General features: G+C 35.9%; 2 protein-coding genes across 4 annotated transcripts; one reads left to right on the forward strand and one right to left on the reverse strand.

Moving 5' to 3' along the window:
- On the forward strand, window positions 27,789-31,796 carry LOC109232909 (calcineurin B-like protein 1). 3 transcript variants are annotated; one of them, XM_019398599.1, is made up of 9 exons: window positions 27,789-27,979; window positions 28,867-29,009; window positions 29,603-29,685; window positions 29,832-29,891; window positions 30,396-30,504; window positions 30,617-30,669; window positions 30,773-30,853; window positions 31,061-31,173; window positions 31,507-31,796. In XM_019398599.1, exons 2-9 carry the CDS (start codon window positions 28,931-28,933, stop codon window positions 31,568-31,570), a joined length of 642 nt encoding a protein of 213 aa, XP_019254144.1. In that variant the 5' UTR covers window positions 27,789-27,979; window positions 28,867-28,930; the 3' UTR covers window positions 31,571-31,796. The 3 variants fall into 3 exon arrangements, with proteins under 3 accessions (XP_019254144.1, XP_019254145.1, XP_019254146.1); XM_019398600.1 differs by having other exon boundaries at window positions 27,795-27,979; window positions 28,836-29,009; XM_019398601.1 differs by having other exon boundaries at window positions 27,795-27,979; window positions 28,872-29,009.
- Window positions 34,818-42,820, reverse strand: LOC109232910 (beta-glucuronosyltransferase GlcAT14A-like). Its single transcript, XM_019398603.1, has 4 exons — window positions 41,089-42,820; window positions 36,125-36,200; window positions 35,869-35,984; window positions 34,818-35,538 (listed from the first exon to the last, which is right to left on the reverse strand). Exons 1-4 carry the CDS (start codon window positions 41,726-41,728, stop codon window positions 35,021-35,023), a joined length of 1,350 nt encoding a protein of 449 aa, XP_019254148.1. The 5' UTR covers window positions 41,729-42,820; the 3' UTR covers window positions 34,818-35,020.

The raw sequence follows: 61,317 nt of genomic DNA on the forward strand, positions 1-61,317 counted from the left end.
TTCTTGGTGTTAGAAAGATGATCACTATAGCTAGTTATTATCAACTACAAAATTATAACGTATTATAACAATTAATATAACAATCACCACATGCATGCATTGTCTGGTTGAATAATTTGGACGTTGAAGTTTTGAGCCTTTATGTCTTTTTCTTCTAACTGCCGACGCATTGGACGTTATTAATGCGAATTATTATAACGTTGCTAGTTGACTTATAACAAAAGAAAAATGAACAAAATTAAATAAATCCTTTTTCCTCAATTATTTTTCAAACAATGTTAGTTTTGACTTTCAGAGAAATAAAATCGTCAACATTATTATTGCATTAATGCTTCTCATATCTGAGATGATAATAAACATATAATTGTTTGATCTTTCAGGCTACCACCAGTCATTTAGTAGAATTTTTCAAGTAAAATATATACTTATTTTATACTATATCTATTACCTTATCCATCAAATATTTGAGATAATGTTATTTATTATAAAAAGTACCAGCCAGTATTAAAGACAAGTCAAAAAGAAAATAATAGAGTGTTATTTAAAGAGTTAAAATATCAGATAATAGAGTGTTATTGACTTCTCGTCTTATTGAAAAGCCAATCACAAAATAATCCAAGAAGATGAGGGGAAGGATTGGGTAACCCATTTTTTTTTTTAAAAAAAGAACAAAATATACAATTTTGATACGTGTACTTAAATAATGATTTGATAAATTTTTTACAAGGTTAACACGCAACTTTTTTTTTTGTTTAACACGAGCTTGCCACGTAGTTAAAGTGGTGTTTATCAGATATAATTCAGAAAAAAATTGGTATATACAATATTTTTGGGGAAATAGGAGCATGTAAAAGGAATTTCGGTACAAATTAAGGGAAAAATTATGTATTAAGCCTTTAAATATTTACTTATAATTATTTTATAAGTGATCTAATTGTATAAATATTTACACTGACAATGAGTAGAACTTCAACTTTTTTTAGTCTTTTAAATATGCTTTCATTAAGTTAGACAAGAAAAGAACAAAATAATAATTTTTTATTTTTAATTTTGTAAGGTGCACCACTTAGTATTTCTTCACGTAGATGCATTAAGACAAAAATCCAAACAAGTCTACTAAAGTGCTAATCCTTTCCTAGAGATAATAGAATACATTATTAATCAGAATCTTTTTCATATTCTAATATGTGTCATTATCTTTTAAATATGGTATGAGACAAAAAAAGGTAATCACGATCCAAACAAAATTAGTACTATATTTTTATTTGCATATATCATTATTAACGTATTTACTCCAATTCCTTAAACTTTCCTCCAATTTAATTAAAGACCACAGGCTGGAGAAATTTAAAAGACAAAAAATGTTGAATAATAATTGCGGGACGAGAACAATAAATTGTGTACCTCATTGATGCAGCGAAACCGTTGAACTCACCACCAAAAGAATTGCCCCAAATCGTATTCTGAATCTCCAGGAAACAGAGTTTTTGTTCACAAATTAAATGCCTAAAGTTTACTGTGTTCTTCCTTTCTTTAATTTTTGCCCCCTGAATCTCTGTACAGAAGAGAAGTATATAGAGAAGAGGAGATGGGGAGAACTGCCGATGATAACTACTACTCCACGTTCTCACCTCTCTCAAAAGAAAACGTGCGGTAGTTTTTGAGAGAAAAAACCTACGTGTAACCTCCTTAGGTTTTATCTCTCTTTTTTTTATCTCTTTTTAAAACGGGTCGGGTCAGTCCACATGGGCGACCCATAACCCAAACCTTATATCCAACATCTCCCACTCCGCACAGGTGGACTAGATCCAAACTAGTAACTACCGTGAAAGCAACACACGTAATTCATACCGGCAAATAGTTCGTGACCTGCGAGCATTAAGAGCCATAATATTCTTAATCCCTTTAAGATTGTTTAACAGCTCTATGTAGAAATTCGATCACATGTGGAAGGGATTTACTACTAACATGAGGATCTTGTTATTCGCAATACCCCAGACATCACTTGCTACTCCAGTAGCTAGTTATTTAATCCCTCATCCTCGAAAGAAGTGAACTCGAGTTCATGTTTAACTTTATATTCATAATTACATTTGATACCCTCATGGTAAGTGTAATGGTCGACCTATGAATACAAGTTAATTTGCAAAAAAAATATATTTATTTGTCTTCCCTTTCTACTCGAATCTTTCCATTCCAAACCAACTGCTTTCCTAAACATGCACTGCATTGCCGAATCACTCATGGCTATTAGTAACATGCTAAAGTAGCAACACTGATTGGCACTTAAAGAAAAAGTAAAAGGTCAAAGGGTATTCCAATAAAAGTTAATGTAACTTCTTTGGAATCTCACACAATGAAGAAGCAGGGATTCATTCTTCCATTATCCCATTGGTCAATAGCACACGTGGTATGAAACACAGGTTACGGTGTTCTCACCTTATATTGGCGCGTGTGTCTTATTCTTTTAATCATTCAACACCGTACAAATCTTGGTCTAGACACCTCCAAATGTCTAACCCGATTTTCTCACTTCAATAATCCTCAAACCATCTTCTTAGAGAAACTTGCATCTGGCTTACAAAATAAGTCATAATTGAATATTAAAATTCATAAGTCTGATTAGTTATCAAGATCAACCTTTACAAGTAAATATAACCTCACATTATCCAAGGTTCTATAAGGTCTTATCTCTTCACGATTCTTAACGTAAGAGGCGATTGCTCGTGTGAGAGAGTCAATCTCGCGACTTGTTCGACACACTTTATCAATAAAATATTCATCACATGCATACGAGATATAAGCACAAATTCAAGAGTCAACTATTGATGAGCATATTATAATACTAAAGTCATTTTACAATACATAAAAATGTTCATGTCCTTCGAAAATCTAGAGCCATAACATGTTTCTCAAATAGGTCTTTAGATATTGCCTTTGTAAAAGGATCAGCTATCATGCTTTGCGTAGGAATGTACTGTAAATTTATCTCTTTACTTGCTACCATGTCTCTTACAAAGTTATACTTGATGTCAATATGTTTGGTCTTGCTGTGATACTTTGGATCTTTTGTATATGCAATAGCCGCTTGACTATCACAATATAGAGTCATGACACCCTGAGAGTTCTTTGCAATATCCAAATGCTCAAGGAACCTCTTCAACCAAACAGCTTCTTGTACTGCAGACGCACAAGCTACGAACTCAGCTTCCATTGTTGAAAGGGCTGTACAGGTTTGTTTCTTACTTTTCCATGATATAGCGCCACTATTAAGTAAGAAGGCATAACCGGATGTTGATTTTCTATCATTCTGATCACCAGCCCAATCAGCATCTGTATATCCTGTCAAGTATAAATCATTTCCACTATAACATAGTGAATAATTTGCAGTTCCCTTCAGATATCTGAAAATTCTCTTCACAGCTTTCCAATGATCTCTTCCAGGATTGGATTGATACCTGCTAACCATACCTACGGCATAACAAATGTCTGGGCGAGTACACATCATAGTGTACATCAAGCTCCCGACAGCACTTGAATATGGAACTCGAGATATGTCTTCCTTTTCATTTTCAGTCTTGGGACACATTTCAAGGCTTAAAGTTTCACCTCTCGCTATAGGAGTATCCATGGATTTGCAGTTATTCATGCGAAAGCGCTCCAAAATTTTCTTTTTATAAGTTTCTTGAGATAAACTCAATAACTTTTTGGAACGGTCTCTTTGGATCTTAACTCCAAGGATATAGTCTGCCTCGCCCATATCTTTCATATCAAATGACTTTGAAAGCCATGACTTGATAGTCTTCACATACTCCAAATTATTTCCGGCTAATAAAATATCGTCCACATAAAGAGAAAGAATTACAAACATCCCATTGGACTTCTTCACATAAATGCAATGGTCTTCATGATCATGGTGAAATCATATGAGATCACCTCCTTGTGAAATCTCAAATACCATTGCCTTGAAGATTGCTTCAGGCTATAAATAAATCTTTTCAATTTACAGACCTTCTTTTCTTGGCCTTTAACGATAAAGCCTACAGGTTGTTCCATGTAGATCTCTTCGTTCAGTTCTCCATTGAGAAAAGCTGTCTTCACGTCCATTTGATGTAATTCCAAATCCAAACGTGCAACAATAGCCAAAAGTAAGCGAATTGAGGTAAACTTCACAACTGGTGAAAATGTTTCCTCATAATCTATTCTAGCTTCTTGAGTAAAGCCTTTTGCCACCAATCGTGCCTTGTATCTTTCTATTGACCCTTCCGCTTTGCGTTTAACTTTGAGAACCCATTTGTTCCCAATGGCTCTATGCCCAGGCGAAAGGTCAACTAGATCCAGAATTTGTTGGTTTTCATGGACTTTAATTCTTCTTTCATTGATTTCATCCACTCATCTTTTCCAGGGCTCGATAAAGCCTCAGTCACAAACTTTGGCTCATCCATCTATATGGGAGATACCAAGAAAATATAATCTTCAATGTCATAAGTACGTTTGGGTATATTTTTCCTGGCACTCTTTCGTAGATGAAATGCAGGTTCGTCAGAAGGATTTTGGCATTGAGAGTTCCCACTCCCACTCGGATCAAGATTAAGATCTTGATCAATTTGATTATCAACTGTGTCAGAAGACACTTGCTGACTATCTGAGTTCAACATTTCATAAAGAGGCTCTCCATTCTTTACCTCGCCCTTCTTTGGAAAATTATTTTTTCCAGAAATGTGACATCTCGTGATTCAATCTTAGTAACACTCCCATCTTCTAATTCACCAATGAACACATACCCTTTGGAGTGTTCTGAATATCTTATAAAGATACATTTTTTCCTTTTGAACCTAATTTACCGAACTTGCTAAAGTATTCTTTTACATATGCAGCACAACCCCAAGGTCGTAAATCCTTTAAGTTCGGTTTATGACCAGTCCATAGCTCATAAGGAGTGGAAGAAACTGATTTAAAAGGCACTTTGTTCAATATGTAAGTTGCAGTCAATAACGCATCTCCCCAAAAGGAGATAGGTAAATTTGCCTACGCCATCATGGACCTTATCATGTCCAATAATGTTTTATTCCTCCTTTCTGCTACACCATTTTGTTGAGGTGTGTACGGAATAGTTAACTGTCTGGTGATTCCCTTTTCATTGCACAATTCTTCAAGTTCTTTTGAAAGATATTCACGCCCTCTATCGGTTCTTAAGGTCTTAATCCTTTTGTCTAATTGATTCTCAACTTCATTCACATATTTTTTAAAGCATTCAAGTGCTTCAGATTTATGAGAGATCAAATAGACATAACCAAAATGTGTGAAATCATCAATGAACGTAATAAAATATAAAGCACCAGACCTAGCCCTCACATTCATTAGACCACAGATATCAGAATGGATTAATTGCAATGAAAAATCAGCTCTCTTAGCCTTTTCAAATGGTTTACGTGTAATCTTTCTAGCAAGACAATTTTCAAAAGTTGGCATTTCAATTTTAGAGAAAGAACAGAAATGTCCTTCCTTAGCCAACCTATTCATTCGATCCTGCCCTATGTGACCTAATCTTGCATGCCATGTAATAACATCAACATCATTGTTACTAGAATAACATGCCATAACACAATGGTCAACATAATAGTTGTACGTAGAAGGATTACAATCTAACACAATAAAACCATCATAACGATGTCCAAAACCATAAAAAACATTGTCTTGAGTAATTCTAAGACCACTGCGACTAAAGTTCAAAGTGAAATCTAAATCTAGGAGAACAGACACAGATACTAAGTTTCGTCGAATCTCTGGAACATATAGGATGTCATGCAACTTCAAAGATCGGCCACCACGTATGTCCATTCTGCAAGTGCCTATCCCTTTGACTTCAAGCTTTGCATTATTTCCCACATATACATGCTTTGATCCAGGTGGAACTCAACGAAACTCTATAAACGCTTCTCTATCGCGGCTCACATGGTCGGTGGCCCCTGAGTCTACAATCCACACAGGATAAGATTCAGTTAGTAAAACAGTGCTAGAAACATATATAGCACTAAGAGATGAGTTTTGAAATGCTACCTTTTTCGGCTCAGTGCACTCACGAGCAAAATGCCCTGGTACTTGGCAATTGTAACACTTCATCTTGCTTTTGTCTTTCTTCTTGTAGAACCGTTTTCCTTTCTTGGAATTTGGCTTGTTTCTTTTCTTGGAGGGTCCTTCTCCGGTCTCCTTACCCTTTCCATTATTTTTCCAGTTTCTCTTGCGCTTGAAGCTTGATTTCTTTGTACCACTTAATTCTGCCACAAAGGCATTAGGTACAGCTTTAGCAGCACCAAGCTGCTCGTCTTCAAGCTCCACATGACGGGCAACATCAGCAAAAGTTTTGATGCTATCATTGTGGGTCAAGTTAACCTTCATATGTTCCCAATTATTAGGAAGAGACCGAATCACTGCATGAACCTGCTGCTCATCAGAGAGAACATGCCCATCACTTTTGAGTTGAGCAATCATATTTGACATCACCTTTAGATGTTGTTTGACATCGTGATCATGACGCTTTTTGTACGTGTCAAACTTGATTGTAAGCTGACGAAGGTGAGTCACAGTCGTATTCCCATATGCCTCCCTTAAATGTGCCCACATGGCTTGAGCAGTAGGATATTGCTCACACTCGTGGATGAGATGATCAGCAACTCAACTTACAATAATTCCACGTGCAGTGGAATCTTTCTTTTTCCAAAAATTGTAAATTTCCTGATCCCTCCTGTGTTGGGCAGTGTTACCCTCCTCTAGGTGACTCATAACATGGTTAATACTTTCAAGAGCAACTTGCTCTTCGAGTACATACCACATCTTACGACTCCAGATATCGTAATTTTCACCATTCAGTTTGTCACCCTTGTTCAAGTCAGCAATGATACTTTTTGATGCCATGTCTGTTATTAGAGACAATATTACAAGTTTAACTCATCAATATATACTTCAGTTAATTTATGCATGTGATTACACACTCAAGAAAATTAATTATAATATTAATTCTACATTTAGTATAGAATCGAAGGTCACTACGTTTCCATTCATCATCTGTATCTAAATATTTTTTAATTAATATTAAAATCACTTCTTAGTGTGTACATATTTTCAAGTCTCAATCCATTACAAAAGAATATAATAAACAACGTATTTAACTAGTGAGACAAATAACATAATATAAATTTCATTAAAATAAAATACATAATAACAATTTACATGTTTGCTAGCACATCCATATACCAATCGAACACTAACTCTTGCTCATATACGCTAAAAGGTGCACTAGGCCTAACATCATGATAAATCTCAATTAAAATTTCACCCCAAGGCTCTCGAAGAGAGTCCGCTAAAATAGCTAATGCTTCCCAATCAGTAATTTCTACGTAATTAGCCAATTCAGCTCTTTTTATCTTAAAGAGGTGTACATGTTCAGGAACGGAAACATCAAGGACCATTTTAAATTCCTTAAACTCCCTAAATTTCTTTTCTCTTTCCCTTCGTTCAGTCCTTCGATCCCTTAACGCATTTTGCCTCGCCCTTGGGACATTCCTGATGACTTCAGGTTCAGAGTCTGAATCATTATAGAAATAAGTCCTGCGACGGCGTACCCTTCTACGTTGTCCCCTTCCTTGACTTCGAGAACTCCCACTTGGAGTAATTCGAACTTGTCCTTGTTCAGCCATATCTGAAATAGGACCAAGGAAACAATAAGAATAGCTACAACCACTCAATGTGACAATATATGTCACAATAACTCATAGAAGTATATCAATGTAAGGGATTAATGCTAAGCTAATTTTCTATATTAAGTAGATAAAAAACTCACATTTCCAGTTTTAACAAGTGAAAGCATACTATGAAAACAGAATGCTAATGAACCAGAAACTCATGTTACGTGTGACTTAGGTGCTATTAAGATTGTCCAATCCAAATATCAAGTTGTAGAGCATTAGTAGCCAATAAGTAATTAAAACAACTACTAATTGGCTCAGTTTGACAAAATATCTCAATCTTGAATCTCTCATTTTGCACAATAAAATTTGCATTCCAACATTGGCAGATTACAACATTAAAAGCAGTTTCAATGCAGAATAATTTTGAAATTATTATAACTTTTAACAAAGAGATTCGGCATACATACACCTCGTCTGCTAAAATAACCTCCAATCCTGAGATATTCTGCTAATTTCTAAGGAAGTTTATAGCAGAATGTGAAATCTGCTATGTATCTCCATTTTTGGAGCCCAAATTAAGACCCCAATTGCCATAATCACTTCATAAGCAAATACCAGAAACAGAAAAACTAGTAAGAAGTGGAAATTAAGGCAATGAAGCAGATTAGTGGAGCAACCAATTTTCAATTAAGTTTTATCATAAACAAATATTCTCTTTAGAATAAAATTACTGCAACATAGTGCTATTCCTTTTCTGATAAAAATGCTTTGGAACAAACAGCAACAAACAATGATTGGAGGTGAACTTTTTCAACAGAGTTTTCTATTATTCCATGTTTAAAGAAACAAGAAATAATGCTGGCTCTGATGCTATTGTTGAATAATAATTGCGGGGCGAGAACAACGAATTGTGTACCTTTATGCAGCGGAAATCGTTGAACTCACCACCAAAAGAATTGCCTCAAATCGTATTCTGAATCTCCAGGAAACAGAATTTTTGTTCACAAACTAAATGCCTAAAGTTCACTGTGTTCTTCCTTTCTTTAATTTTTGCCCCCTTAATCTCTGTACTGAAGAGAAGTATATAGAGAAGAGGAGATGGGGAGAACTACCAATGATAACTACTACTCCACGTTCTCACGTCTCTCAAAAGAAAACGTGCGGTAGTTTTTTGGAGAAAAAACCTACGTGTAACCTCCTTAGGTTTTATCTCTTTTTTTTATCTCTTTTTAAAACAGGTCGGGTCAGTCCACATGGGCGACCCACGACCCAAACCTTATATCCAACAAAAAGAATAAGGTATCATAAACACCACATAACAAGTTTTAGAAGATTAAACAGGAGAATGTGTCTTGTGTTTCTTAATCCCTTTGTTTCTTTCTTTATTTTGTGGCGCACATTTAATAAGAATATTAGAAAATGGTAACCAATTAAACAACAATATTCAAGATGCAACAAATGTAGCATGTTTCTTACGGGTTTGATCGAATCCAACTTTTACTTACTATAAAATATTAAATTCCAAACTGTTAAAATGGACATTATGGCAGCCATTGATGAGATGGAAGCTCGAGCAAGGAGAAGAAGAAGAAATTGACACCTAAGAGAGAAAGAGAGAGGCAGTCGAAGAGAGATATTTTACAATTTTTTGATTATGCACAATGTGCGCGCGCACGCGCGCGCGCACACACACACACACATATATATATATATAAAATTTCAATCTAAAACAATCCACTAACCGTCCTTACTTCTACTGTACTAACCGACTAACTAACATTTCTTCTAGAAGGGTACTATCATAATTACATGGTGTACAACTATGTATTTCAACACAAACTCATAATTCCAAAGATACAACATGTTCAATGGTAAGATTTTCGTCCCTTAGCCCCTCTCCCACCTGTGCTACCTATCATTAGAGTAGGGCGGGTGACTTACCTCATGGAGCTATCGATCGCGAAGCTAACGCCCAGTTCAACCAACCGTTCCATCCTGGGAATTTTTATAGGTTGAACCCATCAATTTTATATCCTGGATCCAACTCTATTGTACTATTGGGACAAACAAGAACATAAGATTGGTCGATAACACCTTTAATTTAGAATAGTGACGACCCTAATAGAAGAGTTGCTTCAAGCCCGAGTTCAGGGTGGTTCGAGTTCCAGCCCGATGGACCAAGCTCGAGCCCGATGACAAAGTACACGACTCGAAGATCAAAGTACGCGATGAGCACCGAAGCCGAGTATGGCCAACCCCGAGATGATGCCGTTATGGGTTTGTAACAGAAAGATCAAGATTCCCGCAACATCCCAAAGATTCCGGCATAAATTCCGGAACAGATTTGTACGGATTTGTACTAGGCGGTTAGACAGCTGTCCTAATAAGATTCCTTACTAAGAATGAAAATGTACCTATTTAGGGTTCCCCTACTATATAAAGGGGACTCCAATCATTTGTAACAATCATCAATTATTGGCAAAAGAATACACTCTCTTACTTTCTTGCTCATTACTCATCAGAGTTGTCTCTTAACTTTATTGTCTTTACTTTACTTCTCTTATTGACCAACCTTGAGGCCATCATAGCTCGAGGTCAAGACTTGCTTAAGCACTGGTTTGATTCAACTTACTTCTTTAATTTATACGTTTGATTTCTTGGTTATTAATTAGTATTGAATTAAATCACATATCTTTAAAACCACAAACAAGTTTAATTGTTACTCATATTTCGAGGTAAACAGTTTGGCTCCCACCGTGGGGCTAAAGATAATAGTGGTTATTTCAGTACTGATTCTGATAACACATGTTATTTCACACTTGTTCTTGTCAAGAATTTTTGTTCCTAGGTTAAAACATGTCAAACTCACAAAACGCACACGTACACGACGATGATGGTCTTGGATTTCATGGGGAAAATACCAATGTAGTTGCTCCGTGAGCCGGTGAACCGCCAATTAACCCTGGGGAAGTGCCAAATGTGGAACCAGTCGAGTTCACACATTGCTTTGAATGCTAATTTAGACGCAGACCCCAAAGGAAGTGTACGCAGGGAAGTCCGATCTGGTGGCCAAGGAACACAGGGTATAGGAGATAGGGGAGTTAGCCTCCAAGTAATATTCGAGATGCTACAAGCTCAACAGATTGCTATCGCTCAGCTTCAAAGTCAGCATAAAACTCCAAGTGTGGTCGAACCAGAAATCACTCGTCGTACTGAGCTGATGCCAGAAAGATCGAACGGTAATGGCTCAGGGATTGACCCCGCGATTATGAGGATTCTCAAGGAACTCGCCAAAAGAATCGAGTCGGGGAAGAAAAAGATTGAGGATAATGACAAACAGATGGAGACGTATAACTCCCGTGTTGATCAAATACCGGGGTCACCCCCGGTCTTGAAAGGTTTGGATGCCAAGAAATTCGTACAAAAGCCATTCCCTCCGAGTGCGGCTCCGAAACCCATTCCCAAGAAATTTCATATGCCAGATATACCTAAGTACAATGGGACGAGCGATCCCAATGAACACATCACCTCGTACACTTGCGGGATTAAAGGAAACGACTTAAATGATGATGAGATCGAGTCGGTTTTGTTGAAAAAATTTGGGAAAACTTTGTCAAAGGGAGCCATGATTTGGTATCACAACTTGCCACCGAATTCTATCAATTCGTTTGATATGTTAGCAGACGCCTTCGTAAAGGCACATGCCGGGGCCATAAAGGTTGCGACAAGGAAATCAGACGTTTTTAAGATAAGACAGAGGAATGATGAGATGCTAAGGGAATTCGTATCCCGATTCCAAATGGAACGAATGAAATTGCCACCAGTCTCGGATGATTGGGCCGTGCAAGCTTTTACACAGGGGTTGAACGAGCGGAGTTCGATCGCGTCACGACAGTCGAAGCAAAATCTGATCGAGTATCCAGCTGTGACTTGGGCAGATGTACATAATCGTTACCAATCGAAGATCAGGGTCGAGGACGACCAGCTGGGAGCCCCCTCGGGTTCAGCTCATCCAAATAGATTGGCACTTAAGGCCTCGAGGGATCCAGACAGGGAACCAAGATCAAATAGGGAACGGTATCAGCCATATGTTGCAGATCGAAGAAAACAACGTTTCGGGGCACAATCTTTCTCGGAATGATCGAAGAAACGATCGAGGACAGAATTCTCGAGGACTTATGAGTAACAATGGTTTTGATGAACATACCGATCCCGTAGAAGCACTTCGATTATTAGAGTATAATTTCAGTGTCGATGCATCGAGGATCTTATCGGCTATTGGAAGGATCAAAGACACCAGGTGGCCAGGGCCTATACAAACCGATCCTTCTCGAAGAAATCCAAACTTGATGTGTAAATACCATGGCATATATGGCCATAGGACCGAAGACTGCAAGCAGCTGAGGGAGGAGGTAGCTCGATTGTTCAACGAGGGTCACCTTCGAGAGTTTCTTAGTGATCGGGCTAAGAATCACTTCAGAGAAGGAGACGCCAACAGAAAGAATGAGTAGGAAGAACCACAACATGTGATTCATATGATCGTTGGCGGGGTCGATGTTCCACAAGGGCCCATATTCTAACATACCAAGGTGTCGATTACCAGAGAAAAATAGACTCAGAGTCATGTGCCAGAGGGCATCCTATTATTCAATGACGAGGAAGCGGAAGGCATTTCTCAGCCTCACAATGACGCCCTAGTAATTTCAATTTTGCTAAATAAAATTCAAGTTAAATATGTTCTAGTTGATCTAGGTAGCTCAGCAAACACAATCAGATCAAGGGTCGTAGAGCAGCTCGGCCTACAGGACCAAATTGTACGTGCATCTCGAGTCCAAAACGGCTTCAACATGGCAAGTGAATCAATAAAGGGGGAGATAATCCTACCTGTGAACGTGGCCGGGACCATCCAAGATATAAAATTCCATGTTATCGAGGCGACATGAGATATAATGCACTACTCGGAAGGCCATGGATCCACAATATGAGGGCAGTACCGTCGACCCTTCATCAGATGATGAAATTCCCAACAGTGGATGGTGTGAAAACAGTTTATGGGGAACAACACGCTGCAAAGGAAATGTTTGCAGTCGATGAGGTGACACCAATACCAGTGCCTTCGACCTCGAAAAAATCGAGCACCAAAGATAAGCAGACGGCCAAATAGCAATCACCATCCCCGTCCTCGACCGAATTAGAGAAACAGTTAATTGAAGAAGAAGAAGAGGATTTCCTTACTCCTCGAACTTTCGTTGTTCCCGAAGAGTCAGATGCAACCAAGTCAACACACGAGGAGCTGGAATAGGTCATACTGATCGAGTATATACCCGAGAGAAAGGTATACCCGGGAACGGGATTAACCCCTGAACTCAGGAAAAAACTCATTCAATTTCTTATCGGTAACATGGATTGTTTTGCTTGGTCCCATTTAGACATGACAGGGATCTCATCGGAAATAAAAACACACCAGCGGAGCCTCGACTCCAAGTTCAAACCAATAAAGTAAAAGAGAAGGCTCTAGTCCGAGGTGAAGCATGCATTCATAAAGGATGAGGTAACTAAACTTTTTAAAATAGGGTCCATTCGTGAGGTAAAATACCCCGAGTGGTTAGTCAACGTAGTTGTAGTCCCTAAAAAGGGAATAAACTTAGAATGTGCGTAGATTATAAGAACTTAAACAAGGCATGCCCTAAAGACTCATTTCCACTGCCTAACATCGATCGCATGATCGATGCCACCGCTAGACACGAGATCCTTACCTTTCTCGATGCCTACTCCGGGTACAATAAAATTCAAATGAACCCGGAGGACCAGGAAAGACCTCGTTTAACACTAAGTATAGAACATACTGTTACAATGTAATGCCCTTCCGGCTAAAAAATGCTGGAGCTATGTACCAATGCCTAGTTAACAAAATGTTCGAGGAACAGATAGGTAAATCAATGGAAGTTTACATTGACAATATGTTGGTTAAGTCCCTGCGTACAAAAGACCATTTAACTCATTTGAAGGAAACATTCAAAATCTTGAGGAAGTACAATATGAAGCTTAACCCAGAAAAATATGCCTTCGGGGTCGGTTCGGGCAAGTTCTTCGGCTTCATGGTATCAAACCGAGGAATCAAGATCAATCCCGACAAGATCAAAGCCATCAAAGATATCACTATCGTAGATAGAGTGAAAGCCGTACAGAGGCTAACATGACGGATAACCGCCTTGGGTCGATTCATTTCGAGGTCATCAGATCGAAGCCACAGGTTCTTTTCCTTACTCAAAAGAAAAATGATTTCATATGGACCCCAGAATGCCAGCAAGTAGGGGTGGGCGTTCGGGCAGTTCGGATTGCATATGAAATTTCGGTTTGGATTTTCAGTTTTCGAATTGACGAAATAAAAATCCAAATCCAATCCAAATAAGTTCGGGTTGTATCGGATTTTTTATGTTCGGTTTCGGATTAATCGGTTTGGATATTTTGGATTTTCGGTTTTGAGCTTATAAGTTGAGATGTCTCTTCTTTTACAAAAATGAATTATCCAAATGAAGTACTTATGTTAAATTGCCTGAAAAGTTCTTCATTCTCACCGCAATTATCCAAATGAAATATTAAAGTAATGAAATTATTATATAAAAAATAAATAAAAAAATATACAATAGAGACGTTAATACGACAGATAAGAAGTAGAAATAGTAAAACCATATCCAAATAGAAGGTATTCTCACAATAACTTAGTAATTAATATTACATATATATGATAATATCTAATGAGTAGAGTATTGAACTTATTACTATTGACATATGGATAATGGACTAAATATAAAGTATAAGAATTTTGAATTTTTGGATATCCAAAAATTCGAAGTACGAAATTCAATATCCAATCCGAAATTCAAAAATTTTAAAAATTAAATCCAAAATCCAATCCGTAATCCGAAAATCCAAACCAAAAATCCAAGAAATTCGGATTTCGGTTTGGTTTTCGGGTTTGCCCAAGTATGCCCACCCCTACTAGCAAGCATTGGAGGAATTGAAGTGATACTTATCGAGATCACCTCTGTTTCACACTCCGAAGGTGGACGAAAAGCTTTACTTATATTTGGTAGTATCTGAGATAGCGGTAAGTGGGGTACTAGTTCGAGAAGAGCAAGGTACGCAGTTCCCTGTCTATTACGTAAGTCAAACTCTAGGAGATGTTGAAACTAGATATCCCCACTTAGAAAAATTAGCACTTGCATTAATAAGTGTATCTAGAAAGCTAAAGCCATATTTCCAGTGTCACCCGATATGTGTGTTAAACACTTATCCTCTCCGAAATGTTTTGCATAAGCCCGAGTTATCAGGCCGATTGGTCAAATAGGCCGTCGAGCTTGGCAGCTACGATATCGAATATCAACCCGGAACGGCCATCAAGTCTCAAATCTTAGCTGATTGCGTGGCCAATTTTACACCGACCCTCGTACCCGAAGTGGAAAAAGAACTTCTGCTAAAATCGGGTACATCATCGGGGGGTATGTACCCTCTTCACGGTCGGTGCCTTGAATGTGGAAGGGTCCGGGCTTGGCATCGTTTTGAAGCCACCTATAGGTAACACTATTAGACAATCTATTAAAACTTCTAGGTTGACTAATAATGAGGTCGAGTATGAGGCCATGATTGCAGGTCTCGAGCTAGCTAAAAGCTTGGGGGCAGAAGTCATTAAAGCCAAGTGCGATTCTCTGTTGGTGGTGAACCAAGTAAACAAAAGCTTCGAAGTTCAAGAGGCTAGGATGCAAAGATATTTGGACAAGCTACAGGTAACCTTGCACCTCTTCAAGGAGTGGACTCTAGATCATGTACCTCGAGAACAAAACAGCGAGGCCGATGCACTTTCTAACTTGGGGTTATCAGTTGAAGAAGATGATATTATCCCGGGGATTGTTGTTCAATTATCGAGATCTGTGGTTGAGGAGGGTCATGCCGAGATAAATTCTATAAGTTTGACTTGGGATTGGAGGAATAAGTATATCGAATATTTGAAAAATGGAAAGCTCTCATCGGATCATAAAGAGTCAAGGTCTCTACGAACCAAGGCTGCTAGGTTCACATTGGATAAAGATGGAACATTGTACAGAAGGACATTCAATGTACCATTGGCGGTATGTTTAGTGCCTGGGGACACCGATTATGTTCTACGAGAAATCCACGAAGGCACTTGTGGGAATCACTCCGGCGTCGAGTCTTTGATTTGCAAAATTATTAGAGCAAGGTATTACTGGGATAGCATGGAAAAAGACACTAAGGAGTTTGTTAAAAAGTGTGATAAATATCAAAGGTTTGCGCCGATGATTCATCAGCTCGGAGAGCAACTTCACTCAGTCCTGTCCTCGTGGCCTTTCATGAAATGGGGAATGGACATCGTTGGCCCTATACCAACGGCCCCAAGTAGAGCTAAATTCATTTAGTTTATGACTGAGTACTATTCTAAATGGGTGGAAGCATAGGCCTTCGAGAAGGTCAGAGAAAAAAAAGTTATTGACTTCATCTAGGACCACATCGTGTGCCGATTCGGGATACCTGCCAAAATCGTATGCGACAACGGGAAGCAATTTGTCGGCAACAAGGTAACAGAGTTCCTCGAAGCACACAAAATAAAGAGGATCTTATCAATACCGTACCACCCGAGCGAGAACGGACAGGCCGAATCAACAAATAAAACTATCATTCAAAGCATAAAGAAAAGGTTGAACGACGCAAAAGGAAGATGGAGAGAAGTTCTACCTGAGGTTCTTTGGGCATATCGAACGACATCGAAGTCCAGCACGGGGGCAACCCCGTTCTCTTTAGTATACGGCTCCGAGGCCTTGATTCAGTCGAGGTCGGGGAACCCAGCGCCATATTTCGACATGCATCAGAGGAATCAAATCACGAGGCTATGAATACTAGCCACGAGCTATTAGATGAAAAACGAGAAGCTACACTTGTTCGGATGGCCGCGCAGAAACAAAGAATCGAGAGATATTATAATAGAAGGACCAACCTTCGACACTTTGGAATCAGGGACTTAGTTCTACAGAAAGTCACCCTCAATACTCGAGACCCGAATAAAGGGAAACTAGGCCTGAATTGGGAAGGACCGTACCGAGTCATCGAAGTTATCGGTAAAGGATCTTACAAACTTGGCACGATGGAAGGCGAATAATTGGAATGTATCACTACTCAAACGATATTACTGCTAAGGTATGGCCTTCTCCTTTTCTCCATTTGTATTTAAGACTAACTCATTGCAGGTGTTCGATCGAAGACGTCGAGGGCACCTTTCTACACGAAGACCTTAGGTTTTAAAGCACGCGTTGCACTCTTTTCCCCTTAGATCGGGTTTTATCTCAAACGTTTTTTTTGGCGAGGTTTTTAACGAGGAAACAACTAAGTGCTACATAGGGAGAATTCAACAGTATCCAAGGCTTCTTTTCAATCAACCTCGAATACTGGGAGCCGTCACCCTCAGAGGTTATATTTTCGAGAAAAATACTTCACGCCAAGAGGGCCTAGATAGGAAAACTTTGTAATGGGTCAAACGGTCAGATGAAGCGTGTCCATGTTGAATAGTCAAGTCCCGATGGCAAAACATGTACGCATGTATGAATTATTCAAAGAAGCATTCTTTCTATATCAAATACTTTGTGTCCCAAAGAAATTTGCTACTATACGAACTCCATACTTGTGATTCGACGAAAAACGGCTCAAGGGCCAAAACGCAAATACACCTTGAATACTCGGGGACTGTCATCGAGAGTCAACACATTCGGGTATCTAAACTCAGATTTATATGACCTTAAAGAGGCATCCCTCGACGCAAAGGACAAGGCCATCATACTTGGGGACTAACCTTTCGGACAAGTCTGAAAGGTTATCGGGAAACAAGTCCAAGAGACACACCCGAAGGCTACGGCCATATTAAAGGCTACAGACAAAATAACGCGGCTGGGAGACGTCCGAATTCCACAATAAAACAGGCCTTCGAATTCTCAGAAAACCGGTTAAATAAAGGCTACCCTCGGCAAAATAATCAAAGGGCTTCGATAAAATCAGTCCTCGAAAAGCCTTACGAGGTAACAAATTATTCAAATACAAACTTATGCTAAGGCGCTAAAAACAAAAGGGTGACACCGAAACCTCAAAAGACCCGATGGGTAAAAAATGCATGCCAAGGCATAAATAAATTTTTACTAAGTCTTCTAAGCCGAAAAAGGGAAATAATAGCCATCTCTTAGAGGCCATAATTGCGCGATCTAAAAGAACCTAAGGGCCAAAACATGTAGAGTTCGAGACCTTGTTCTTGCTCAACTCGGACCTAAGGACCTAAGGGTCCTATCATCCCGAGCTCGCACCAAATCGACTTAAGCACAGCTCGAGGATTCATCAAAAAACCTTAAGAGGTATTCCATTATAAGTTCAATGATCGCCCATTGATTACTAAAAAACCTAAGGGTTTGTTCTACTCTGAGTCCGAGTCAGTGCTCACTCGATCATTGAAGTTATAACATCAAAAATTTTCACAAAACGAAGACGAAGCAGAATTTGAAACAAATCAAAGATGGAGCTGAAAGAAAAGGAATTCCTTATATTCATAAAGGGTATTTATAGTGCCCACAAGGGGCCTTATACAAAAACAAAAAATAAAATCCTAAGAGCCTAATCTACTTTGGGAGCCGCATCCTCGGGAGCCGCATCTTCGGGAACCTCCTCCTCGGGGACTTCATCCTGATCTTCTCCGCTCTCGGGACCGCTAGCATAATCTTCATCATCAGAGAGTAAAGCGGCAACCTCATCCTCCAAAGTTTTTGCCTTTTGAATGTCAGCTTAGAGGTCAAAGCCACGAGCGTGCACTTCCTCGAGAGTTTCTCTCCGGGATTGTCGCCTGGCGTGACACATGACAATTTGACTTCAGCAGCAATGGAGATTTCCTGTGCCCGAATGTTAGCAACCTCAGCGTCAGCTCGATAAGAGGCCACAAACGCCTCTGCCTCAGATTTGGCCTTCGTAATCTCGGCGGCTGATTTAGCCTCGATCTACTCAATCTTTCGGCTCCGGGACAGGCTTTCCCCCTTTACATTTTGAAGCTGGCGTTCGACCGAAGTCAGCTGGTCCCGAAGCGTGTCTTTCTCTAAGGCGAGACGATCCATATGTTGCTTCCACCCCAAGGTCTCAGCCTCTTTCACCTTGAGCTCTTCTCGAAGCTGCTCCACCAGCTCGCCCTTTTGCTGGGCCTTAAAAGTCGAAGTGTTAGTTGCTAAGTCAGATAAACACATAACAAACTCCCCAAAAGCTAATTACCTGCTCAATAAGCTCGGTCTGTTCTCGATGAGCCTTCGTCAAGTCGGCTCTAAGGCCCCTAATCTCCTCCTCTTTTTGAACATAAAGGAGTTTGAGGTTGTCCCTCTCTTCCACGAGCTTCTTGATTTCAGCCTCGCATCGGGTGAGCTCGGCTCGAGACTTGGAGAACGCTTTGTCGATGGAGCATCATAACCTTCACACAAAGAAAAGAAATCAGACTCAGAAAAACAAGAATAAATCACGAGCATAATTATAGAAGCAGAAACTTACTTTCTTAAGAAGACGCTGAGCCTCGTCAAAAATGAATGAGGCATCCGGGTCGAGACCATCTTCGACCCCTGTAAAGCACTCTTGGAAAATATCATTCCCTTCGTGGGTCGTTCCCAAGTCGGGAGTCTTCATGGCCTGGGCATCTCGAAATTTCCCTTCAGAGAACACATGGACAGGAGGTGATTCATCTACGTCAATTATCCCAAGTGATTCACTTGGAACATTATCATCTCTTTGAAGGGCCTCGGGATTAGGCCCCTCGGGCTCATCCGCCAAATGTCCTCCAAGACGAGGTACTCTTTTGTCGCACGATGGTTTGGGGACTCTGCTCGAGCTCCCCTCCGAGATTTCTTCGGTTCGAGAATGAACTGCATCAGCCACCATCGGTTCAGCAGCCTTCAAAGCTTCGGTACCCCCCTCTTCCGCAACAGCGTCTCCGAGGCCTGCGTAAGGGGAACGTAAGTATTTTACAGAGAAACACCAATATATAAACAAGGGAGCTCACCATGATTTTTAGCTTCCAACCGACCCTTGGCCAAATCACGCCAACAGCGTTCTGCATGTGAAGAAGTGGAAGCCAGTTGTCGAACCCAACCTGCAAGGTTCGAAATTGCACCAGGAAACCAAGGGACAGTTGCATCATCGAAAGAGAATTAGATCAAGGGAGAATAAGGAAAGCAGAGCAATAATCATCGTCGATAGGTTTGTACTCACATTTCATGTTCCATTCCTCGGGGAAGGTATCCTTTTAGCAGGAATTAAACCGGAAGTCTTGATTCGGACAAACCGGCTCATCCACCCTCGGTCCTTGTCCTCATTGATGCTAGAGAATAGCGCTTTTGAGGATCGACGCTGGAGCTTTATTAGACCGCCTCGATAAAGGCGAGGGCTGTATAGCCTGATCAAGTGGTCAAGGGTAAAAGGCATCCCCTCGACCTTGCCCGAGAAATACCTGAGCAAATTGACGATGCACCAGAAAGAAGTATACACACTTAATACCCTTTGACATGACTGGTGATGTCCTCTTCAGGGGAAGGAATCACGACATCTTTATCCTCCCAATTACAATCCTTTTTCACCTGCTCAAGTTCATCTTCAGTTATCAAGCAGATGTATCGAGACATAGGCTCGCATCGGCCTGGAACCAACGCAGGCTTATCGATTTTGAAATCGGTAGATAGCTCACATGGCCCGAGAATGCACTCCTCGATACGAGGTGACACCGTCGTTCTACCACCGGCGGGGCGTGATGATGAGAAGGCTTTTTCTTTTTGAGGAATGATTTTAGATGTTTTGGCCATTACTGTTGAGAAATTCAAAAGAAGAGAAGAAGTTGATGTTGTAGCAAGAACAAGTTGAAGAAAGGATGAGCTCAGGAAAGAGGAAGAAACTAGTGAGGTTTTGAGAAAGATATGAGAAGTAAAGATTGTAAAAGTTGTAGAATGGACCTATATATAGTGGCCACTTTAACGGTTTGGGAAAGCCAATGGCTGACCATCAGCCGCCTTCAATTAATGGCCTTGGGAACTATGCAGACGTGACCTTTCACTCACTTCAGTCGCTGACGTCACGAGACTGACATCATGATCGAGGCATCGAAGGATCGATGATCAAATCATTTCTTATCATCTTACTCTAAGAAACGCGGGGACTATCTGTATATGATCGAAATCAGGTATGCCTGATTTCACGGGCTCGAAGAGTTGCTTTAAGCCCGAGTTCAGGATGGTTCGAGTTCAAGCCCGATGGACCAAGCTCGAGCTCGATGACAGAGTACACGACTCGAAGATCGAATTATGCGATGAGCACCGAAGCCGAGTATGACCAACCCCGAGATGATGCCGTTATGGGTTTGTAACAGAAAGAGCAAGATTCTCGCAACATCCCGGCGTAAACTCCGGAACAGATTCGTACGGATTTGTACTAGGCGGTTAGACAGTTGTCCCAATAAGATTCCTTACTAAGAATGAAAATGTACTCTATTTAGGTTCCCCTACTATATAAATGGGACCCCAATCATTTGTAACGATTATCAATCGTTGGCAAAAGAATGTACTCTCTTACTTTCTTGCTCATTACTCATCAGAATTGTCTCTTAAATTTATTGTCTTTACTTTACTTTTCTTGTTGACCAACCTCGAGGCCATCATGCTCGAGGTCAAGACTTGCTTAAGCACTGGTTTGATTCAACTTACTTCTTTAATTTATACGTTTGATTTGTTGGTTATTAATTGGTATTGAATTAAATCACATATCTTTAAAACCACAAACAAGTTTAATTGTTACTCGTATTTCGAGGAGGCATAATTTACATTAATATTTAATTAACAAAATCAGCAAACTAAGCAGAGATTAAGTCAATCTAATTACCTCTCTAGGGGGAATATACCACAGGACAGTGCGATTATTCCTTTACTATGGTACCTTGGAGGTGCAAAAATCATATACATAAATCAGTTGAGACCTGGTTAGTTAATATTTAATCAAGAAGATTACCGAACTAAGTCAAGATTAAGTTAATCTAATGTACCTCTCTAGGGGCATATTCCACAGGACATTGAACTTGCTCCTTTCCTATGGTATCTTATAGGCAAAGGCGGACCTATGTGTATATATATCTTTGAGGGGTCCTCGGACTCCGTAAATTTCGACAGAAATTTTATATATGTATGTGTATATTTTAAAATAATTAATTTAAATTACTTGGCACCCTGAATATTAAAAGTCTTTAGGAGACATTGATTGAGCAGAATACTGATGCCCTCGTCGTGTTAAAATCGTGGGTTCACCTCAGCTTAGAAGTGCAAAATCACATGCACAATTAAATTATTAGCTGAGTTACCTGCAATAAAAAATTGATAAACATATAATTAGTAGCATTTTCGCATAATCCTACATTTTTTTAACTAGTATTTCTTTTTCGTTTTTTAGTAGAAATAATTTTCTCTGCTTTTAAATATAAGCTTGTATTCTAAATCATCCAGAATATATAAGGTTCACTTTACAAATAAATAAGGTTCACTTTTTCAAAGAAAATTAAAAAGGGGATCTTACGTACCAACACCTGTTGTGATAGTTTAGAATTTATGAATTCAAATAAATGAATATTTTAACTTTATTTGTGTGAGCTTGCTCACATTACCTATCCCAAACAATATAAAAAGTAATTTATTTAGAGTTGAGGCATATATTTACAAATAAGTAAATATCATACTTTCAATTTATTGGATGAAACTATTTTACTATTGAAGAAAGGGTAACAATAACATCAACGATACATCCAGTGAAATTCCGCAAATGGAGTCTAGAAAGAGTAGTGTGTACACAGCTTTACCCCGAACTTTGTGAATATAGAAATACTACTTTTGATAGATCCTTGGCTCAAGAAAGCATATATAATCCCAGTAATAATTAAAAGGACAAACAAAACTGTTTAACCAAAAATTAGATTTTAGGTCAAAGCTTGAATTTAGAAGAATCAGGTTATTGATAATCGGAAAAGAGTATATAAAGAAAGAAATTTGTGAATAATATAATCAGAAAGCAAGTAAATCAAAGTATATTCCAATAGTATTTTTCTCGTGCTTACAGTTATTTGTGACTTTCCCTTTTATAGCCATTTTGGGAATACGGACTTTACATTTGTCATAATAAGACAATTATGGGCAATTAATGACTTTAAATGTTACGCTATGCAATCATCTATCTATACTATACTAAAAGCACGAAGGCCCTTAGCGAAATGTCGTTTGCCTTTTTTACCCTTTAAGAATTAGCTTTGCACTAGACAAAATGGTCATTTAGATTATTTTTCTAATATTTAGGACTTGAAAATTAATTGCTATATTTTATGTATTAAATCCTTCCTTATTTAAACTAGATAGAAAATCCTAATATTTAGAACTTTAAAATCAGCTAAACTTTTATCTTATATCAATCACTTTTAAAAAAAAACCACTAACTTAACATACTTTTAACACGCTTTCTCCCCTATCCTTTCATTAACAAGAAATACATTACCTATTATATGTTTATTTAATTTTATAGTACCAATAAAATACTACTATCAATGAATTAATATTACCTAGAATAGAAGATTGGAACTTAAACTAACGGCTTTTTGACTCATTTATAAATAAAGAAAATCTGCCGTCTTTGGAATGTAGTCAAGTACTATAAGTAATAATTTATTGAATAGTCAGTTAATTATTTTTTAATATTAAACAGTTTAAATGAATTAAAATTTTACGTATTAAATATCTTTCTTATTTGAATTATGCAGAAAGTCCTTCCATTTAGAACTTCAAAACTGTTAAGAGTTTACTTTATACAAATCTATGTTTTTGAGTTTAAAATTATTAAAATTTTAGTTATTAATTTTTTTCTTATTTAAATTATGTAAAAAGTCCAAAACCTTTAAAAATATTAAGAGTTTACAGTATGTAAATCTTACACTTAAAAGTTTATATCTATCTATATTAAAAGCACGAAGGCCCTTAACGAAATATCGTTCGCCTTTTTTACCCTTCAAAAATATAGTTTATATAAGACAAATTAGTCATTTAATTATTTTCCTAATATTTAGATCTTTAAAGTCAACTAAAATATTACATATTAAATTATTTCCTTATTTGAACTAATATAGGACGTCCTAATATTTAGGATTTTGAAATCAATTAATATTTTAATCTATAGAACCATAAGGAAAAACGTAATTCTAAAGTGTGAAATTATTGGTAACATATTTTTTTGAGGTATGGATCCAAATGGCAAAGTACTCTTACACGTGAGCAAAAGTTTTGAAGTAATTAAACTCAAACTATAATATCAAATAGGTTATAACATTGAAAATTTACCTTATATAAATCTTACACATTAATTATATAAAAATAATAAACAAAATTTATTAAGGAAAGAATTAAAAATATCAACAAAAAATAAAAAAGAGAAAGTATGGGGTTCTTGGAGAGGTGATCCACTTTTTAACAATGTTTAACGTTTTCGTATATGAAATTACTCTTTTTTATTACGATATATAAAATAGATCAGAATATTTCATTAATAATAATATTTATATTATATCTTTAGCTTTCAAAATTTTAGATTATTTATTATATTTATTCAAATGTTGAGAAGAAATCAATTATAACTCAAAAATTATTAGTGATTTCAATAAGATAATTTATGAATTGTTTTTTTACTTTTTTAAATAATGATAAATTAAGCTAAATATAAGTGGGTTTCTTGATTTAAAAAATAATTGTAGTTCCTAAGAAATTATTTGAACTTTAGATTTTTTGGTATATAATAATTGTTAATTCTTTGAGATTTACAAAAGTTTTCCTGTTTTAATTGTTTGGAACATGTCTTCCATGGATGTTTTCCACCCATACGATTTTTTAACTATTTGGAAAAGAGAATTCTTATTGAAAAAATCTAATTGGAATTAACTATTTAAAATTTAGCATAAGGTAACATTAAGAATTTTAATAAACCATTTCTTTTTTCCAAATTCATCATATAAGTTAAATCATTTTTCAGTTGACACAATTCTTAAGGTATATAAATTATTTTCATAAAGAATATTGGTGATGAAAGAAATCCGAAAATTGAGTGAAATGCTTCAATTGACACAGTCTTAGAGTATATAAATTATTTTTGTAAAGATCACATGTGATGAAAGAAATCAGAAAATCGAGCGAAATCTCTTACACTAAAGTATTAAGAGTTAAATTATTTAAATTCCAAACATGAAAAAACAAAGACGATTTAATAGAAGACAAAGGGTGTGTTTGGTACGAAGGAAAATGTTTTCCATGGAAAATATTTTCCTAGAAAATGTTTTCATGGAAAATGAGTGGTTTTATCACTTATTTCTCTTGTTTGGTTGGTAAGTGGAAACATTTTCCGGAAAATATTTTCTATTGTTTTGTTAGAGTAGTAGAAAATATTTAGTTTAGGAAAATATTTTTTTATGCTAACTCTCCTCACCCTCCCCCTCCCCCTCCCCCCACCCCTCCCCCTCCCCACCCCTTCCCGAAGTCTCTAAAAATTGACACAATCTAAATGAACTAATGTGATGCTTACTTTTTAACAGCAAAAATCGCGTATTTTCGAACTCCGTAAACTTCTAAACACATAAACCTCTGAACTCATAATTTTGGAACTTGTAAAATTTTGAGCCTTTTTAAATCGATAAATAATAAAACTAAAAACTAAAAAATATATTTTAAATTTTTTCGGGGGGTGGGGTGGTGGGGTGGGGTGGGTGGTGTAGAAAAATGAAAAAAAACAAAAATTTGAAATTGCAAAAAAAAATTTAAGATAAAAAAATAATTTTTTTAGCGGGGGGGGGGGGGGGGGGGGGGGGGGGGGGGGATGGAGGTAGTATGGTGGATGGTAATGCGAAAAACTTGAAATTTAAAAAAAACCGTTTTTTGGGAAAGGGGGTGGGGTGGGTTGGTGAGGGTGAGAAAGGTTGAGAAGGAGCTTTGGAAAATGTTTTCCCTTCTTTTGATAAGGAAAACATTTTCCTCCAATTGGAGGAAAATGAATTGATAAGGAAAATGTTTTCCAAAACATTTAAGCCAATCAAACATGGGAAAATTGGAAAACATTTTCCAGCTTCATACCAAACACACCCAAAATGTATTCGAAATAAGCTGACATTAATTTCTTTTTCATTTTTCATCAATTCTTACAATTGGCTCTCTATAATTTATTTTATACTAAGTTATTTATTATAAAATATTCAATCGATATTAGTCATTTTCAGATTTTACATTCCTTAACCAACCCATCAAATAAGTGGAACTATATGATCAACCTTTTCATTTCAAATCTCTATAAGAAATATTCAATTTTTTTCAGTGTTAATTTGAAGACTCTTTAAAGAATCATAAAAAAAAAGGCATACAATAAATATCCAGTCATTTAAATATTATTACACAGAAATGATTATAATTGTCATGTGACAGTCCAAAGGATGTGCCCTTTAAATTTAAGAGGAAATACATGTGTTCGAAGAAGTAATGTTCATCGATCTTTTTATCATTTAATAGAGATTTCACATTGAAAAAGTTAATTATTTTTCAAATATATAGAATTATAGAGTTAGCTAATACTAGAATAATTTAAATATTAATGTCACTTGAATAATAACACTTCAAAACCAAATATATACTTTCAATTCTAATTCTAAATAATTATTTGAAGAAAATATGCCAGGGATGGCCCATCTTTCAATTGTAAATTCTCTCACTAACTTACTTTAATATCAATTTTGAATGTATTTTTGGGTTTTCATTGCATTTTATTTTTTATGATGATTTGAAATTCATTAATTAATAGTAGCGTGCTTATATTTTGAACTTCTATCCTTCTAACAACATTTACATTTTCAAGTTGTTATATGTTCTAGCTGAAATTGAAAAGGAAGCAAGAGAACATGTGAAAGTGAAATTATGAAATTATAAAGCTGGTTTTTTTTAGTTAAATCGTTGACTGATAATTGAGAACTTCTATGAAGCAGTTTCTTTCTTTGTTGAGTTAGTTATACACGATCAACATAATCACCTTCAGCAACTTAAAATTTTATTTTATAATTAGATATAATTTTTAAATAACTCATGCTTATTGAGATAAGATACACGCGCATCGCGCGTACCTTAAGACTAGTATACATTAAATACATATTCTCTAACGTTTCCAGTATTTAATACTTATTAAATGTTGTATCTGGGCTCTTTTTTGTTGTCAGATTCATTCCTTTGACTCTTCACGATCTTTGACCTTTAAATGTCTTGAATAGGTACGAGCATTGAATTACTTGTATGACTGCTCGTGCCTTCTCCATTTAACTTGCTCGTATCTGTTAACCAACCTTAATTCTTTGACTGTTTGACCAGTCTAGGTATCATGACACGTCACTATATATATACAATTTTCCCCAATACAAAAACAGTAACAATAATAACAAAATAAGATAGCCGAAGCAAAACACTAACCGATAATAATAGAAATGGTCCATACTTTATTTTCCTTTTAACTTATAGAATCAACTTGTTCATTCAATTTTACAAACTTATACATTGAAAGTGTTGATTTTATACTTGAAATGTATGCATGCATTTAATACCAATATTTTCCCCCCTAATTTTGCTTCTTTCTATAAAAGGAAAATAAACATTAAACATGTTGTTTTTATATTAGAAACGTAATACATAAAAACTTAATCATTAGTAGAAACCCTTTTAGTCTTATTTCAACATTTTTCCTATTCTTACTTCTTTTCCAATGAAACAAAATAAATTTATTTGACCAGACTTTTATCTAAAAATAGCATCAAAAGTCAAATTCTTGAAAGTAAAAGGAAACCTCCTGGAATATAGCTAGTATTAACCCCACTCCAGTAACTCAAAACTTACCGTGGTTAAACCGCGGAGCATAGAACCACGCTCTTATGTTACGCGTGAACAACACACGCCATGCTAATATATTTCCCCTTGTTCGTTCTTCTTCTTTGGGGTCTCCAAATTTTTGGCTTCTCCCACTGTTCCTCTCTCTCTGTTCTCTCTTTAGCTCTCTCCTATATATACATACATTTTTTATATGTATATGTGCATGTAAAATTATACATACACATCAATCTTGAAACACTCCATTTTATCTCTTTGAATCTCTTTGGGCAATTTTACTGAGGACCTCAATAATCTGTATGTTTTCTTTTCTTTATTCCCATTTTCTTTTTTTATGGGTTTTATTAATTTTTTCATTTTCAAGATTTGTTGGTATTTGTTTCTGTATGTTTTGGTTATGTTCTATAAAATTTTATGATGTTTTTAGATGATGGTATTAGGTTTCTTTCAAATTGGAAATGAAATTTGAGGTTTTTCATGTTAAAGTTTTGATCTTTATTTTATTTTTCTGGGTTTTTATGCTTTTTCATGTTTAATTTTTGATCTTTTTTGAGAATCAAGTAATGATCTTTCTGCAAATTTTAGAGAGGGTTTGTGTGTGTGGGTGGGGGGGGGGGGGGTAAGGCTAGCAGACAAATTCAACAATCAATAATGTAATATAGTATGACTCAATTCAAATTAATTAAGGTGTCAGCTGTTTGAATCATTTGTATTTATTTACTCAATTTGATTCCAATTGTTTGGAAAATAGTTCTTATTGATTGTTAACTTACTTGACCCTCCTCGTTTATCCAGGCTTGAGACAAGTCTGGTAGACAGTTAAGAAAAATGAAAAACTAGTTTTTTCTTGTCTTTTGACTTTTTAATGGCAAAATCCTGTGCTTGACATGTGTCATTAGTCAAAGAAGTAGCCTATATTTTATATAGTATTTGGTGGGTATGGTTGGAAATTAGTTGGTAAAAGCATAACATTTGAGTTTGTATAGTATCATGAATATAACTACATGTCATTTGTTTGGATGTATTTTGATGTTTCCTATATTTTGTTATGGGAAAAGAGTAATCCATAGTGGTTTTATGTTCTGTATTTGAGAGTTGATAAGTTAGTTATACTATATATTGTTATGTGAATTTGTGTCTTGTAATTTGCAAGGTGTTAAAATGGTTTTGATGATATACTGTAGTGTAGCTGGTCGCCTGACGTGAGTCGAGTTGTGTGTTTCATCCTCAAACTCCATTTTCCGGAAGATGGGCTGTTTTAGTTCTACAGCAAGACATCAGTTTCAAGGATACGAAGATCCTATATTCCTAGCATCCCAAACAGCATGTGAGTTCGTAATGATCTTGGTCAACTGACGTTTTAGTATGTTACGATTGATTTAATGAAGTTGAACTTGTGTTGTGAAGTTGAAAGTTTTGAGATGAACAAATGGAGAAACTGTGAGGGGAGGTTAAAGTAATGATCTTTTTCGACTGGAACACAAGATTCCCCTTTTTCTCTTGAAAAATCTTGTACCAATAATTCTGGTTTTTTACATATGGAAATCCCTTATCTTGTTCCTTTTTGGTGGAGAAATACTATCGAGTCACATGTTTTTAACATACCATACGTAACGTTTTTCCAGAAAGTGGTGACGAAACGTGTACAAATTTCCTTGCTATTTTTTAAGCTGCTAAATCCATTTACAACAGGAAGAAATTTTAGCGTTTGATCTGACGTTAGAACACAGTGAAACAGGGATTTTTCCTCATTTATGCAAAAGAAAATTGTCTTTCTGAGTTGTGCTGAAAATCATTCAGAAGAGTAGTGAGGTTCATCATCTTTCGGTTTACATTAAAAATTCAAATTTTAATGTAGTACACAACCCTCCTCCACTTGTCTTATTTGTTTTCCTTTCTCTTATTCTCCTCTTTTTGCAGTTACCGTAAGTGAAGTTCAGGCATTATTTGAGATGTTCAAGACTATTAGCAGTACAGTAATTGACGACGGGTTGATAAGCAAGGTAGGCTCTATTGAACTGGTGAAATTGGATTCGGTGGTGCTTATGATTTCCTGTTGCATAATTCCAGATGGATAGTTTAAGTTTAAAACTAGACTATGTTACCTGTGCCCGGGGCCTAATACAGAACATTCATGTTGGATGTGCAGGAAGAGTTCCAGTTGGCATTATTCGAGAATAGAAAAAAAGAAGACCTTCTTGCAAATCGGGTATGGTATTTCATTTGTATAATTATCGTAGATTTGGTTTTGTTCTACATAATGCTATTAGTTCATTCTGAACCTATGTTGTCGGGCGCGTATTGGATCCTCCAAAAGTAGTGTATTTTTGGAGATCCGATATGGGTGCAACATCATTTTGGAGAGTTCGTGCAACATAGCTGAGAACTGGAGCATGTTATATAAGAATTGCTCAAGTAAACATACCATTGGGGTTCCTGTGTCAAAGAACACATATAAGTGGTTCGCCAAAATATGGATGTTTAACTTGTGGAATGCATTGAGTTTATGTTGCGGACTCTCCAAAATGATGCAGCACTCGTGTTGCATCCTCCAAAAATACATACTTTTGGAGAATCCGACACGCACTCGGCAACTTCTTTGGAGAGTCCGAGCAACATAGCATTGAGGTGGCAAGCATGCTAATATTATATATTTACTTATCTTTATTGCCTTGGTGGGATATTAATTTCGTCTAGGAACTTTCCCTTGCAGATTTTTGATCTATTTGATCTAAAGCAAAGAGGAGTCGTCGATTTTGAGGATTTTGTTAGGGTAATGAATGTATTCCACCCAAATGCCCCCCAGGAAGATAAAATCACTTGTAAGTAAAAGAAAAAATGATATAGCTATGTGCTTCTTATTAATTGTTTCTAGTTTAATGATTAATTGGACGCGGACAGTCACACGGAACTCCATCTTTTGTGCTATTGCAGTTTCATTTAAGCTTTATGATCTGGACGGCTCAGGGTATATTGAACGGCAAGAGGTATGATATTTTGTTTCTCTTTCATGTTATGTTGAGAGTCACCTGTGTGGTTCTTGTTGTGTTTTCTTTATTGTAGCCTTCATTATTTTGTGGTTTTACATAGGTTAAACAAATGTTGATTGCACTTCTACGCGAGTCTGAGATGAAGTTGGCTGACGAAACCATTGAGATAATACTTGATAAGGTAATTTTACTTGTGATGGTCCACGAAATTTCGTGATCAGACGAGATTGTTATGTTTGAAAAGAAGCGCCGAGATTGAAAGACCTATGCATTTTGTGTCAACTTTGCATTAAGATGACCTTTTTACTTGCTTTTTTTCCGGAAATTTTGGCCCTAAGGGTAGTCTCAACGAACATTGAATAATTAGTGATTTTATTTCAATATGCAGACATTTTTGGAAGCAGATTCAAATCAGGACGGGAAGATTGACAAATCTGAATGGCGAAGTTTTGTGGCTCGAAATCCTTCATTATTAAAGATAATGACACTTCCATATCTAAGGTATAGCATTTAATCACTCATATATGTTTGCACATTTAAAAGATGAGTTTAACTGACGTTCATCAACAGACGACAATATATAGATTTTTACACTATACAAGTCACATTTACCTAGACCTATTGCAATATATTTTAGGTCGCCTGATAGTGTATTTTTTTTTACTGTTACAAGAAGCTGTTTCTGCGGCTCGAACCCGTGACTTCTGGTCACATGGCAGTAACTTTACTCGTTACGCCAAGGCTCCCTTTCTTCGGTGTATATAAGCTAAACTCTTAAAAAAGATTGGACGAGGATGATATCGGCTGATGAGATTTATATATGTTTTAATGCAGGGATGTAACAACTACTTTTCCAAGTTTTGTATTTCATTCAGAAGTTGATGAAGTAGCAACTTGAGAATAGCCAAATGTAGTTCAGATTAGTTCTTTCTCCTCCACATTTTCTTTTGTATTTTCCCCCTAATATATTAAATGTATGTAAATTTGTTGGGGAAAATGCGAACGATATATCTAAATTGGGTGAGGAGGTTTTGTTAGCCTCCCTTTTTGTAAAGTGATTATACTTTTGCCAATTTGGCCGATTAATAGTGAGTTTAGATTGGCTTTTTGTTCTTATTTACAGAGATAATTGTTCCAAATCTGTGTAGATGATTGATTTTTCACAAGAAAACACATTTTATATTTATATGTAATAAATTTTTCACAAGAGTTGTCATCGAACACATTGCCTGTTTAGTTACTGAGTTCGCAATTAAATATTTATACATATGTAGTAAATTTTTTAATACAAATGCAAGGTCTAAGCAAAAGCTACTGGGTTTGCCCGAACCCGTATCTAGCAACCCACCTCTGTTCGCTTTGAGTCTAGGCACATACAACTTTAAAATAATCACTAAAGTTCTAAGTATTATTTCCATATATACGCAATATCTCTCCCTTGTTTTGTCAATGTGAGATTCACCTAGTATGTCACACAACCACCATCTTCTATTAGTGCCTACCTATAGTCGAATTGATCGTGGCATGTGCAGCATCCATGAATGATGGTTCATTAATGTCCATTGACTTAAAAAAAAAAGTGGTTTTTCAGCAGAAATAGCTTTTAAGCCAAAAAGCAATAAGTTAGGATTGTCCAGTTTCTTGCTTTTGGCTTAATTTAAGCAAATTTTTAACTTATTTTAAGCACTTTTTAACTTTGCCAAATACTAAAAAAACTTTAAAAAAACTTAAAAGCTGATTTGACCAGCTTAAAAGCCAATCCAAACATCCGCTTAGACTTCTTTGCTCGTCTCAACTACGAAAAAGATCAAAGGGGCCCCAAAGGTAAATTTTTTTTGATAACCTTGGTATTCGGGCTAGCTTTCGCGTACCTCGGCTAATTCCATTGGATACATATGACCTTCTACTAACAACAGGTTCCAGGTAACACTGTTCATCAAAGCTTGTACAGATGAGAATAAATCACCTAGTATTTCTGCCTCCGCTGAATTTGAACATGAGATTTCGTGATTCTTAACCCACTTTATTGACCACCAGGCCACCCATTCCCCATTCTTCCTCACATGACCATCTTGGTTTCTCAGCTATGGCTTGATATTAATGATTCATGGCATTCCTTTGAGTAAGAATTGAAAATAGTAGTGCTTTAAGTACAATTGTTAATGCCTCAAATTTATCCTATTTCCCAAGACCAGTTTAAATTTATATGGAAAAAAAATCAAATATTAGATATTAATTCTGTTAGAATAGGAGACAGTTTTTATTTCAAAAGGAATATGAGATTATATATTTTTGGCAGAATGGCCTAAATGATACATATACTTGTCACACTTTGTCATGTCGGTCCCCAAACTTCACTTGTTTTCATTCAGACACTTTAACTTGATCAAAAGCCTATATTTTAAGCCCCTCTGACCGTTGACCAAGCACATGTGGCAACAAAATGGTTGAGCTGGACAAAGTGGGTGTAATTCACGCGGACAACGAGCGTGCATATTAAAATTTTGAACGAGAAATAATTAAAATAAGAAGAAAAAAATTATTAAAATAAAAATAAAAAATAAATTAAAAAGATAAAGATAAAATAAGTCAAAAAAGAAAAAAAGCAAAAGAGATATCGTCTCTTTCAGTTCTTCCACGCAACCCCACCCACATTTAATTTCTTTTTCCTATTAACACCCCCCCCCCCCCGCACTCCACCCCACCCCACCCAACAAATACCGCACCCCTCCGTTTCCTCTTCCCTTTTCGATTATTTCCCCCTGTATACTTCTTCTTCTTCCCCGCCCCAACCCCCCTCCCCCCAAAACAACCCCGGCTCTTCCCTTTTCGATTTTTTCCCCTGTATGCTACTTCTTCTTCTTCCCCACTCCCCCGCTCGTCCCTTGCAAAAAAAAAAACTCAATCCCTAGAGTTTCCTTAAACATCTCTGTATTCCTATGGTGTCATTTTTTACTACTCTTGAATCCTGAACAAGTCAAAAATATACTAAAGGGGCAGCGGGTATTAATTTTTGAGCTAAACGAATAATGGACCATCGAACTTCTTCTCCGCCACCTAACGCCTTCAGCCATGGAAATGGACCACCGAACTTCTTCTCCCACTTTTCGATCTAGATTTTTTTTTTCCCTCGGTTCCTTTTCTTTACATATTTTAATATTATTTCTACAATATAAAAAGGGAAGAATTGGAAGGGGAAAGAAGGAAGAACACGAAGAGAGAGAAACAAGATGGGCAGGAGAAAGAACGTGAGGGGAGAGAGAAATCAATGAGGGTGGGGATTAGGGAATTAATGTTTGAATTTTATTTTTTATTTTTTTATTTTAATTATTTTTAATCTACCATGTGACATGGCATCTACACATTGTTATTTTTGACGTGGCAACCAATGTGGAGGAGATTGTATTACACGCACTGGCAGCCTCCTGTCATAAGCGTTTATTATACACGGTTTGAAGGAGTGTAAGGGTTCAATTGGCAAATTGTCAAGTTTGGGGACCGGCATGACAATGTAACATAAGTATAGGTGCCATTTAGGCTATTCTGCCTTCGTTTTATTATAGGAGTTCTATAAAAACTTACCCTTTTGATAGAGCAAAAAGAAGTTTGATGTTTTCAATTGGTTCCATAACTGAGCATGAAAACTAGTAGAGGATCGCAAAGTGATAACTTAACTTGCACGGCAATCAAAAGAGCATTTGATAGTGATATAATTTGGTTCCTTAACTCAATTACTAGGTCAGTTCAGTCGTTTCAAAGGAAGAAAACGAAGGCGAAATCAGGAAGGACCAAATTCAGTTACTATTTCTTTATGACTGATTGTCCAGGCCGACTAGGCACACCTCGACTAATCCATCGGATAGTATGCTACATCCTACACAGTATAGATGCTAGATAAATCCACCCGCCAAAGCCGGAGCAGATACACTCGCCGAAAATTAGACGAACCTGGGGCTGGGGTTGTCCGAGTTTGTTACTTTTATGCCTCAGTTATCTCCTTCGCGAGCCAAGGAGACATCAACAAACTCAAACCAATGAAATCATTGCAATTCTTTTTGCATTCCAAGAATAACATTTGGAAAGTTATTTCAGTTGTAAGTAAATGTCCAGGTGATACTATAGGTTAGTACGAACTTGCAAGATCATTACTGAGAAAAGGAAAGAGCAAAATTTTACATTTGAAACTGTGATCTATCCATACAACCATGTACACTTGGGTCAACTGAACTCTCACCTATGAGGAAGGTCCCTAGTCATTTGCAGCCAGCAATGGCCAAATCACCGGTCATTTTCTTTGATTAGCTATGTAGAAAGCATCATGAACAAGGCGAAAACAATGTTAGCAATATTAACTCTTAGTTGAGCATTGTTTACTACGAAAATCTTCAGATAGCAGTTTGTTCATTAGCTCATGCAACCTGTCGGCACCAGGACCAGGCCTAAACACCGAGTCATCTCCTACCACTGAGCAGGGATCAACTCCGTCAGCTGAGCTTCCATTACACCATGCTCCTGGTGCAAAACGGTTTATACGACCAAGCAACTCTTTATCAATCTTGTCTAAGACAGCATCATCCTTGCGAAATTTTCGAGCAAATGGTGCACTGCTATTAACCATTTTATTGAAGTCCTTCACTGTCAGTGAAATAGGATGCTGCTTGGGAGGGGTATCCCAAGCAATGTAATGCAGATCATGACCTATTGCAGTGCTACGGAACTCTTCGGAGTTGCAAATTACCGTGTGAAAATAGCCCTCTGGTGAAGAAACAAAATTTGTATAGTACATGAGCAGAGTTCTCGGAAAGTTATCCCATCCCCATATGCAGTACTCCACAAAAGAGCGAGTCAGTATCACCCATGCTGAGCCTAACCACCAAAAGTAGATTTCTGAGATATAAGCATGGGATGAATAGAAGTTGAAAAATGCATCCTGTTTCAATAATTTCAAAAAAGGGAGAAAACTATAAACTTGGGTTTGAAGAAAAATCCCGAGGCAAGAGGTCAAGTTCTCTTAGTAATGTAGAGTATAACATCACACGCAGAGCAGTAATAAAAATATAAGCAAAACAGAGAATCCAAAATTTGGTTTAAGAGTCTAGTCATTAGGTTCTCATATTTAAAAACTGAACAGAACTGGAAAAGACATAATCCATGTGACATTGGTTGGGCTCATTTCTGACTGCTTCATGAACTTACCCGTAAACAGTGTAAAAGCTGTAGGTAGTGATCGCCGTTGAGAAGTTGTGGCAATGTCAGATTTCTTAGACAAATAAAGACCAGGATCAATGATGATAGGTTTAGCTCTCTGGTTCCTACAATACAACATTAGAACCCACTTAACATTGCAAGTACTTTATGCACAAATAGAACGCATATCATGCCTGGGCACGTTAACTTAAAATTAAAAGCATATCATGCCTGGGCACGTTAAATTAAAATTAAACTCACTTACAGTTTCCACCCATGAAGCAGCATATTTTCAATGAAATTCAGATTTCTGGACAAATTAGAGAAAACATGGAGCAAATCTGCAACATTTAATAGCCAAATGAATCTCATTTTCCATGAATAAAAAAGGAGTGATCGAAGGAGCAAAAAAGTTCATAAATTACACAATGTCCTAGAACCTAACATTTTAAAAGATGTCCCAGAAACTAGCATTTATTATAAAAAGAAAAAAGAAATTAATGACCAAACAATGATTGCTGAGTGTGGCCCTTCCCCGGACCCTACGTGAATGCAGGATGCCTTGTTCACTGGGCTGCCTTTTTTTTTTGTCCTGAACTAACATTTACCATGAAATAAATTTTAATGACCAAACAATGAAATTCTTGATTTCTTTCATATGTATTCTTGATCAAGTACCTCCCAATCAAAAACTTCTTTCTGTAGATCTTTTGATTTGGAATGAACACCTAATGGTGGTTGAATTCGTTTTTGTGGACAAAATCAGTAATAAAGGAAATATTAGATCCTGAATCGCAAAAGGTATCATGAAGCTACAGATATTGCCATATCCATGAACATAAAGGGTTCATCTCAGCAGAGCATCTGATTCACATGTTACGCAATAGATAAGTCTATTCACATAGGACTACGTGGTGGCTGAAAGCATAAATAAGTGTGTGCATTGGAAAGAGTAAATTCATTCCAAAATCCAAATAGAAAAGCCCATTCCAAAAGACATACTTAAGACTGAAAATTGGATCCCAGTATAAGGAAACAACCATTTGTAATACTTGCTAATGTATCATTTCTAGCAATCTCTTTAATTTTTTCGCAGAAGGTTACAATGTCTGCATGGGACCTGCAATCTTCTTGTTAGCAAGTCCTGTCTTATGATAGGGTGAAGTGCATCAGCCCCTAATAATTTTGCATTGAACATATCTCCTTGCCCTTCTCTGGGCCCATCCTTCCACTCACCTTTCTATGAGCCACCCTATCCCACCCCCACCCCACCAAAAAAAAAAAAGCCTGGTCCCAGTTCTCCCCAACCTCCAACATGTGCTCCACTCTCTCTTTCCCCCTTGGGAGTCCAAAACACCACCTTATTCCCCCAATTTTCCATCTTTAAACCAATGCAAGCGCTATAATGGCCATGATGCAGGAACAATAGATTTGGCGAACTTACTAGTGGGGACAAAGAAATTGGGGGCAGTAAGGAAGAAAGGTTTTGCAGGAACTTGTAGTTTGGTATGGTAGAGGATGAGGATGGTTAGATGATAGAGCTGCGGAGGGGATGGGGAAAATGGTTAAAACCGAGAGGGGAAAAAGGACTCAAGGAAGTTTTCTCGTAATACTTAAACCACATAGAAGGATGAGTAATTTGGAGGGGAAAAAAAGACTCAAGGAAGTCTTATTACTGAACCAAGAAAACACATAGTTTCATGCTTGGCTCCCCCTATATTTTCTAGTTTACATATCCTCAAACCACAGCAATACTATTTAGGCCACATGTTTCATCTAAACATCTCAAAACTTTTAAAGCACATTTTTTGCTTCTGCATTATCTCCATAACATTTGATATTTTAACTATCTCTAGTCTAGAACTAGATATGAAGATTGAGATAATCTTAGGTCATGCTAAATAGTTTGGGAGTTTAGAGAAAAAACTTTCCCGTCCTTGACAGTCAACCTAGCAAACTTCTGAATGCTGCATTTTCTTATTATGTTTCTAGAACCAAAATAAAATATGTCCTCTTGTTCCCTGCTAGATGAAGTGTGATGATTTTTCGACTTCCCTCACATTATTTTCATAATGCTTTTTTCTTCCTTGGCGTATGTAACTATCTTGCTACTATTCAGCACCATTTGAAGAAGTCTTTTCTTATTATTTTCTAAAGATGTTACTAATTAATAGATTATTCCTTGCACTTGCCAGTATTTGTCATTTCCTCCACTAAACTGAAGGGCAAACTTGTTATGGTTATATAAGATTGTACCATGATTTGTTTTTATAGGTGTGCCTTATGCCATAAGTTGAACAGGATTTTTTCTATGTTCTTGTGAGGAAGGAAAACTGAGGAGGTCGGGAAAAGGACACAGACCAAAACATTGATACCAAAGGATCTGAAGTTCTAGATTTATTTAGTTTTAGATATTGGGATAATAGGAAGATCTAGTCATTTTGATTGGCTGAGTGGTAAGTCGAGGAAGATTTGCATTTGCTGGAATAGAGACAATTCGCTCAATGTGTTCACTAAAAATTGACATAAGAGAGAAATTGACTATCAAAGAGTAAATGAGAAATAGGAGAAGAAAAATATTGATTGCTATCAATTATTTTGGGTATAACCAAACTCATCCGCAAGTGCTTCAATAGAGGAACAAGCGCCTTTCTCGACAACAGTTCTATGCCGATCCTCAAAAGTTCATTTGATAGATATGTTTCATCTCAAATTGTATTTTCCCATCAGAAGTATGAATAGTTTTTTACAATTTATATGTCTAAGAGAGTAAACCCTCATGTGGACAAGAGTGTGACCTGGTGGTCAATGAAGTGGGTGAAGAACCATGAGGTCAGGTTCAAATCCTAACAAAGACCAAAAATACTAGGTAATTTCTCACCATCTCTCTAAGCCTTGGTGTGCAGAGTTGCCCAATACCTATACTGGTGGAGGTGGCAGGTACTAGTGGAATAGTCGAGATACCCGCAAGCTTAAACCGGACACCACCGTTATCCAAAAAAAAAAAGATAAAGTAACTCCTTGAATTTGTCTTTTTACTTATTTTATCACCTCCAACTATGTAATTCCAGCCCAATTTCGTCGATTATTGATATCTCAATCAATTTCCTCAGAACCCAAAGTTTTTTTAAATGATAAATAGTTCTAAATCAATCACAGACCATGATTTCTATACAATACAACTGAAAGGACCAAGAATAGCACCGCTCTTTCTTCCTATTTTTCTGTTTTAATGCTCCTATCACCTTCATCAAACTTCAGCGGCTCAGCTTCAGTTACTTTTCATACTTTGAGCCACAAGATCCAAGATTTTAAAGTTCAAAACCCCTACTTTGAGATGAAGCCATCATATGATCTATTTGGTTCAACAAGAGTAAGACCCTCACAATTGTCCACGTGACACAACTATAAGAGCCCGTTTGGATTGGCTTATTTTAAGTGTTTTTAAGCCAAAATGCTTTTAAGCCATTTTGTAGTGTTTGGACGAAATAAAAAAGTGCTTTTAAGCACTTGTTTTTAAGCTAAAATGACAAAAATAAGCCAAAAGCCAAAAGCTAGAATTCCTAACTTATGGCTTTTGGCTTAAAAGTTAGTGAAAACAAGCCCATCCAAATGGGCTCTAAGCCTATAACTAATGTCCACAAGGAAGAGCTTTTAAACATGATATGCAATCGACAAGCAAACTGACCCTGTCATGCAAGGTTGATACTCATCAGTTATTTTAAGCACCATGGATAATAACAACGTATAAGTACCATGTATCACCATGGATTGCCATTGGTAATCACTCTTGTGCTTAGACTGGTAAAGGAAAATATAGTTGAATTTGGCATGTTTCTTTGACCACATTAAAAATGGAGCTCAACCTATATATAAACGGATTTCTAGTTCCATTTTGTTCTAAAGTACAACAATTGCATCCTGGTGGTGATGGGCTTGCAAACCTATATATATATCTTTTTTTTTGATGGGTAAATAATATATTATATAAATATTTGCACTAAGCCAGTGCATCAGGTGTAATTATAGGTTGTGCAAATCAGTAATTGCGTCTAAAATATCATCTACATCTGGTACAAAAACCAGTTTGCACCAAAAAGTGATCAACAAAATGCAATTAGGTTTAAGACACTGTAAATTTCTTCTTAAATATTCATCATTTTGTTCTTGATTGTACTTATTAGTAACTCCATTCAATATAAACAAACCTGCCTGACTAAAGCAGAATATGAGAGAAAGTCTAAATGTGTCGTTACACTGGCTTTATTAATGAATATATACCTTACGGGATCAAAAGAATGGTTGTTGAGATATTTGGGAAGAGTATTCAGATGCAATGCCAAACCCATAATATCAAAAGATTTTAAGATATCTTGACATTTGTAATATCATAAATTTTGTCATTTAAGGAAGAAGAATCTTTTTGGATTAGGCCAATATGCAAGTGGATCAAGCACCAACAAACTAACGGATTCGTCAAGAAAATCAACTATATTCCATTTATTGATTTACCTTCCACTTCATCAATACAATTTGACTCTTACGTGCTAACCTACGAAGTACTACGAAACAAGTTCCTGAGAATGTCAGCCAGAGGGTAGGTTACCAGCAGTGATTATGCACTAGGAATAGTAGAATCTATTGAACTACTTATCAAAAGTAGAACTTGTCAATCTAAGCTCATTCATTCAATTTATTCTTCTACTCGTTTTTAGACACTCTCCAAAAGAGAGCTTTAAGCCATAGATGAAAAGCTTACTTGAAGGCCCCCCTAGAGAATGGGCACTTCCTTTGTAAGCTGGTGAAAAACATGCAACCCTAACTACAGTATAGTGTCTCGACACTGTAAAAATAATTCGGCCAAATATATCATGCTAAATCATCCTAAAGACAGAGTCCTAGATACGCTCTAATATATGGTAGTAATAAACAATGGAGTATCATGATCATGCATAGCAACGAATTTACCTAATATGCTAAGGCACTAATGAATATCTATCAATCACATCTGGTAAAACTATATAAATCGGTAATTATCAAATGTTGTTGTAAGGGTGAAGATGAAAGTTCAAAATATGTTGTAAGCTATATCTTTGGATATTGCTAGTCTATAGGAGGAAATATGTTGCAAAGGGACCTTCTAATAACTAAGTAAGAAATAAGCTAATAAAGAGAATACATAGAAATATATGATCGACAACCCATAGCATATGGAAGTAGCACACTTACCATCTTGAGTCACAAGCGGATAATCTGAAGCACTGAGATTGATAAACCAGTCCCACTTTGAACTTTCCTTCAGCAGAATGGATATAGCTTGAAGGGTACAAGCAATCATCGTAGGGCCCTTATACGTCACTAAATTTGACTGTGCCATTACACGAACATTCTCCACTTTGCGGAATATGGGATCATTCTTCACCGACATTGTTAAGTTCAACCTTTCTCGAGGTGGAGCCTCAAGATCCATATGTAGAACATACTGATTCCTTGGGTGATAAACCGCTTGCAAAGTCCTCATCATTCTGTGACTGTCACCCTTTGTGCCTGATATGAGATAAGCAAATCTAGGTGGTTCACTTTTCGCAAAGCCATTTGATTGAAATGACTGGAAATCAGATTCCACAAAATATCCATCCGATTCTGCTGGCCTAGCAAAAGAAGAAACCATATCCAATTGCATTTGATCTCTTCCATATGATGATGGATATAACCCAAAAATAGTTGCTGTGAACAGAGTAATAGACACAAGCAGGCTCACAAAGAATGGTATTTTCCAATATCTGTCGCCAAATACCCTTCCCGAGTGAGAATTCAAATTTTTATCATTAAATACTCTTCCTGAATAAGAATTGGCATATTTCCTCATGCTCAACAATTGCTTCCACCAAATATTTCAAGGGAAAAAGAAGCCAAATTTCATGAGTTGGAAGCAAAAAGATTCTAAAGACTTAAGCTTTTCGCTTTGATCTTCTCAAAGAAGAAGAAAGAAAGAAGAAAAGAATGGAACTTTAGCATCAAAGTGAAAAGGATGATATGAGGACTATTAGTAGAAATGGAGGTCAAATTCTATAGAAAGCACTGAAGCTCAAAAGCTTCCAAATTTCCACCGACTAAAAAGTAAAATTCTTGGTTTTAAGTTTTACTATCCAAAGCAAACTCATTCACAATGACCACTACAAGTAAAACCAACCAACCAATAAAAGGAATGTTAAAAATGAAAGGACAAAAAAAGTGAAACAACAATGTACGACTTGACTGTGGAGTATAGAAAAAGGGGGTAAAAAAAATGTATGAAAATAAATTCAAGCCTAAAAATCAGATATCCAACAAGCAATAAATAGATTTCCCAGCTCACCCTATTTCTCCTAAACCTTAGATCTAATAACCATTTGAGACAAGTTAGTTCAAGAAATTAACTTTGTGTCTATCTCAAAATAAACAAAACCTGAACAGAACATAAATCAAATAGGTGGCGATCTAACCAATAAAAGAAACTCAAAAACCCAAATGGGTTTGATTCAAAAACTAATCTTTTAACAGAAAAGTCCAAGAATTTGCAGAAAAAAAAGAATTGGGTTGAAATAATGGCAGCTAAAGTTTAAAGAACCCGTCTTTCTGAAAATAGCTCAATTAATCAGAACTTTCGAAAGGGGGGAAATACTCTTACAATACGCAATAAGAGAATGAATTTTATGTTGCAAGATTAGAGAGCTGAGCTGGGGGTTGAGGGCAGAGAGGGAGAGGTGACCGTACAGATTGCTTAAGTTGTAGGTAATGACCTAATCTTATACTAATTATACACTGGATTAGTACGGTATTATTGAAAAGACTGGTAATTTGGAGTTAAGAACAAGGAAGACATAGTTAAAGGAACTAAGCAAAAAGATATAAAGACACGCTTGGGTATTTATTACTGTTACGATATTGACTCGCGGCTTGTTTGGGTAACAAGATGACGGATAAATTAGGTAATCTATCTTATACGCAAGATTTTGGAGTTTCTAGCTTTGAACGTTGTATCCAATGTTGTGACTTGTTAGAAACTTGAGCTGAGACCACTACAACAAAAATTATAGCAAAAGAAATATTTTCAAAACTAATTTAAAAAACACTGGCAGCGAAAGTTATGGTGAAAATATTATGAAAAAGAAAAGTACTACCGGCAAAAATAGTAAAGATACCCAAATAAAAGAAATAATAGTAATAAATTTGAAGAATAAAATAATAATAGGATAATAATAATGATACTAACAAACATAAGATGGAGCAAATAAGGTGCTCTAAAGTATAACCAAGTTCTCTCACAGAAGATGACGCAAATAATAATACTGCTAATAATCGCTCGACTATTTACAAACCCTCTATCCTAATCTCCGGCCTCTAGATTTTCCTATCTATGATCATGTCCTTGGTGAACTAAAGATGTGTCATATCATGTCTAATTACCTTTCTCCCTATTCTTTCTCGATTTACCTCTAGCAATTACAGTGGAATAGATAAGTCTCTTAGGGGTCGTTTGGTAGGGTGCATAAGAATAATCTTGAATAGGATGTATTAGTAATGCTAGTATTAGTTATGCTTGCATTAGTTATGCTGGTATTAGTTATGCTGACATATTTCTTATCCATTGTTTGGTTTGATGTATTAAAGCATTGCACAATTTCTAAAAGAATTATTTGTTTACAAAAATGCCCTCAAAACCAGTCCATCACTCTAACTTTTTTAAAGAAACATATGTTGAGAAAAGTTTTTATATCAAAAAGTTTAAAAATAATTATTTGATTTGTCTACCTATATTGTAATATAGAACTAAATATTTATTTATAAAAAAGGAAATATATATGCTAAGCATTTATTTATTTACTAGAGATATAATTTTATTTCACTATTTGGATTATTTTATACTTGCATTAATATAATAACGAGCATATTTTAATCAAGCATAAATTTTGAAGGACAATTTTGTCTTTAACTAGGCTAATGCATGCATTAAAAGCCATTGTATTGCTAATACCATGGTTTTCTATGCATTAGTTATGCATAGGATAATACCAAATAGGATGTATAACTAATGCATAGGTTCAAAATGTCTACCAAACAAGGTATTATTAATATATAAAGCTAATGCATGCATTATTTTATCTAATGCATCCTACCAAACGACCATTGTCGCCCTTTATTAAAAGTTAGGAGCTGTAAAATAAAATAAAAAATCATGATTGAACGTACTTCTCCTTTTAACGTGCCGCAATTTGAATTAGTCAAGCCCCAAGATCAAATTTCGAGAACGAAAAAAATTTGAGCTGAGACTCTGTTTCCCTTGATTTTAACCTAATTGAAAATTTGAAATATTCAAGATTAAGCATATATCGGAGAGATGATTATGACAATTTGAAAACCTAAAGGAGCTATTAATGGTTGTCTCTTGTCACTTCTTAATTATTTTATTTTATATTTCCTCCGTTCACATTTACTTGTCCACTATTTACTTTGCACTTTCCTTAAGAAATAATAATTGAAGTGCATAATTTATCATGATACACATATTAATTGATGCATATTTTTAATAGATTTGAGAAAATGATTTGAAATGAGTAATTAATAATGTAAGTATAACAGGAAAAAAGAAAATGTCTACTTTTGATATGCTAAAAGTGACAAATAAAAGTGAAAATCTATTTTTAGAATACTGGACAAGTAAAAGTGAACGGAGAAAGTAAGTCCAAATAGCAAAATGAATAAAAACACCATGAGGAATCCAATTAGGGGTAATAAAACGCAATTATTGCTATTTGGATCCGGGCAACGTAATTTTTTTAGATGTTGCATATGAGTTAGTACTATGTAACCAATATATATATATATATATATATATATATATATATATATATATATATATATGTGTGTGTGTGTGTGTGTCTTACAATTGGTTAAACAATGTGTCTTGTTTTTTTTTTTTTTGATTTTTGAAGGGAAAAGATACTTATATTAATAATAATAATAATAACAGTAGCAAGCTAGGGTACGAGACCCATAGCATTGTCTTTAGTACATACTAGAGAAATGCCTTCTAAGGCACAGTCATTGCCTAATGCCGCTAGGTTACTACACACAATCATAGAACATGATCTAACATACATATGGCCATCCCGATCCTTGCAATAGGCATCCACTGCGAAGATAGGAGGTAAGACAAAATAACAAGGTTTATTATAATTAGGAGCCATTAGAGCTTCTTTTGCCAACTGGTGTGCTACCATGTTTCCTTCACGAAAAGCTATGCTTCATTGTGATCTCTCCTTGCTGCGTTGCCTTCCATTAACCACCTGCATTCATGAATTAAATCATTATTAGTAGGATAATCCTCATGAAGGAAGCGTATCACCTCTGTGACATCTGTTTCAACTTCAACTGAGAATATGTTTTCCTTGATAATTATTTGAAGTGCATGCCCTAGTGCTTGAAGTTCTGGCCGGATAGGTGATGTGTCTTGTTTTGGTTAATGTGAATTAGGGATAAAGTATCCAATGTAGGGCCAGCTCATAGATATTTGAGGCACCAATGAGATTTCATTCCACACTATTTTTGTCCAAGTTGAGAGTCTATGGATTGAGATCTCTATTGGAGGTTCGGCACAAAACCGACCTTGTCTAATCATAAACATAGTTGCCCATAAGTAGCCCCACACAGGATGTAATAACATGGATCTCTTGAATTAAATAATGTTGTTTATTTTTTTCGCTTTTGTGCTGTCTTCTGCTTTCCGTTATAAACATGCCACTCGGCGTGTCACGGACACGTATGTAAATGGTCCGATTAATCTGGTGGATTTCCATTGTATGGAAGATGTTTTTAAAAAGTTTTATATACGATAAGGGTGATATGTTCACATAGTATAACGGAGAATAGCTATGAACAATATAACAAAGTAAAGGAATATATTTGACCTTTTTCCCTTTTCAATTCTATAGTCTATCTCTTACCATTCTTTTCTACTTTCATTTTGCGCCAAGCAGTGGATATTGTCTCCACTTATATCAGCAAAGTAGGAAAAAGCAATGAGACATACTTAAGACCCAACTATGGGAGCAATGGGCCTATAGTACAAAGATTTCCCAAAAGATTTTGATGGCCCAAGTCATATTCTCACTGTACTCTTGAAAAGTTTAGAAAAATTGGCATCCTATAACAAATCATAATAGGAATTGGCTTTTTTTAGCCTTATATTAGGTTTGGCAAAGATAGTCCCAAACAATTGGCATTATATAGCCAAATTCTAAAAAAACCTACTTTCTTTTATACTCTCTCAAAAAAACCTACACGCTTATTTTGGCTTCCCTCCGCCTTTTTCTCCTTGTATTTCTTCTTCTATCTCTTCTCTTTTGCTCTCATAGTTTAGCAAAAATTCTTGCAAATTATGGAAAAAAAATCAATAGGATGAAAAGGTAAGGTTGATCTCACATCATAGAAAATCAGAAGCAAAAACTAAGAGAGAAAAAATATATTTCAACTTTGTTTTTCTTCTCTCATTTTTTTTGTTGGATTGAATGAGTGGGTGTGATTGAAATTGATTGAAAATACCTAAACGAGGCTATATACAAAATTTGAGCAAGATNTATATATATATATATATATATATATATATATATATATATATATATATATATGTGTGTGTGTGTGTGTGTATCCCTTTGAGTTACTAGAATACTAAATGGTGTGCATTGAGTCAGTTTTATTATAATTAATGCTACAATATGAATTTTTTAATATGTGTAAAAACACTCAAAATATAATTAAAGTGGACCAAAGAGTAGTTACTAAAGTAATACAATTTGAATTTTTGTATTACCACTAGTATTTAAGATGGGGTAGCAAGAAATTGAGACTGCATTTCATTTTTCATAGTAATGACAAAGAACTTTCACCAAACTTGAAATTTGATAATTTGTTTAGTCTAAAATATTGTTTTCTTGTACAAAGAAGTTCACCAAACTACAATTTGATCAAATTATAAAATAGGAATTGGCCATAATTATCTCGATAACATAAATTACAGTGTTGACTACCGTAGTTTTATTTTAAAGTTATACTCCTGAGAGATTCACCAAACTCTTCTTCCATTATACCTCATATCCAAACCAATCATATAAAATCAGTTTGAACTGTTTAGAAAATAATTGGCCTGACTCAAAATTAAAAAATAGTTTATGACGGAAATATCTTGTGGTCACTGACAATTTGAATAGAAAAAAATAATATTCTTAAATTTTTTGTGTGTTATTTTCAGTTTTCTTATGTGTAAAAATAAAATTTCTTGTAAAGAAACATAAAGCTAAAAATAAATCTCGGTGAAAATTATCCAGGACTATTTAAAGTGATAACTTTTATTTCCTCAACTAATATGGAATACTTAGACACGTCATGTTGGGTTATTTAAGCTATTTTAGCTTAAAAGAGGGTGAATGGGAAATGGGGGTGAAATATTTGAGTTTCCCTCGTTAACAAAGGGACATTTTCCCATATTGGAGGAGGAAAAGACTTTTGATGGGTATATATATAATTGCTCTTCTTTTAGCTCTTAAAGAGTTAAGACGAAGGCAAGCCTCGCGTCGTCGTCGTCGCTCGGCTTCGGATTTGGTCAAACGATTGATTGATTAAATTTTTTGACCAAATTTATTTGTTAATAGTAAATATTAACGTAATATTGTTAAATATCTGTTTTTTGTAACAGAAAATTAATATTAAATCCAAACTATCCGTTTCCTCTGCCCGTCCGTTTTTTGTAACGAAAAATAAAAGTTTCCTTTGCCCGTTTTAATTTGCGCAAATGGCCATTTACGTTATGGTTGTTTTACGTAACTGACCTCTGAAGAGTTACACCTCTTCGTTTGCACTCAACAGGTTGTGGCTATAAATTGCAGTCCATTCTCTCAGATTTTCCATACGAATTTTTAAATTCTTCTCCTATCTTCTGCATTATTTTAACTACAAAGAAAGCAACACTAATTGTGATTTGCTACCGATCATTGTGTTCGCTAAAATACTGGGTTTGAAGTACCGCTACACCAGTGTATAATTCGTTCTATTTTGGGAGGAAATAATCCAAAACCTCGGGTACAAGGAGGGGATTAAGTTCCTTAAGGAAACACTGTGAATTTAGTGGTCTCGGATTAAATTCTGTTTCGTTTACATTTCTGTTTATATGTTATTTATCTTTTCCAGAATTATTTTACAAATACAGTTTACAAACGAGCTTAAGGAACTTAATATTTTCTGCATTTGTGTTATACTCACTGTTCTGGAGACTAAACCTTTGTGATTTTCTACTCCATTGGAGATAAAAATCTACGTGATTTTAACGTTTGCTTGTGTCATTCTTTTACAAAAATGACGAATAACAACGGGAACCAGACTGTTCGTACGGTGACTACCAATGCATCGACAAGCCGAACAACACCGCATTTGCACTGGCGAAAAAACCCGAAAAATTTTTCGGGATTGATTTCAAGCGGTGGCAGCAGAAGATGTTCTTCTACTTGACGACTTTAAGTCTACAAAAGTACATTAAGGAAGATGTTCATGTTCTGCCCGATGAAACTCCAGACAATGAACGCTTTCTCGTGACTGAGGCGTGGAAGCATTCTGATTTTCTATGCAAGAATTACATTCTTAGCGGACTGGAGGACGATCTGTATAACGTCTACTGTAATGTGGAGACGTCAAAAGAACTATGGATTGCACTTGAAAGGAAATTCAAAACAGAAAATGCCAGGTTAAAGAAATTCGTTCCAGCTAAATTTTTGGACTACAAAATGGTAGATAGCAAGTTTGTTATTACCCAAGTCCAGGAATTGCAAGTGATTATTTACGAACTCCTTGCTGAAGGTATAAGTCAAATTAATACTGATGTTGAAAGTATTAATTATATTGTTTTTACTAAGAGAATTTTCATTGAAGATCTTGTCATCAATGAAGCATTCCAAGTTGCAGCGATGATTGAGAAGTTGCCACCTTTGTGGAAGGACTTCAAAAATTACTTGAAACACAAACGCAAGGAGATGTCGCTTGAAGATCTCATTGTTCAGTTGAGAATCGAAGAGGACAACAAAGCTGCTGAAAATAAAGGCCGTGGAAAATCAACAATAATGGGAGCGAACATTGTTGAGGATGTTCCTCAAAATAATAGAAAGAGGAAGAAGGCTTCTGGAATGAAAAACAACCCAAGCAAGAAGCGGTTCAACAGAAATTGCTACAACTGTGAGAAAGCTAGACACAAATTTGCAGATTGTCGTACTCCAAAGAAAGACAAGAAGAAGGGTCAAGCAAACATGGTTGAAAAGCACTAAGATGTTTATGGCTTGTGTGCTATGCTTTTTGAATGCAACCTGGTGGGAAATCCTAAGGAGTGGTGGATTGATTCTGGAGCCACTCGCCATGTTTGTGCTGTTAGAGAAGCGTTTTCTACATATGCTCCCGTTGGACCCGAAGAGACGCTTTCTATGGGAAATTCTGCAACGACCAAAATTGAAGGATATGGCAAGATATTCTGAAAATGACTTCTGGCAAGGTGGTGACTCTAAACAACGTCCTTCATGTTCCTGAGATTAGGAAGAACTTAGTCTCTGCTGGACTTCTCGTTAAGAACGGGTTTAAATGTGTTTTTGTATCTGATAAGGTTGTAATAAGTAAGAATGAGATGTTTGTAGAAAAAAGCTTACCTCACTAAGGGCCTTTTCAAACTGAATGTAATGGTCATTGAGAACAATAAAAATTCAGCTTCTTCTTACTTACTTGAGTCAAATAATTTATGGCATATACGTTTGGGACATGTCAATTATAAAACCTTGCAAAAAAAGATTAATTTGGAAGTATAGCCTAAGTTTGAATGCGGCAAACCAAAATATCAAACATGTGTGGAATATAAGTATGCTAAACATCCTTATAAGTCAGTTGGAAGGAATTCAAATCCTTTAGACTTAATTCACCCAGATATTTGCGACATGAAGTCAATACCATCTCGCGGTGAAAAGAAGTATTTCATAACTTTTATTGACGACAATACTTGATATTGCTATGTTTACTTACTTAATAGTAAAGATGAAGCAATAGACGCATTCAAGCAATACAAAAATGAAGTTGAAACGCAACTTAACAAGAAAATCAAAATGATAAAAAGTGGTAGGGTGGTGAATATGAATCTCCTTTTGAAGAAATATGTTTAGAATATGGAATTATTCATCAAACAACGGCCCCTTACACGCCCCAATCCAATGGGATTTCGGAAAGAAAGAATCGTTCATTAGAGGAGATAATGAACGCAATGTTGATAAGTTCTGGTTTGCCACAGAACTTGTGGGGGGAAGCCATTCTTACGGCTAACCGGATACTAAATCGAGTACCCCATAGAAAAACGCAATCGATTCCATATGAAAAATGAAAAGGAAGGAAGCCCAACTTGAATTATTTCAAAGTGTGGGGGTGTTTGGCAAAAGTGCAAGTTCCTAAACCTAAAAGGGTAAAAATAGGACCGAAAACCGTTGATTGTGTTTTCATGAGATATGCAATCAATAGTAAAGCATATCAATTTCTGGTTCATAAATCAGAAAATTCGGACATTAATAATAGTACGGTTATAGAATTAGATAATGCTGATTTCTTTGAAAATATATATCTGTATAAAAAGGAATGTGAGTCGATTGGTGAAGGATCTAAACGCCTTCGGGAAGAAACAAAAGAAAGTACATTTAATCAGGAGGATCCAAGACGTAGTAAACGTCAAACTTCATTTGGACCAGATTTTGTGACTTTCTTATTGAAAAATAAGCCTCGAACATTTAAACAAGCTATGTCTTCTTCGGAATCATTATTTCGGAAAGAGGCATTCAATAGTAAAATAGAATCCATATTGATCAAACATTTATGGGAATTGGTTGATCTTCCTCCTGGAAATAAATCGTTAGGTTCTAAATGGATTTTTAAGAGGAAAATGAAAGATGATGACACTATTGATAAATATAAGGCAAGACTTGTTGTCAAAGGGTATAGACAACGAGAAGGTCTTGACTATTTTGATACATACTTTCCAGTTACAAGTATTACGTCCATACTAACGTTAGTAGCATTAGCTGCAGTTTATGGTCTTGAAATTCATCCAATGGACGTTAAGACGACCTTCTTAAATGGAGATTTGGAGGAAGAAATCTACATGGAACAACCTGAAGGGTTTGTGGTTCCAGGTAAAGAAAAGAAGGTATGTAGACTTGTTAAGTCCCTTTACGGACTAAAACAAGCACCCAAACAATGGCATGCAAAAATTTGACCAAACAATGTTGTCAAATGGTTCTAAGATAAATGAATGTGATAAATGTGTATACATTAAAAATGTTCTAAATCACATAGTCATTTTTTATTTATATGTGGGCGATATGCAAATAATGAGTAATGACATTACCAACATAAATGTGACCAAGCATATGCTAACTAGCAAGTTTGATATGAAGGACTTGGGAGTTGCTGATTTAATTCTGGGTATTAATATCCATAAGACTCCTCAAGGTCTGACATTATCACAATCTCATTATATTAAGACAATACTTGAAAAATTCAAGCACTTAGATTTTAAAGTTGCAAAGAATAGTACTTGAATAATTCAAGCACTTAGATTTTAAAGTTGCAAAGACTCCAATTGACGTGAATCTTGCACTAACAAAGAACAAAGGCCAAAGCATATCATAATTGGATTATGCTCGTGTGTTGGGATGTTTAATGTATATCATGAACTGTGCACGACCAGATGTAGCTTGTGCTATAAGTAAATTGAGTCGATATACGAGTAATCCAGGTCAATCTCATTGGATGGCAATAAAAACGAGTTTTGGGATATTGATCACGCCCAACTATGCCTTATAAAAAGGACTCTGCGGACGTTGCAAATATAACCTGAGTATTACGCCCAGGGTCGAATCCACAGAGAGTTAACCTATCAACTGCTATCTTCATACCCACTAAGTCTTCAGAACCAGCTTCCCAAATTTTCGAATCTCAGTTGAGTGTTCTTTAATAACTAGCTTGCAAATAACTAAATGGCTGTAACTAAGTAAAACTTAAAGGTTGTAAACAATTATGAGAAAAAGCTAAGGCAATGATTTCCCCTATTGATGGAATCCCTTCTGTTTATGCTCAGACAAATTTACCCACACATCTCTATCAATCATGAACGCTAATCTTACCGTAAACCTCTCCCGAGTAATCACAGTAATTTACTATTGCACTCTCCCGAGATACACTAGCTTACTTTATTTAGCACAATTCAATTTAGATTGCACCCAAGGCTTCGTTATTCCTAATCCCGCCTTTAAACCCGTAATTATAGATTCCTCTAATAATCTAGGAGTGGTGTTGTTCAACAATACCCTAAATATGCACTCTTTTCCAAGTTATGCACACTAAATAGGCACAGCTAATTGAGGATCCTGTCAATTAACTACAACGAACACGAAGTTGAACAAATAAAGATTAAACGAGCAATTTGTATTCACATAAACAAGAAGTTCATCACCCAATAGGTTCCATCAACGCCTTAGACAAGGAATTTAGCTACTCATGACTATGGGAACATAAACTAAGCCTGAATTCATCATAAAATCAAAAGAAAAGAAGAAAGATGTTTAGAGTACTTTCTCACAATTATTTTTCTTGCTAAGAAACCTAAAAAAATCAATACATGCCTCTCTTGGGCGAAGTCTAATGTTTTAAATAGGGTTTAGGTCTAAAAATCCCGTAATTGACACTTTGGTCCCAGAAGTTTCTGCGCCTGCCGCGGTTCTGCCGCGGTCGCGGTAGAACCGCGGCCAAACACCCTCGCGGAATCTCTGAACTTCTGCAGCTGCTTCCCACCGCGGTTCTGCCGCGGTCGCGGTGGAACCGCGGTGGATCCAGTTCTCTGAATCTTCGGCCTGTTTTTGCACGGGTCACTTAGGAAATTTCACAGTTGGCCTCTTTTTCATCACTTTTGACTCTAAAACTGCTCCTTAGCCGTCTTTATACATATATCACCTACAAATCATGAAAAGCACTGATAAGAGCATTTTGTCATCACTTTTAGCATTAAAATTACACAAGAAGGTGATTATTTAAGGTGTGATTATAGACAAATTCACCTATTATTAGATATTTAAAACATACCTAGGACTTTGCTTTGCACTACAGTAAATATCATGCAGTGATTGAGGGATACTGTGATTTTAAATTGGATCACCGGTTCAAATGATTCTAAGTCTACAAGTGTATATGTATTCACTATTTCTAGAGGAGCGGTATCTTGGAAGTCGTCCAAACAAACTTGTATTGCCTGCTCTACAATGGAGCTGAGTTCATAGCTTTAGATAAAGCCGGTGAAGAAGCTGAATGGCTCTGAAATTTCTTAGAAGACATTCCATTTTTCGCCCAAACTGTTGGCACCAATATGCATACATTGCGATAGTCAAGCGGCAATTGGAAGGGCTGGGAGCGTTATGTATAACGCTAAATCTCGTCATATACGACGAAGACATAAAATCGTCAGACAATTACTCTCTAAAGGAATTATCACGATTGACTACGTAAAGTCAAGCGATAATGTGTCGGATCCACTTACTAAAGGCCTAACTAGAGAGGTAGTTGAGAAATCATCGAAGGGAATGGGACTATGGCCAAGAACAAGTCATTGTGGCGGTAACTCTACCTAGAAGACTGGAGATCCCAAGGTCTAGGTTCAAGGAAATCAAACAAAGTCATTAATGACGGTTCAACATTGTCAACTAAAATTTTGGTCCATTCTCCTGATGAGACAATGTTCGGTACCAAGAATAAAGCATTAAGGCTTTTTAATGATTTCTAAATTTGATACGGGGTATATCAAATAGTGTATCTACGGGATGACACATTTATGAATCACCTATGTAAGTGTGAAGTGTTAGCCGCTTCAAGGAGAATTTTGTAAGGCCAGTTCTCTACGCACTTATGAAACCAGGCGGTGTTCATGGCTGAAACAAACACAACAATGAGAACCAAAGACGGTTAAGGGTTGATTGTGTGACTTATGGTTGTCTAGGTATACACCAAAGTTCGACGGTTCAAAGATATCAAATCTACCGATTGACCGAGTATATCCGACATAAGTTCACTACGAAAAGTTCAAAGGGAAACCTAGTTATCCATATGCGATTAATCCTTGCTTGCGAATCACACAGTTTTTCATGCATATTTCTGTGATATAGCCATTCCCCATTCATGTGGGGGATTGTTGGGTTATTTAAGCTATTTTAGCTTAAAAAAGGGTGAATGGGAAATGGAGGAAAAATAAAATATTTGAGTTTCTCTCCTTGATAAAGGGACATTATCCCATATTGGAGGAGGAAAAGACTTTTGATAGGTATATATATAATTGCTCTTCTTTTAGCTCTTAAAGAGCTAAGAAGTAGGCAGGCCTCGCGCCTTCGTCGCTCGCTCGCTCGGCTCGGCTTCGGCTTCGGATTTGGTCAAATGATTGATTGATTAATTTTTGGACCAAATTTATTTGTTAATAGTAAATATTAACGTAATATTGTTAAATATTCATTTTTTGTAACGAAAAATTAATATTAAATCCAAATTATCCGTTTCATCCGCCCGTCCGTTTTTTGTAACGGAATAAAAGTTTCCTCTGCCCATTTTAATTTGCGTAAATGGCCATTTACGTTATGGTCGTTTTACGTAACTGACCTCTAAAGAGTTACACCTCTTCGTTTGAACTCAACAGGCTGGGGCTATAAATTGCAGTCCATTCTCTCATATTTTCATACGAATTTGTGAATTCTTCTCCTTTCTTCTGCACTATTTTAACTACAAAGAAAGCAACAGTAAGTGTAATTTGCATTCGATCGTTGTGTTTGCTGAGACACTGGGGTTTGAAGTACCGCCACACCAATGTGTAATTCGTTCTATACTGGGAGAAAATAATCCGAAACTCGGGTACAAGGAGGGGATTAAGTTCCTTAAGGAAACACTGTGAATTCAGTGGGCTTAGATTAAATTCTATTTCGTTTACATTTTTGTTTATATATTATTTTATCTTCTCTAGAATTATTTTACAAATACAATTTACTAACACGTCAGTCGCCATACAATTTATTTTTCCATAAATATGTGAAACTATGGAATCTATTTGACCTTTGTCTGTGGGGCTTTACAACGTTATACACTTGTACTTTTGTTTGGTGGTGAGTGGTGACCCTACTGAGTGCAGAGTAAACCGTGTGTATTTTTTGTTGGATTCTTGTAACGGAATTAATTGTACATTGTGTGTAAAACCTTCTGGTCTGATTTTTTGACAAAAAAGATTCCACAAAGAATTTTTAAAATTCGTTGAAAGGCGAATTCTGTAAAAAAGAATGGAGCAATAGAAGCTTAAAAAGAGGAGCGACAATTATAGACAACGTTTTTGTATTGCATAAATTGTTTACTCAAAAATAATTCTCCGAAAAGGTTTTTCAGAGGTACTTTCCATTCCCCACTTTATAAGTTTGATTTCAGGAAAGGTGTAATGCCGTTTTTATACAAGTTTTATCATTTAAAAATACAAATCATATGAGAATCATACGAAAAGAGGCAATTATTATTGTAAATTATTTTGAAAACTAAGTAATATAGTCCCTGATCTTTGTCCTGATTGCTTTTTTTGTTCTCTTCAGCAAAGTATCATTTGCAACTCTGCTTCAAGGTAAGAGCTTTGGAAGTGTTTTGTTCGGATATGATTGTTATCCAGTGAGTTGGGCTTGAGCCCATCTACCCATTTTCATTTGTAAAAATGACACCAGGCATACTGCTATTTAGGAATTATGTATTTTGAATTTTTAGTTTTTCAGTTCATTTTGTTGGAACACAAATATTCTGAATTTAAGATTTTTTAGTTCAAATTTTCAAGACAAAATAAGTATTGTCTAATTCCTAAATAATAGCCTAAGAATAGCTGTCCATTTTGAAATGGGTCAAGAAATGCCGCCCGATACCACTCTAAAGTACACTTATTATACAGAATATTAAAGCACGAGACTAGATTGTGTGGAATTACTGTTTATGTGTTGTAGGCATGTAACTGTGGGAAAAAAAATGCCAACGTATGAATGAAATAACTCTCTAATCCGTGAATACTATACTCCGTTTGGTCTTGAAGAGGAAATATGTGACAAACCAATTCACATCAAAAACAAAGACTTGTATTTTATAATTACTGAACGGAATTACACCGTAATAGGAAATGCTAATGGAATAAAGAACAACAATTAACTAGGAATTAGAGGAACAAGGAAAGGATAACCAGAAGGGGATGAGAAGTTTCAGATATTAGAAAGATAGAGATGAGAAGAACAGACTCAATCGAAGCCTCAACATAATTCGCATGCTCTCCTCCTCGCACAAACTGATAATTATAACAACTACATTTCTTCTTGCCCAGTAACTCTTCGACACGTGTACGTCAACCCGGGTCCCAATGGTAGTCCGGTAACCTTGTGTTGGACCGTTGAATCACTTTACCCTGGTGGAAACCATTCTCAAGCCCCAGTGCATCATTTTGGTCTGCCCCATTCACAACACAATAAGCATTGATTATTTTGCACTAAACGACCAGAAATCATGTACAAAAGGTGATTCTCTAGTTGGTTAATTGTTCTCTCCCCCGGGGCGCAAAAGGGGCTCATCGGCGGAAAATTACACTGTGTTATATAAGGTCAATTTGTTTATATATATATATATATATATATTCCCTTGACTTCTTCGTATGTATAATATTTTTATTTCTTAAACCCCTTGTAAAATTCCGGTTGCACCACTGCTCCGTCACCAGCACACACATAGTGATGTTATTTACGACACATAACGTGAAATAGCTTGTAAAATATAGTAAGCTTATTATTTGCTTATTATACATGCTCTACACACCTGTATAGGTTTAACAATCCAGTATATGATTCTTAAGAGTTATAAAATTAGATCATGGAACCTACATAAGTGTAGATGTATAACATAGAAGCTAGCGCTTTTTCTCAATTTAAGTCACTATAAGCAAATAATAATGTTTATCTTTCTCATTTCTATAATTATTTGAAGAAAGCCAATTAAAGGCTTCATTATGTCAAGAAAGTATGAGGAATCAATGCAACTTAGTCAAAAACCAAAGCATGCGAGATACACATATATAATATATGATTGGAGTTGTACCACGTGATAAATTGTCACAAAAAATTGTACTGGAAGTTAGTATTCACACCCTAAAACTGGCAACAGGAAGAAAAAAAACATTGAACATGTCACAAATGAAACAACTACTATATATTTTAGTTTTTACTCTCAATAATTGTGACTGGAAGTTAGGTATCCATTTACTTTTTGTTTGATTGAAAAATATTTTTCATTGAATTGAAACTTTCTATCCACTTTACAGATAATTTTTTTGGCTTATCGTGGTTGATATGCTAACTAAAGAAACTTTGCATTTACTGGGTAAATGTCGTATGTATTTCTTTGGTACAGCACTTGAAATCTTTTCAATACTATCCACAAATCACAATACTATCAGTTTTCTTCGGGGCCCATATTTGGTAACATCCCATCACACGACAGCACACCTTATTCTTTAAATATTTGAACCGTTAACCTTGTTTTACCCTCAATTTTTCAGAGTTAGAAGCCAAAGTACTGAGTTTAGTCGCACCCAATAATTTTTGGCCTAATTCTGTATTTGTAATAAGAAGTTCACTAAATATATACAAAAATAAAATTCATAACCCAGTACTAATATCTAATGTCGCTGTCTTAGAATTTAAAACCCATAAAATTCAAATTCTGGCTCCGATCTCTAAGCACATGATAATCATATTTTTTCCACTAGCTAAAAAAGAAAAGAAAATAATGAACTTTGACTACTTTGTCATAATTTCTCATTAAATCGAATGAATGAATTGAGTATAAATCATCCTTCCCCATGCTAATTGGAGTATCAAGAACAAATTAAATCCCTTTCTAATCTTTTTTCCGCTCATACTTATGGAAGTTTTATAATATGTTTAATACGACATAGACCTTTTGTCCCCGAAGTGGTGCCTAAAAAGAAGTACCAAATAATTTTGACGGCACTGTTACTTAATAAAGTATTCAATACCAAAGCAGGCTAAGCTAATTGACTAGCTAGAGTCAACATTTTCATGTGCAGCCAACTACACGCTATAAAACTTCACATGATAGGAGGTAAACGTAGCCACTAAAATAAAACGGGTATAATAGACTAATATCAAATCGAAAAATTTTCAACAAAATAATCTAGATATATAGATAAGATATTCACAGAAAGAGCAGCTAAAGGGTGTGCATTCGATTTATCGATTCGATTTTGATCCTTATCGATAATTACTTATCGATTATCGATTTGTACATATGCTTATCGTTATCGTTTCAATAAGGTTTCGATTTTTTCGATTTCGATTTATCGATTTTGGGGGCTTATCGATTCGGTTATCGATTACACCAATAAGAAAATTTGCGGAATTCCACGGAAAGTATATCGCTATAAACGCGCCTAACTAATATGGACAAAAAGAAGCTAAAATAAGACGAACACCATTTATAATATAAAAATTGTGTCAACAAGCACATGCAACAAAACTAAAGTAAGGGATCAAATGTATGTTAGGACCGAAAAAGCAGGTGTCATGCGGAAGCTAGCAAAGCAAACCTTGAACGACGATAAATCATACAACAAATAGAAATCTACCAAAAGAGACACAAACATTTAACGTGGTTCGGTCAACTGACCTACGTCCACAATGGAGACGAGCAATCCACTATAATAAAAGAGAGTACAAAATATCGAGAGAACAACCTCACGAAGAGGCAAACACAAGTGACACACTAACACTTGTCCCGTAAAGTTCTCCCCCTAAACACGACTCTCAAACCCCATACGGCTACATTGTGGATGCTACTGAATGAGAAGGAAGGATCCTCAATTTATAGAAGTCCAAACCTTTTCCTACAAGAAAAAGGACTAGCCAAATATTGGAGATTTATAATTTCCTTTTACAAAAGGAAACCCAATTAAGGTAATTATATTGCCCTTTTCCTTCAAGAGATAGGTAAATCAAATATGGTAAGAAAATTATGGCAAACACCTAACAATTCTCCCCCTTGGCCTGAATTTTCTGACAAATAAACTTGATCCACCTTCTTCACATAGCCTTCAACAGGTCGCATCTCCAAATCTCCACCATGAAGTTTGTCTCAACGCGCGTAGCACACCGGTCAAATTTCTCAGACACAAATCACGATTATCGTCAAATATGTTGCGGTTAGAACTGAACCCGCCAAGATAAACATGTCTTGAACCTTGCTCTGATACCACTTGTTAGGACCGAAAAAGCAGGTGTCATGCGGAAGCTAGCAAAGCAAACCTTGAACGACGATAAATCATACAACAAATAGAAATCTACCAAAAGAGACACAAACATTTAACGTGGTTCGGTCAACTGACCTACGTCCACAACGGAGACGAGCAATCCACTATAATAAAAGAGAGTACAAAATATCGAGAGAACAACCTCACGAAGAGGCAAACACAAGTGACACACTAACACTTGTCCCGTAAAGTTCTCCCCCTAAACACGACTCTCAAACCCCATACGGCTACATTGTGGATGCTACTGAATGAGAAGGAAGGATCCTCAATTTATAGAAGTCCAAACCTTTTCCTACAAGAAAAAGGACTAGCCAAATATTGGAGATTTATAATTTCCTTTTACAAAAGGAAACCCAATTAAGGTAATTATATTGCTCTTTTCCTTCAAGAGATAGGAAAACCAAATATGGTAAGAAAATTATGGCAAACACCTAACAATGTATGTCACCAACACTCCAACGGTATAAAAAAACAAAACAAAACAAAACACATCATCACGGCTAATTCTGTTTTCCATTAATTTGAACTTCATTCCCTTGATCTTTAAATATGATCATTCCTTAAATGTGGTAGAGGAAATAATAGGGTAAGGGACTTAGGGTAAAGGAAAGGGTATAGATTAGGGAAAATAATATTGTATAGCCGCTTTCAAAATAGTAGCGGAATATATATACATTCTGTATGTTATATTAATCTATACAAATAGGTAATTACTCATTTAACAAGTGTCTACAGTCTAGGGGTGTGCATTCGATTTATCGATTCGATTTTGACCCTTATCGATAATTACTTATCGATTATCGATTTGTACATATGCTTATCGTTATCGTTTCAATAAGGTTTCGATTTTTTCGTTTCGATTTCGATAACAAATAATCGATTCGATTTATCGATAAACCGATTCGAATGCACACCCCTAACTGCAGCTTTACCGTCTCTCTTTTTTCGATTAAATTTTTTCCAAGTTAATTCTTTGAATGGTTACTCAAGTTTTGAGAATTGCTAACAAAAATCATTTTTTGTTTCTCTTAAGACAATAAAATCACTCAACTATCACTATTTTTCACAAAAAATACTAAACGCCTCAAAAGCCTTCTTCTCTCCTAATTGGCATGCCATGTCATTAAAGTCCATTTTTTCTTAATAATAATCGACATATTTAACTCATCAACCCATTTAACCGAACCAACATTTTATACCCAATCAATATGACCGGGTTAAAGAGCAAAGAAGGAATCAAACCATACTTTCTATTAAGCCACTTTTTCAAATCGAAGATTTTTTTATCTCAATTCAAATATTTTTTTTTCAATTTAAATTAAAATTTAAGTATTTTATCTTTCTATTCAAATTAAAATCTTTTTATTCTTTTTCACATTACAATATATTCTTTCCACATTATGGAACTACGCAGATAACACAAAGATTCTTTCGTATAGTTTAACTTTTAAAAAATATAATTGAATCATATAAATTAAAAAATAAAGATAGTGTAAATTTTTCCTTTGTATTTTTAGTTATTTAACCGTAAATACTTAGTGTGTAATGTTTTTGTATTACCATCGAAATCTTTTTATTTTTCACGCTGAATAAATAGAATTTCCATTAGTATAATATTTATCTTAAAATATTATACTATTACTCTTATATTTTATTTTTGAAATATTATATTATTAGTCTTATATGAAATATAATACATTGCTAGTATATTTCATGTTAAGATATAGAAATCCTAACTTGTCATATTAGCAATATATTAAATTAAAGCCCTAACGTAACTCAAATTCAATATTTTTTATATTTTAATTTTAATTTTAAAACTTTACCTATAGATCCAAAAACTTCGATCTTTTAATTCAAATTCATTTAGATTACATGCTATTTCATTTCTTTGCCTCTTTTTAATCAGGTCATGTTTGATCGGACATGACGAGCTTGGTTAAATATGTTCAATGAGTTAAATAGGCCCATTATATATATATATATAT

Source organism: Nicotiana attenuata, chromosome 10 (genome assembly GCF_001879085.1).
Source record: "Nicotiana attenuata strain UT chromosome 10, NIATTr2, whole genome shotgun sequence".
NCBI classification, from domain to species: Eukaryota; Viridiplantae; Streptophyta; class Magnoliopsida; order Solanales; family Solanaceae; genus Nicotiana; species Nicotiana attenuata.

Excerpts from the sequence above, each read along its gene's own strand:
- LOC109232909 (XM_019398599.1), top strand. The coding sequence starts at position 28,931 with ATGGGCTGTTTTAGTTCTACAGCAAGACATCAGTTTCAAGGATACGAA. Across the intron at positions 30,505-30,616 it reads CCAGGAAGATAAAATCACTT|TTTCATTTAAGCTTTATGAT; the intron begins GTAAGTAAAAGA and ends GTGCTATTGCAG. Across the intron at positions 30,854-31,060 it reads TTGAGATAATACTTGATAAG|ACATTTTTGGAAGCAGATTC; the intron begins GTAATTTTACTT and ends TTCAATATGCAG.
- LOC109232910 (XM_019398603.1), bottom strand. The coding sequence starts at position 41,728 with ATGAGGAAATATGCCAATTCTTATTCAGGAAGAGTATTTAATGATAAA. Across the intron at positions 36,201-41,088 it reads TCCGCTTGTGACTCAAGATG|ATTTGCTCCATGTTTTCTCT; the intron begins GTAAGTGTGCTA and ends TAAATGTTGCAG. Across the intron at positions 35,539-35,868 it reads AGCTTTTACACTGTTTACGG|GCTCAGCATGGGTGATACTG; the intron begins GTAAGTTCATGA and ends TTTGGTGGTTAG.